Here is a 60948-nt window from a genome sequence, read left to right as displayed (position 1 = left end):
GCGACTTGGGCCAAGTGGTTTTACAGAGTGCCACGTAAAAGCTAAAACGACAACGATGGCGACCGGCCCCGGGACTGGGCAGCGCACGCAAGGGCTCGGGAAGTTAGTGGGTAGGAATCAATTTCCTCCACCTTGTCTTTCTCCTTTTTCTTAAAGGATGCCCATTATTGTGTACCCGCTGTAGCTGGAGCCACAGCTAGCCCAGGGCCCAGGGTTTGGCAAACGCTTGCCGGGCGACAAAGGGCCGAAAACGGGCGATGCAAATGCAAAGGTGGACGAGACGAGTTGATGGGTGATCGTTTCCGTGGGTGAGTGAGTTAAACCAGCGGTCTCAAAGAGTCGTGCTTTTTCGAGCTCACTGTATGCAGGAATCATAAAAACCATTCTGGGATGATGATTCAGCTCTCCCATTGTTTTGCGAATTCAATTAAATTTGAGTGGAGATCGTTCTTGGATGTCAGCGAACTGAATCGTTGCAGAGCCATATAAATCCTTGTAGGGTTCGGTTGAATGTTGAATCGGTTATATTACCTCCACGTATGGAGCTACTCATGCGCTCTTACTCAGGGAGCACTTAAGTTAAAGTCGAATGACTAGTATCTCACTCTACATTTAACTGTGGAGTGCTAAAATATTGTAATCTTAGTGTAATTTGGTAAATTTAGAATGAATGAGTTAAATTTAATGACCACTCAGAGCGAGTAAAATCTTTTGTGAGTTAGATAACTATTATAAGATTAGCATATAGGGGCTGCTAGTTCCCTTTGATTAAAAATGAACTCTTTCGAGATTTACGCCGAGTCGTGATTAAACTCTTCCCGTCGTCTCGCTGAGTTCACTGACTATGAGTTGAATAACTCTATCTAGAGAGTAGAATAGAGATTCACTCATATGAATCTTCCACGGTGAGTTTTTTGAATGTTGAATCGATACTGTAACGATTCATAAATCTTTGAAGATTCATGAATCTCTAAAAAATCATGAAAGATCTATAAAGGTTCATGGATCCATAGATCTCCAGGATCCAAGGAGTGTCCAAGACCTCCAGGATTGTCCAAAACCGCATATGGCCTCGCACCTTCGTCTGCCAATCTGTTATCTCGGCCTCAATGGCGGACGCCTCCATGCCATCTTGCCACCAATGGAACCAATGTGAAATCATGAATCATTGGGCATAATTTTCAAAATTTGGAATTCACGTGGGAGAAGCATAAGCTCTATGAATCTTTCCAAATTCTTGAATGTTTGAAATCCGTATTTTTTTCCAGCCGAGATTCAGATTGATTGCATCATTTCTAAGATTCATCCGGTTTTATGAATCAGAATCAGATTTACCCAACGCTACTAGTGAGTCAACAGCTCTTAGAGGGTGGTACAATGGAATCAGTCTTGCGTCTTTCAGGGCCTAATTAGCAGCGACAGGTCGTCAGACAATCCGGGCATACTGACAGGCCGCACGTTGCCTACCACTGCGGATGGCCAACCATTTTTTGTTGTTGCTGTCGTTGGACGTGTTCCTTTCCCTTCTTACAGCGTGCCGACGAGCGTCGACGTTGGTAGCGTGTGCAGCAGCTGGTGTGGCCCGCCGGCCCCCCGGAAAAGCAAAATCAAATTGATTCGAACCCGTAAAAACCCCGTGCTGGTGGAGCTGGCTGCTTACACACACTTGCAACATTCGAGACGCTCAGGACGGCAACAGGACCAGTGTTAGGTATAAACGAGAGAGAGAGAGAGAGAGAGATAGAGATGAGGAGGGAAAGAGCTTGGTCGATTTGATTGACCAAACTTGAATTGGTATGCTAAGTATAATTGTCTTGCCCGCACGGTTCGAACCAATAACGGAAGGATACATTGGGGGGATATTGTGGATATATTCCAGTGTCCAATGAGTCTCTGGTGTGTGTATGTGTGCATGTGTATGTGTGTGTGTGTGTGTTTTTGCGACTCTTTCTTGGGAAACGAAGCAGCATATGATTGATGAGACTTTTGACATTCGGAAGATCCTCCTCGGTCCTCCCAGCAAAGGGTAATGTGCTGCATATTGGAACCAGACGACTATTCGGAAGACACTGCTGCAAAGAGCTAGGAATGCAGGAGATACATACCAAAACAAAAAAAGACACGAAAACCAATGACCAGGATATTGGAACTGGATATGACTAGCAGCAGCTGGGCTGGTACCGTGCAGTTTCAGTCAATTCAGCCAGATCCTGAAGGCATCTCCCCAAGGCCCGGGAGCAGTCGCTTTGTCCCGATTCACACTTCACTGTTGAAACAGAGCGCTCGCTCGGTTGGCAGACGTTGGCCGAATAAATCGTAACAACACACATATTTTCTTCCTTTTCACACACACACACACACACACACACACACACATACTCGCGCGCGTGGGAGGGTGTGTACTGTTGGGTGTTAGGGCAGATGGAGCAACAAATGAATGCTCCACCGTCGCTATTTATCCCACTGCACATCTTAGGATGTGTGCACTCGAAGCAGCACATAAATGAAAGAGATGTAGTGTGCAGAACGTCATGGGAGGGGGTAAAAAAATGCATGTTACCCAAAACCCTGCAGCACACACATATATACACACACACGTTGCATACGTACGATTGCTGATGCTCCCGGCACAAGACGGCGGGCAGTTCGGGACGATCGTACACACCGCACTACACACTATTGGAATGCACGGTTGAACGCCTGCTGATTGTTTGTGTGCTCCCCCATTCCCCCCCTCCCCCTTTCTCTTGGCTCTATAATGCATACACAAACATTGCACACAAAAAGGATATGTCCCCTGGGGGTAGGGCGTGTAGGCGGCTAAGATGCATCTTAATATGCTTGCAACCACTTTTGCCACGGCAAGGTCAGGAATTGGGAATATCTTCCGAACCTGATGCCTCTCGGTTTCCCCCTCCCCCCCACCCCTTCCAAAGTGTCTTCAGAGGTGGGTGAAGAGGTAGGCAGGGGGAGGAGAGATGGATTTCCCAGATACCGGTAGGGCAACGCCGTTCCCAAGCGCGCCCACAGCCGCCAGATTCCGATTCGGAAATCTCCCGCCAAACAAACGCGGACTGCTGCTGCTTTTTAGTGCCTTTGGTCGCCGACAGCCGCTCTGGTCGTTCGGTGCGCATGCGCCACCACCATACGCGACCGGTTCGACTTTCGTTTCGTTGCATACGCTCGAGCCGTGACCGTGGCCGTAGTGCTCCGGCAGTGCTCGTACAGTACGGGTCGGGTTGAGCGAGCGAGCGAGCAAGCGCCCGCAATTTTTGGGCAGGCTAGGGTGCCAACAGCAACAAAACAGAGCGCACGAAGCGTACGCCACTGCAAGTCAGTCGATTGGCGGCGGTCGCGTTAGATGGGTTTCGCTGAAGCGCGCGCGTTAGGCGGCTAGAGCGGTTCGCTGTGACGTGAGTTTTTCGCGGTGTTTTTGTTTTTATTGTACGGAAACCGAGGACCTAAGGCAACTTGGGACACTCCAGGGTGGTGGGTGGGTGTGTCGGTGTGTGCTTTGTGCTGTGACCCTGCCATGTGTGCGTGTGGCTGAACATCTGAGCGTGAAAGCGTGAGGTACAGATCGGCGAAGATCGTCCCGTTCGATCAGTGACAGCCAACAGCTCCCAATAAAAAACCTCTTTTATCGTTTTTTTGGTGTACATGTGTGTGTGTGTGTGTGCGATAGTCTGTTAAAAGTTCAACAGTGGCTACATCATCCAACAACAACAAAAACAACAACAACAAAATAATAAAGAAGCGCCTCCTCCAAAAGTACACCTACCACATCTGTGGCGTTTCCCACGCAAGTCGCGCGCGCTCGGTCCTGCCAACTTACAGGAGATAACTATTACTTTATCACTTTACTTCCATCTGTCAGCTTCCGGCGGTGCCGCAACTACATCCACAGCGTTCACAGCAGCAGCAGCAGCAGCAGCTGGAGCTGATTGAATGTTTGCAGTTACCGCGTTTCGCTTCCGGTTCAAAAGACTTCAAGTTCGATCGCACGCGCATTACACGCTTACCGCTCTCACTCTCTCTCTCTCTCCGGCAATCAATCAAATCAAGCCTGCAATCAACCGTGCCGAAACCCGCTACGGTGTGAATCCTTCCCCGATGTTCCAGCTTCCCCGGCTTGCGAAAGGAGGAGTTGGGAAAGAAAGCAGGAGGCACTGGAGGCCGTCTGTGTGCTCCGTTTGATTGCATCCTGGCGGGCATCCAGTGGGCTAGGGGGGAAAGAGGGATACACGCCCGGTAACAAGGGTAACCGTTGGGAGTCGGTTTTGGGAGGCGGCGGCGGCTGGCTCGCGATCCTGCCTGATTAGTGGCCGCGGCGCCTGCGAACCTTTGGGAGGGGTTCCGATTGGGTTCAACTTTCGGGCGGTGAAGTTTAAATCTTTAATCACTCACCTCGGCTCGTTATTTACGGTCATTAGCCGCGGTCGATGCTAACTCACACGTGTGGCACCGTTCCCTGGATGGCAATGGAAAGCGAAGATGCGCAAAGTTCCAGAAGATGTACCGGCACGCGGGACGCCGTGCGTTTGATGCGTAATTATTTTAAAGCAGTGTGTGCTTTGCCATCCCCGATTTCGAATCTTCGAGCGGGGAAATTAGCCTGAAGTATGCAGACAAAAAGAAAAAGAAAACGGGAAAAAGGTACAACATTGTGTCTCTCAGGATCACTTTCACGTGTGTTTTGAGTTTTGGGGCGGAAAATTCCTCAAGCGCACTTTAATTATGAATCAAACGCGGCGCACCGGTACTTGCTCGATCCACCCGGGAGATTCGCTTGCCGTTGCCAACCGCCTCCGACTGAAAGAAAGCATCCCCTTCACTTCCTCTCGTCCTACCGCTGTGTAGAAGCCTGGGGAAGAAGCGTTATTAGTTGGATGCTTTTTCGGTGAAACATTATCTTACTCGGCGATGCACCTTACGAGGAGCAAACAATGCCACTGGCTACCGTTCTATCCAGCGATACGACTGTGTCTGTGTGAGTGTGTGTGTGTGTGTGTGTTGTCCAGAGAGTAGGACGAGGGATGGCTGAGGGCTTCAGGTTCGGTTTCATTACACAATCACGCTGCCCCCGTGAAGCCTTGAGCCAAACGTCAAAAAGACCGAAGGAGCGGGAGTTAAGGGTTAGCCCCAATGCCTGCCTGCCTGCTGTCCCTGATTGACCCCTGATTTAAGGCAAACGGAGGGCAGATAATGGACCGAAAGCTCACACTCATTCGGCAGAGGAGAAACTGTTTTTTTATTTGCTCTCTCTCGATGCGCTCTTTGTGTGTCAGCAGTTAGGATGCTATATTTAGGAGGAGTTAATAAACTGTGAAGTAGCTGGCAAAGCAGCGCTCCGGTCACGTACGCCGTGCGTATAGATTGAGGCGCTTTGTCACGCGAATCGGCATCGGGGTATCGGGCTGCGATGAGCTGATGCGCCGCAAGGTACGCTATCGTTGTAGCAAAAGTGGGTATCAAACATCTTTTTTACTCGGTTTTTGGTAGATAACTTTGGCGAAAAATAAAGGCAAACTATTCACATTTCTCTTGCTGAAAGTAGGGTTTAGGATTGTGATTTGTGGAAATGGTGCACATAGATTGATATTTTTTCCTTCCCTTTGTGCCCAATTGTATACCTTCAGGCGTTGCGAGTGAAGCCCGACAAAGGGATTTGTTGTACTGGGTGAAACATATTTTGCTTTATAATGCTTCTGGCACTAAATATTGACATGTCTTTCCGTCTAAAAACCAAATAACCTCTCATTAAGATAAGTATTTGGTATACAGTGCATACTTGTAGGCGTTGAGGTACGGCAATAGTACAGGACAGTTAAAGGTAAATAAAAGCTCCTCATTGTAGACATTTTACAATGCTGGTCACCTAATTGCATGCTCATTCTCTGCCTATTGTTGCGCGATTCGTCTCACAACTTCGATGGATTTAATCCTCACAATAAATGTTTTTTTTTTGTGCTAAACAAAAGCGCCTTACAGTATGCAGTGTGTTTTGCAAAATAATACTTTTAAAGTTGTAGGGTAAAAGTTTACATCACAAAATATGTTAAAAAGAACGTAGTTTATAGTTTTGGACCTTAACAGCACACTGTATACATGTTATTAAGCATACGGCAGCATACTTTCAGGCGTTGTACGCAAAACAGACTGTGAATGGAAGCGTCTCAAGGCTGTCCAGTTATAGCAAAGCGCATTGAAGAATGCCTTACAAAACCACTCTATTGTAGGTTTAGCTAGCATTTATTTCCTGAAAAAGGCATCATGCCTTTCCGGAGAGGCAAAAAAATACTGACAGTAAAAAACTAATCAGTAATAAAAAAAAACCACTTCCCACTACGCTAGAGCGGTGCAACAGCTGAAAAGAGTGGAGCAGTGCCGCTCATCATGCAACACACTTTCATCAATCATTTTAATTCCCGAACATAACAATAAAAAAAAAAACAAAAAACGGGGACACTAGCCGATAAAACTGTCACGCGGACGGTCTACGGGCAGCGGGTAAATAATGATGACGCGCAAATTGCATACTATTAGGCGGATTATATTAATATGCAATGCTGTGCAATTGGATTGCGCACGGGTTTGCATGGTCGATCTATTCGCCGGGTTATCTTTGCCACTCGGCCACCGCACAATTACCTCCCCCTTCCCCCCCCCCTCCCGGGCAATAGCACGATAAAGCCGGACCCGTGTAACGAGCCAGCGAACTAGATAAAAATGCAAACTGGACCACGGTTTTTAATGAATAAAATAACTGTCTATTTATGACCGTGCGGTGTGCTGTGTGTGAACAGGTGCATTTGAATGTTCAATCATCGGAATTGAGCTATAAAAACAGCGCTTTATTAGTGCTGACCGCTGGCTGGCCGATGGGTAAGGGCGATAATTGTTTTTCAAACAGCAACGCTGACAACCCCAACTCGCTGGCCCGTTAGTTTACTTTCCAAACAGTGAGCGGACCCTTGTTTTTTTCCACAAATTGGTGGTAAGGGAAATTCCACCTCCTTCCCTTGCATCATGGACGGGTGCATGATTTCCATAAAATAAAACATTATCACCCCTTGTGCTGGCGACCCCTTCCCTCTCGCTAGCCCGAACAAATCAACCATGTTAACAGGCGCAAATGGTCGGTTTGATGGATTACTTGCGGGGCACAAGCATATTTTACACCGAGCCGTTAGATTATACTGCGAGAAAAGTCGAACGAAAAGGGAGCAGGAAAAAAACCTCCCCAAACACGGGTTTTTTGACAGCACTGGGCGACGATGGGGGTGGTGAAAGCTTCCGCTCGCATTTTGGGTACGATTTGATTTGTCCGAAAGCGGCACCGATTCGCAGCTGGCAACGGAAAGGGCTGTGCTGGGCGTCATAAATGTTCGATTCGGTTCGAGCAGCTCGGGAGCTCGACCGGTCCAAGCTACAGTCGGAGCAGACTGGGGCTTGGGAAGAACAAAAACTGCCGACACTTCTCTCTCTCTCTCCCTTCCAACCCCCGGCGAGAAGTCATCAATCTTCCATTTTGATGCTTTTATAGTCTCCTAAATTTTTATTCAAATGGAAACTAATCATCATCAACGGAGGTTTTGCTTTTACGAGGTACAAAATTGGAGCCACACGCTGCACACGGCCACAGGCGGGGCGACGGCGTTCCAGCGTGGTTGTGGGACGGAAGCGAGCAAGTCGTGGTTGTGATGCTGGCCCAGCATTTGGCCACCCCTTGTTACGACCCGTGTGCTTCGGCAAATGTGCGATTACGATTGGCTCGATCGATGCTCGATTTTGCTTGTTTGCCCACTGCTGCGGCTCGGGGTCGCTGACGGTTGTTTTGGGGAAGGTTCCTTCGAAGCGGGAGGGAAGGGGGAAGGGGGTACGTTTTTGCCGACGAGCAGTGTATTATTTTTGGCAGCGTGTTGTAGCTCCCATCGGAATGCTTTGGGGCGGAATGTTGGTCATACGCTTCGGAACGCCTGAAATTATGCAAAATGTTTGGCTCATATTTTCCACTGCGAATGTGTTCGAGCGCTTCGGTGCTGTTTTTGAAACAGTTGTGATGGAACAGGTTTGTGTGTGTGTGTGTGTGTGTTTTACACAAAGACACTGCAAGAAGGCTAGGCAAAACAAATTGTATAGCTTTAGGCGCTTCTCATTCTGCAACGGTATGGAATCTGGAATCAGCAAGGCACACATTTAGACATGCTGACTGTTTTGTGCTAAAACGTAGGCAGATGTGTTGTTGAATAGATATCTTTGCATACCTTTGGGCGGTTCCAAGTGAACTTTCCGAATCAATCCACTGTTCAATGGGATAGATACACGCCTGTATTTAGATAGGAATCATAGACTCAAAAGCGTAGCACCTGAAAGTATGCAATGCATATAGATTGTTGAATAATTTCATCATCAATTATTTAGTTTGTTTTAAAGTTGAAATATTTTTTTGTTTTGCATAATGTTGCATATCTTTAGGCGTTTTTGGCCAACGCGAAATACAGTTCCTTCTTTTACCTCAACAGCTCTATACTTTAATTCCGGGGCCCGGCATTGAACAAGCATCAAACACACGCGAAAGTAAAGCGCCCACAAGTATGCAAAGTACGAGTCAAAATCGTAAAGCATCACACTTGCCGGCCAAACATCGGTTGCGTTGAAGTGCGAGTGCACTTTGCCGCCCGTATTTTAAACAAGAAATCGCTCCTCCCTCCAAAAGGTAAACGAAAACGGAAGCAGCAGCAATAAAAAAAAGAAGAAGCAACCATTAACCTTTCTACCGGCCGCGTTCCCGCTCGGCCCCCGCAGCCAATCGGAATTGATAATGATGAATGTCGGCGGAAAAGAAATGGGATTAATAATGCCACCATTAGCAGCATTTCGGCGCTTGCCACGCCGTTGTAACGTTTGCCGCTGTCCGCCGTCCGCACCGCAGTGCATTTGCGTGTGACGCGGAAGAGGCCGCACCGAAGCGTGAGCGGAATCCTGACGCGGCTGTTTTTTTTTTTTGTGCTGCGTGCTTCTTCTTCTACAACGGCGGTGGTGCGGTCGCGGTGGCTTTTAAATGCTTACCTGGTTTGTTCTCCCGGTGGCTACGGCTTAGCGAAAGCCGCTCCAACCGCTCGTAAGCTTCGGCTGAGCTGCTTTATTGCATCGAGATGAGGTCGTGCTGCGAGTTTTGGTTGCTCTGTCCGGTTGCGGGGCCCGAAAGCGGCGCTTGTATCGAGCGGCACGGTGCGGTGGCAATGGCAATTGGGGCAAACTCGTACAGATGGAATTTGAGAAGCACACCGAAATCCGACACAGGGCCAGGGGCAAAGGTGTGGCGGGACACGGTGTCACAGCAGGCCGGCAACGGACCTAGAAGTGGAGCGATAAAATCTTGCCCAAGCCAAGTCCATGATCTAATCGCTCGCTGCACTCGCCTTGGTGTACGAAATGGAGAAGAAGAACGAAAAAAATAGAGAAAAAAGGTACCCAGAGAAAGCGCACGGCGAAAACACTGGCGAAAAGGTAAACCGACTCCGGATATTCGATCCAGCCGAGGTATTCGGGGTGTGGGGGAGGGGAAGGATCGTCCCTAATTGCCCCGGATGTGCTTTATTGGGACGACCCGATTTTGTGTGTGTTCGGAGCATCGATGCTTTTTTTGTGTTGTTGTGCCCGCGTGTTGCTGGTTGCGAAGCGGTGATAATGGCAAACAAGTGGTCGAAGAAGAAGTGCCGTGGGGTTCCCTCCCACCCAAAAAAAAAAAAAAGAAGGAAAAGCTGGACGGTTTCAGCTTGCCCGGCCACCGGCTGACAATCTCGGAGATGTTACTAAAGCTACTCAGCGGATCGATTTATCGATTACAGCGCAGCATGGTCGTAAAAACACCAACTGTGCAACGAAATGAGGAGGAGGGGGTGGGGTGGGGAGGAGTGGTAGGGCAGTCGAGTCGTGGGGGACGAAAGGACCTGCCCGTCACCAATTATTGGGAAAAAACGCCCTGCTCCGAGCAGGCAACCGGGCTGCCGGAAAACAGCGTCACACCAAACGAGGAGGGAGGGGGCGAGGGAGGAAGAGGAAGGGAAGGGTTGGTGCTACGGCTATCGTCCCTGGGGATTGGTTGGCTGTGGTTTACGGTGAAAGACGAGAAAACAAGTACGAAAGAGGGAGGGGGGGGGGTGGGCGGGTTTGTGGAGAGAGGAGGGGAAGGGCGATCGGGTGGGGAAAATACCTTCGCCCGGCCAGCGAACCTTAGGCACACGTGCCGGTGGCTCGCACCGTCCCGGGGCTTCTGTTTGATGCGCCTGACGAAGATCCGGTTCGAAGGACCAAAAATAGTTAATGCTTGCAAGCTTGTTAGGCAGGAATTTTCCGGCTTTTGGGTTTTAATATCATCAGCTCGATGCTTGGTGTGGAGTGACGAGGGGGGGAGTCTGTCGAGTGTCACAAATAGACTTACCTAAACCACTTTTAAGTTAGTGCTGTAGTACCGATTGCATACTTTAAGGCGTTTTTTAAAAAGTGAAGTGAGTTCGCCGTCTTTGCACGCGTTAATCAACTAGATGCTGTTGAAAGAATGCAACAGATAATAAATACATCCCAACTGGTTAAGGAGATAGAGAGAGAGAGAGAGAGGAAGGGAGAGAAAGAGAGACAGGTAAAGAAAGGAAAAAATGGAAGCTAGTTATCGCGAATCCACAGAGCCTCTTATCCACTTCGCCGGGAAATGGCTTTTGTAATGTAGCATTGATTGATTTGACTATTAAGCTTTCGGCAGGGGAAAGGGACAAATTCTATGCTCCATTCTCGCCCACACTCTACTTCACACACACACACACACACACACACACACACACACACACACACACACACACAACAACAACAACAACAACAACAACAACAACAAATCGGAGCTCGGACAGCCTCCCCTGCCAGCATCGAAGCCCGGTGCCTGCCGATGATTGATTTGTGTGTGGGCACTGGGGCAAACGTTTCCTGCCGACGTCGGCCCCAAACGTCGCCTGCTGCGGGGTAAGAGTGGTGTGCGAGACAAAAGGGTCGCCCGCACGCATTGCCCACACAGCCAACACGAATGTAGATATATTTGTCAAATGAAGCGTACGAGAGCCCCCGTCGAGGAGGGAGGCCCAGAAAAAGGTAAACCCCCCCCCCCTCCTTACGTACGATACGATCGATTGACATTCTACGAATGTGGGCTGGGGGGGGGGGGTGGTTTTCCTCGAAGCCAGCAGCCTCCGGGATGTTGATTTGTGCAAAATGATTTCAATAACTGTCAAACGACTCCATTTGATGGATGGTCGGGGGAGGGTTTTTGCTTCCCTGCCTGTGCCGTGTGTGTGTGTGACGTGCCCGAGCCCCTGTCAGCGCGTATGCAAAGTGCCGGCTCCCGGGCTTTGCCGTGGATCGATGTGCAAAGTGCAAGAAGCTAGGATGCTACCGCACAACAACAACAACAACAACAAAGAAAGACTCCGACAACAACAACAAAAAACCCTCCGACATGTTTACCAAACGACTTTCGGGGACGGGGGAGCACATCAATAATTCACTTAAGGGGCAAATTGTATCGCTGCCTGTCAGTCGCCCGCTTTGTCTCACTGTGTGTGTGTGTGTGTGTGCGCGCTTTCATTTATTCATCCGCTTCAATGGACGCTGGCAGCAAGCGACGAACGGCCGGGGATGGCGCTGGGACATTGGGGAGGGAAAGTACAGCCCGAGAACGCCTTCGGTGACGCTCTGGATGGTACCGTGCATGATGCTGCTGCTGCTGCTGCGCGCTTGATGTATGCATCCCACTGTGAGCTGGGGGGAGGTCATTCCGATGGAAATTCATCCCCCACCAAATGGTGCACACGCTCGCTTGCTTCGCTTTTACGTACGGCCACGGCCCGCCAGCACGGTGTTGGTTGTAATGCAAATCGCCCGCTATCGGAAATCGTGATTCCCAGGCCAAATGGAGGGTAAAAAAAAAGGAGAAAGGGGAAGAGACTATTTTCTTTCACGACCGCCCCATTGGATGTGCAGGCACCGAAAGGCGGACACAAGTGAAGCGACTCGGTTGCGAACTACTGGCGCGGGAATCGGGCAGGCATTAGAATAAAAAAACCAAAAGGCAAAAAAAAACTGCCCCACGTCTCATAACTCTGCGCGCTTCCCCCTAGTGGGTGGATGGCCGACAAATTAAATCCCACCCGCTCCGGATCCGCCCGATATACTTTGTGGGGGAGAGGACCAAAAAAAACCCCCAGTCCAAACAGCACAAACAGGCAGCAAATGGAGCCATCAGCAACGGCGGCGAGCCAAAATTCGGGCGACCGCACGCCACGCCGTAGACGACGAACCGGAACTCCCGGTCATCACTTAACCTGCGCTTAAGCGAGCGCATAAACTGCACAAATTTGTTAAATTAGAGCTAAATGGAAGGCCCCGGGGGCTAAAGTCGCTCGGCAGCTTCTTAATTGGATCTATCTCGCTTTTTTCGGACATCAGGTCGGGCCGGGTTGCAACCTCCCCCCAAAAAAAGAGAAAAAAAAAACTCCGAACGAAACTCCGGCGGCAATAATTCTCCGAAAAAGTAGTGCGCGTGTGACCGTGCGGAAGAAAGCTGGCCCGAGTGGTGGCTGCCACTAACGGATGGGCCACTAATGGGGATTGCGAGCAAACTTTTCTCTTTTGCCCCGGTCGCCCCACGTGCCACACATGGCACACGTGGTATGCCGAGACGTAGGTTCGCCTGCAGTTTTGTGGCACAGTATGTTGTGTGGTCGTCGCTTTGCTTTCCTTCTCTCTGCGAAATGAAAATGTCCTACAAACCTTCGCCACACACCTGAGTTTTGGAGTCCTTCCCCTTGCAAGGTCCTTTTGCTGACCATCATCATCCATCCAGCCGCTCCAGTAGCCAGTTTGACTGGACGTGATAGCTTACTGCGCTGCGAAATTGACCGAATAAGAGATGTTTTGTAGTGGACGACGGCTCTTCAAAACTCCGAACACCGGATTGACGTTTAGTGTTAAAGTTTTACCGGTCATCAGTGGGCACTGGAGTGATGCTGCAAATGCCCCATCACTGTCAAAAGATATCAAAGATTGAGCAGGAACGGTTAAAGGGCGAAGATGAGCGCTCGCCACTCGCGCGGGAGCTGACAGTAATGGGGAGGAATTTTAATTACTGCAATGCACTTGCGTCGACTGATCTCGCGCGCCGGTTCGAGCAGTGGCTCTAAATTAAATCGACAACTGATACCACCGGGGCTTTGATTACTGTTACCCGTTACCGCGTTACTTGAAGCGCCGGCACTGCAGACACCCACAAAACGGACAAGCCAGCGCCTATCGCTCTGTACAATGTAATTAGCGCGAGCCGTGGTAGTGCGCTTAATAAGGCTCTAATTAACGGCTCGTCAGCTTCAATTTGGTTAGCCAGATCAAACTTCAAAACAATACTTTAGCGGGGGAGGAGCTAAAGACAAACCAGACGAAGCGAGAGGGAGAGAGAGTTACAAACGCACTGCAAATCGAATGATAAAATTGGAAAAGGGGGCCCCGTTTTTTGCTGCTTGGTGTTGCATACTGTATTCAACAACTAGCCAATTAATCGTTCTGTTTACGCGTGTGGGTGTGTGTGTGTGTGTGCTTGTAATATTTGGCATGTGTGTTTATATTATCGGCTGCTCTTCTTGTTCCCTAGAACTGGTTGGATCGAGCAGACTGGGGTAAAAAAACAACAACATTTGGCTCCAATCCAATAAAAACACAATCGAAATTGTGCCCTCCATACCTTCCCGCCCCTTTATACAACTCGGCATGGGCACGGGGGCAAGCCCGTAGTTCAATTAAGATCAAATTAATTATCAAGAGTTTCATTTGATTCTCGTCGGCCACGGGGGTAAGGTCGGTGGGTCGGTCGGGACCCATGTGTGTGTGTGTGTGTGGGTGGGTATGCGTTTTTGTTCGACTGGGCACTCTTGTCCAATTCATTATTCATGCCAACACACTGCTGGCAAAACACGCTGGTCCAGTTGAGATGCCCCCAACCCTGCCTTTTTCCCCGGCAGCGGCAGGGCCCGGGCCTCCCTTTCTGCCCTCAGCGGTTTGGCAAGTTAAGTGCTCCACACAGTGCTCCGCCCCCTGCCCTGCCCTACCTGTAGCCCGTTTAATTTCCCGTCTCACCGGGGTCCCGACGGACGATGGGCGATGTGGGTGCACAAGTAATTTTAGAAGCGAACTTTTTAATTTTTGCACCTACCACCAGCGAGAGGGCGAAAGAAAGACATCACACAGAGGTGGTGGTGGTGGTGGTGGGTTCTCTGGAGCAATTACACGGCCCTTCCCCTCCGGCCTACAGTTCGGTTTCAGAGGAATGGAGTCGTCATGGTCCGTCGGGAATTGCCTAGAAACGTTTGGGATTGTCTGAATTGTGGGAATTGTTGGAATTTTTGAGTTATCATCCAGAATCGTCTGGAATCGGCCAGAAGCATAAGTACTAGCAAAATGATCCAAAACGATTCTGGCAGTTCTGATGATCCGATACCGATTCTGCACAATTCCGGACTTAATTCCAAATGATTCTGACAGTTCCGACAGATACGACGGTTCTCATGATCTTCCATACAGTCTGGAGTGATTGTAAGGCTCCTCCCATCCGGTTCAGAGTGTTGATGTAGATGAATCGATTCATCAGGGTCTGTCTGGAATCACCTAGAATCGTTTGAAATTGTCGGAATTTTCGAGTTATCATCAAGAATCGTCTGAAACCGGCCAACATCTTGAGTACTAACAAAACGATCAAAAACGATAAAATGATCAACTGACAACTCCACATGATTACGACAGTTCTGACGATACCGTATGATTCGGAACGAATTCCGTATGCAATTATACACGATTCTTACAGTTCCGACAGATATGATAACCTTTACCACAGTGGTAGTTCACAGTGCGTTCCTTGGAGGGAGTTCGGATTCAGAGGAATGCAGTCGTAATGGTGAATCTGGAATCGTTCGAAATTGTTGGCACTGTCGGAGTTGTGGTAATTACAGATATTGTCGGAATTGTCGGAGTTGTCGGAATTTTCAGGCTATCATATAGAATCGTCTGGGATTGGTCAGAAACATTAGTGCTAACAAAACGATCACAAACGATTCCGACAACTCCACATGATTCAGACAGTTCTGATTATACTATATGATTATGAACGATACCGGATGCAATTATACACGATTATTATAGTTCCGACAGTTATGATAACCTTTACCACAGTGGTAGGTCACAATGAGTTATTTGGAAGGAGTTCGAATTCAAAGAAATACAGTCGTTGTGATCAGTCTGGAATCTGTGGTAATTACAGGTGGCACTGTTGAAGTTGTGGTAATTACAGGTATTGTCGGATTTGTCGGAGTTGTCGGAATTTTCAGGCTATCATCTAGAATCGTCTGGAATCGGTCAGAAACTTGAATACTAACAAAACAGTTATGACCTTTACCAAAGTGTGAGTACACAGTGAGTTCTTTGGAGGGATTATACGCCTCCCCCCTCCAGGACCGATTTCTAATTCAGAGGAATACAGTCTTTATGGTCTGTCTGGAATTGCTCGAAATTGTTGGCACTGTCGGATTTGTGGTAGTTACGGATATTGTCGGAATTGTCGGAGTTATCGGAATTTTCAGGCTATCATCTAGAATCGTCTGGAATCGGTCAGAAACTTGAGTACTAACAAAACGATCAAAAACGATTCCGACAAATTCCACAATATTCCGACAGTTGTGATGATACCGGATGTTTCGGAACGATGGCTACACAATTACACATGCTTCCGGCATCTCTGACAGATGCTACAGATCCCTTGACTTTTGGAGATCCCAAACGATTCCAACGGTTGCTGCCGTTTTCGGTCGATGCTAAAAGCTGGCACTTGCAAATGCTCGGAATCGTCCGGAACCAGCATTCGCAGCGTCTGCCTACTTTACCCATCCCTACGTACGTAGGGAACAGCTCTCGTACGATTGCCCCTCGTTATGTTCGCGTTGCATCAAGGGCAGCAATCACCATCGAACGTACAATCGGGCTCGTTTATACATTTTCAAGTGTGAATGTGTGTACGTTTGCTGAGAAGAGAGGAGGAGGAAAAGTGTGAATGAGCGAGAGAGAGAGACAGATATTCATATAGAGTGAGGGGGATGCAATCTGTGCCCGGGAGTGATTCATGGGATTCATTATTTATAAAGCGTCCTTTGATTTTATTCATAAACCAAACGATAGAAGGTGTCGGTGCATGATGAGTGGCTCCGACATTGCTTCTGCCCGCAGGGGCAAACCTGTCGGACACGTTACTTAAACCCCCCTTTTCCTCTCTCTCTCACACACACACACACACATACACAGTCTGTGTTTTACTTTGCAGGATCAAAGCTGCTGAAGCTCACGGGTCTCAGTCTCAGGCAGGACGGAAGCGGAGACAGAGCCGGGGAGCAGCTGGACACCATTTCGTGCCGTTCTGTTGGACGGCGCACGAAAATTGGACGACAAACTGAAGTGTATCAAACAGAAGAAAGAACAATAAAAGCAAATCAAAACACACAGAGAGGGAGAGAGAGAAAGAGAGAGAGAGAGAGAGAGAGAGAGAGAGAGAGAGAGAGAGAGAGAGAGAGAGAGAGAGAGAGAAATAGTGACACATATAAACACTCACCTCTAACATCGTGTAGTGTGTGTGTGTGTATAGGGTTATGTGAAGTTTTGTGTGAAAATCGCAAGCAAAACTGTTGAGTCGTTCGAGTGCTTTCGCAGCCTTTTCGGGTTGCTAGCCACTTGGCTGTGTTTATGTGTGCGTGTGTGTGTGTGTGTGTGTGCTGCAGCGCGATGTAGGTTGTGCCCTTTCCGCCCTCCCTGCATAAGGCCTTGAACGGCAGTGGAACGTATCTGTAGGCCATCCCCTCTCGACGCGTTCCAATTAAAGGGGCACGCCGTGCGGGCAGGCCCGGGCGAAAGTGTTTCTATCAACCAGGAGGACACACGAGAATAAATATTTACCCCCGGATTCGCCCTTTCTACCCCTTGAAGCTGTGTGTGTGTGTGTGCTTGGGTACAATTCGGGCGTCTGTTCACACCGGATCTCGCACCGAAACCGGCGGAAGCAGCGTTGGCACGACCGTGACCCCCGACACTGCCAGCCCTCGCAACACGTACGGTCACCCTGGATGAGTGAGGTCCGCTGACGGGCTTTCCCCCCCCCCCATCCGGTGGGGATGGGATGGGATGGTGGCGGTCCGGGCCATACCAGTGTCGATCACGGAGCCGGTGCCAGTGCCGGGGAAGCAAACTAACCTGCCGGTACGGTGAACAACATGCACTGAGTGCGCTGCTGTAGTGCGAAGGTAGTGCACGTAGTAGGAGGCTAGTAGTGTAGTAGTGTGCCGAACAGCGAGCAAAGTGATTGGAATCGAAGAAGGAAACGGGGAAGGTTTACCGGGCGGCCGAAAGTAGTGGCAATAACCGAAAAAAAAAGAAGAATTCGTGTGCGTGTGTGTGGGTGCGAGTGTTGTGTGAAAGCATTCCCATTACACGGTGACACGGTGCGACGTGAGCAGCAGTGAAAATGTTATGTGCTCGGTTGAAAATCGTCCTCTGCCTTATACAGCTGCTGGCAATGCAAGGTAGGTGAACGAACAGGTCGGGCTGGAAGGTGGGAGACTCGATTTGCCAGGTCGAAGGTTTGGCACCCGTATGCCGGACCGTGTTGGAATTAGCAAAAAAAAAGGGGGTGGATGCTAGCATTTTGGGCACATTGCAATCGTTTTGCGACTTGGTTTTTTTGTTGTTCCCGGGGCTGCATCGGTTTCAGGGGGTCACAAAATGGATCGGAACCGAGCGAGCGAGTGATCAAGTTGACTTCTCGAGTGGCGAGTACATCTGTGCGGGGAGTTTGGTTTGTTTTTTTTTTGTCATTTCGTTAGAGGTTTTTTATTATTTGTAGTTCTGCAGTGAAACAGCTCGAACGTGTAACTTTTTCTTCGCACGGGACGGTTCGCGCTGGAAGGTGTTCGGGGGGGGGGGGGGGGGGGGGGGGAACACACACTGAAGGACAAAGTTAGTATGCCCGTTCTTGGCGATAGTTTTCGGTCGCCAACGAGCCGAAACCAGATGGCTATGCATTACGCCCTATGTTTTGATTGGTTGTGCGGTTGTCTACGGTTGTCCCGGGATACAGGGGGGGGGGGGGGGTGGGGGTTTTGTTTTTAAACATGCTTCACATTGGCAGCAAATTGGTTTCATTGCTACGACCGATACGCGGCACGGCGAGGGATAATGGCTAGTGGGACTTTGATTTTTGGTAGTAAACTTTTTAATTGGATGGTGGAACAGGGCTAGAACTTGTTTAGGTACAGCATGTCGCTTGCAAACTATATTTAAATGTAGCAGCGGTACTATTGCGTGTTGAACGATATCGTTTAGATGTACCAATCTACATCCATCGATACTTTCTGACTTTATCAACGACGTCGTTCTTTGAGATGAAACTGTAGTCTACTGGAGGACAGAGTAGACATCGGATTAATTAGCCAAGGACAATCTTCTCTGAGCAGCATGAACTGGCTGAGAGTTGGAAAATAGCTTCAGAGAAGGCATTTCAAATCTTGGTATGCTATGATGAAGTCTTTTAGACTTAAACCCTCTCCAAGCCTCACTCTGATGATTTGGACACCTTTGTTCTGCGTTTTTTTTTGTATGCAGTGGGTCCTCCCACTATACGTACGCAGTGAGTTCTGAGAAGAACTTTCTTCCAATCTGGTCAAACGATACCGATGAGAGCCCATGCCGCGTAAGCCTATCAATAGATTGCACTGTTGGTGCAGAGGAGCTCCGATAACAGATTGGAGAAGCAAAGAACAAGCTTGAAGGTATGCCAGACATTGAAAGTGTCATCTTAATCTCCAGCGGAATGTACCATCAATTGTATGGGAAACAATGGAAGACATCTTGTTGAAGTTGAATCCTTACTTACAAATTTTGATGATACCCAGGTTCGGCGGCTCTTGTATATAAGTGAAGCCTACGAAAACATTGAGAAGTCAGCCAGACGACGTTAGATAGTAGTTGCTGGACGAGCCACATACCAATCTTGTGTTGGGACCATCAAAATGGCTGAAGTAGGTTTCTTTCAGCTAGTATGAAATATTTCTTTGAAGGAGTTCCGCGGCACAACCTATCCCGAAGCTTGACATATGTGTTTGATATAGCTATGGTATAAGGCTCTCTCTACGAAGCTTAACCATACGAAAGGGACGGCTCAGAACCTTAGGTCACATGCTGCAACTAATGCGGAAATCACCGGTCCTATAGAAAGATGTTAAGCGCATGTGCTTTCGAGCTCGGATCTTTTCAATTTTTTCTCCAAACAGTTCGTTATCAAGACGCTGAGCAATAATTGTTAGCCCCAGAACGACGACCACGGCATACGGTTTCGTGGGCTGCTAAGAATACTTGAACGGTAGATAGGCTCAGCAATGAAGATGACTGTAAAATTAAACAGAGTCAGCTTCTAAAATCCATCAGAGCAGCATGCCAATGTATGCCAACTTTTAAGTTCCCAGCATACAAGTAATAAATGTACATTCCCCGCATTCCACCCGTGCTCTCTCTCCTCCTCGGCGCAGATGATCCACCGGCTCGAAGCGAAATGGAGAACAAGCCCCGCAAAAAGTACCCGAAAACCCAGTAATTAGATTGTAATTGAATAACATCGCCCCGTACCAAGCTTCAACAGTAATATAGCTCACCGAGAGGGGAGGGAGTGGGGTATGGTTTTGGTGGAGCACTGGAAAAAAGTTTGACTCTCGGTCCCGACCCGACTGCCACCACTAGCAGCTAGTTGTTCCGCTTCGCGTGTTAGCTTTTTCGCGAGGCGATCCGTGTTTGCGAGGCTCCTGAGTCAGCAGAGTACGTGTGTTCTTCATGCGATTGTTTTTGTTGCTGTCGCTGCTGATGCGAGAGTATGTTTGCTCCTCACCCCGCACAGCAGTCCCTGCCCGTGAGGTTGTTGGTCGGATGGGTAAGAATGTTTTCGACCGTATTTGCTTACCAAACACGGGGCAGCGTCCGGAGCAGGCAGAAACGTTCCCTTGCTGAGTAACGCTTGTACCGTGCGCTGTAACGCTTGTGGCGTGTGGCGGAGATCCCCGAAACTGTGCGCACGGTTTTGTTTGCATTCTCGCCCATGCTCGCCCTCCCATGTCGGTGTGTATGTGTGTGTGTGTGTGGGTCGAGGCAACAGTGAGTAGGATGTGAAACAAAACAGAAATCCTGCTCAAAAAGCGGCGATGCCAATCGCTGTGAAGAACTGTGCCTGTTCCGGACGCCACGTAAGACAGAACAATATTGTAATAATATACCAAATTAACATTCGGTGCTTCCCACAGACACACACACACACATGCTCCATCGGTCGGACCGACCGATAAAGACAACATCCGTGGCAGTGGGGCTCAACCCGTTTTGACTTGCTCGTTAACCGTGTGTGTTTGCCTCTGGACGCTTCCGGCAAGAAGCTGTCATTGAGAGTATTATTTAGCTGTGACTATTGACATCGAGCTCTGTCGCCCGGTTTACCTTACCGGGAAAGCAAGAGGGAGGAAATATGCACATACACAACCAAAAAAAAAAAAAAATACCATGACGCCCACATCTAGCTTCCGCACGCATCGGAGGTGTTGACGTTACATGTCCCTATCGTCGTCGTTAGTGCCGCTAGGTCCCCACCGGATTGTACATTGCGGTCGGGATAAGGACCTGGTTTGTGTATTTGTGGTCCCTTTACCCGCTAGAATTTCTGGAAACGGGGTACGGTGCGCATCAATGCAACGGAACGACTCGCTGCAGCCGGCAGGTCCTCGCGATAGTGGCATCTTCACTCGAGAGGACCGCCTCTCGAGAAGATCACGCCGGCATCAACTCAGCCGCAACCCCTCAAAGGGAAGGAATGAGTCCTATCGTGCAACATTCCGCCCGCAGCACGTCTGGGCGGCTGTCGCGTCCCCGTGAAGTGGCACTGGTTACCCACAGCGCACCAGTCACTTGAACCAGTGCACTCGATTTACCGTTTCGCAGCACAGGGTGCGCACCGCTAATGAGGCTTGTTAGGTCGCGCTGTGAGCGCTGCACCCGCTGCCCGCTGCTTCTGGACTCTGGGTTCGCTCTTTTTCCCGTTGCCTGAAAACACGAAACGCCCCCTGCTATGATGGAACACCCAATGGTCCCTGTCAGGGCTTTGCCGGTGTAGGCTTATATTAAAATTAATTGTAACGTAATTAACAATCAACGGGCGCGTGATGATGTAACATTTTTGCCACGCCGCTTTGGCCCTCGTTCCACTTCCTCGCTCTTTAATGAGCTAAACCTGGCCGGTTTACCAGGTGCCCCCTTGTAGGAGCTGTACGGGCGTGTGGGATGATGATTGATTTTGCCTGGATTATTTCCCATTTTCTGGAGCCGGCTCGTGCCACTGCAAGACAACCGGCGGGGGCATAATGGAAAGCTGCCTTGCCGGTAGGTCTGTGCCCGCAGAGTGGAGGTGGATGTGTTGAATTAGGTTTGCGGATTTGGGGACCTTCCCAGTGTTGGTGTGCTGCCCTGCGTATGCCTCAGACGCTGGCTGACAGATGCCTTAACGGCACTGCTATACATACGGACGGCGTCGGTAGTTTTCTAATGATAATTTTGACAGTTGCCTTGAAACACAGATAGTGGTGTGCTCTCTGGAGTGCCTGGAGTGGAGTGACTCCAGCTAAAGTTGGAGTCATCCGGAGTTATTCAGAGTCGTTCGGAGTCATTCAAAGTCATCCACTGTCGTTCAGAGTCGTTTGGAGTGATCTGGAGTAATCCGGAGTCATCCGTAGCTAGCCGGAGTCGTTTGGAATCGGCCGGGGTTGAAGTCATCCGACTTCGGATGAGTTCTGACGACTCTGAACAACTCCGAATGTCCCGAACGTCGGATGACTCCAGATGATTCCGGACGACTCCAGATAACTTCGACTTCGGATTAGTCTGACTCCGAACGACTCCGGCTCCGGACGACTCTGAACAACTCCAGTAGGCTCTAGATGTCTCCGAAAGACTCCGAATAACTTCAGACGACTCCGAACGCTTCCGGACGGCTCCAGATGATTTCAAACGACTCCGTAGAATGCTGTGTGGACCTACCTTCCGGAGTCAGTTTCGGATTTTTAGGAATCAGATCGGAATCCCCTCCGGATGTGTCCCGACTTTACCCATCACAAAACACAGGCAGTTTTGTTTTGCTTTCGCTTTCGTTGCCAGCGTCTGTCGTATTCCGGTGGATTGGTTAAGTCGGCGGGGACTTGCCTGCAAAGCTTACGGATAATAGACATTAATTTTGCTATCTGGCACCGCCGCACACTGCTGGAAGGGGCCAGAACGCCGCAGCACAAGTTTTAATGTATTCAATAAGCGAGCTCCAGCAGCACCACTCAAAGTGGTGAAAAAAAAACAAAACTGTCAAGCAAGCAGCTCAAACAATGGCTCAAACTATAGATGAAAACATTAATAAAGTTTGCACGCGCAGGAGCGTGTTTTTGGGGCAGCGTGGCACTGTGGCACGCACGAGGTTTGCTTGCGGCGAGCGATCCAAACACACTTCGCACCGGAAAAAAAACGCCGATTAGCAGTGCTAGAACGACCAACCGAGTGAGAGAGACACACAGAGCGATAAAGGGCAAGAGAGCGGAGAGCGAAATGGCAGAAAATTGCAACTCATAGGCGATAACGTACGGTTGCTGTTTCGTTATTGATTAAAAATGGTCTCTGCCGTTGCTGGTGGGTCGGTGCCGTTTCTGGATGGCAGCTGATTGTGCGGATGCGGTCCAAGAGCCCCGGGTGACTGTGTGTGATTGTGTGTGTGTGTGTGTATGTGTGGGTCTGAGAGGAGAATTAGATTATCAGAAGTGGTTTTTAGCCTGCCCGGCTGGTACGCTCCTGCCGGGTGGTAAATTTGTCTGGAGCCCCTTTTGCACTAAGCCCACCGGTGTTGTGTTGGCATTGGTTAATATTTAACAATGAAGATACCCGGTTGTAGTGGCTGTGGCAGTGGGGGGAAAGGGGATGGAAAGGATTTGCAGCCGAAGAACGCAGAGCAGAGATCAAATATCGGTTCGGCTGTGGGTGTGAGAGTGTACCGTCCCTATCCCCACTGGCTGTCGGTGATGCTGCTGTCCGATTCCGACGCTCCCAGCGTTCCCAGGGTGGTCGGCAGCATGGGTGGGGCTTTTGGGCGCACCATTGTTTATGCTAATCAAATAAAGTCCTTGTTTAAGCTCGCACAAAACCCAGTTAAATCGTAATCGAGCTGCTGGTTCGGACGAGTATCGCTCGCCAATGCTATCGCAGCGACAGAACTATACAGTTAGAGAGAGAGAGGGAGAGAAAGAACGACTAGCCTAGATACTGATGTCACATTTTTTTTTGTTTCCCTTCTACCCCCCTCTCATTTCAGTGTCCCACAGCGTGCTCGGGCTGGAGAGTGTCCACATACAGGTGCCGGTGGCGGTGCTGGTTGGCACGAGCGCCACGCTCATCTGCGAGTGCGACCTGCCGGACGACGAGCTCTACTCGGTCAAGTGGTACAAGGGCAAGCACGAGTTTTTTCGCTACACCTCCAAAGAGATCCCATCGATCAAGATCTTCCCGAAGGCGGGCATCAGCGTAAATGTAAGTACCGGCGTGCAAAGGCTCATCACCTGCTGACCTCTGCAGGAGTTCTTTTTTATATTTTATTACATTCAAAACAGTCCACCACGTCGGCTCCTTTTCAGCAGCACTGTTGACTTTAGCCTGACAATGGTACGTTTCGGATGGCATTGCTTTCTGTTAGAAGGTTTCTGAGGCGAGTGATTTGCTTTCTTTGCAAATCAAATGTTCCATGGAGTTCAACGATTCGAGCGCTGAGTATCATCATCGTCATCTTTTTTTTGTTCTCCAAAATATATGTACGAACCATTCAGCTTCACAAAAAAGAAGATCACTGGTTTTCAAAGAATTTTGCGTTTGAATTCAGTTCACATTTTACCTCGAACTGTTGCTGTTTGGCATGGTTGTATGCTAAGCTGTAGCCAAGAAGCAGGAATGGCGAAGATATTGACAGCTCCCTTGCAAAACGTAAGCACTTTCGAACGCCGGCTGTCAAAGCGATGCGACGATATTTTGTCGAAATACTGTGGAATACCTAACACAGCCTGCTCCCGAGTGAACACAGTTAATAAGCTCCAAAGACATCACCTTCATTGGTGTATCTGCATTAATGAACTATGGAAATTTGTTGCCAAAATATACAGCAATGCTTGCTTACGGCATGTTTTTTGAGAGCTGATCTGAAAAGTCAAGATTAAGATGGATAAAAATTGCTTATTTCTTCAATTTTGATCCTCGCTCAAGTAATATGAAAGCTTTGATACTTAGCATCGTTTAATATTGCCCAATATGCACTGTTGCCCAGAGAAAAAGTGTCGTGTGATGAATTGTGTGATGCACAAGTGTATAGTAGATTGACGAAGGCTATTTGCGCGATCTATCTGCTACCAAATTGTTAGTTTTTATTTATCAACAGTTGTATTTTTGACTTCCCAGTCAAATTTCACGTCATCATATTCAGCCGGATAGGAGATAGGATTTTGTTTGCAAGCTGCTACAAGTGTGTTTACCATTTTTCGCGATGGCCCACATTTTGATGGTCTCCCGGGACCTGGGACTGGAGCTCACTATACACCTTGTAAATGTTGTATTTGTCGACATTGCTGCATTCATCAAAGGCATTCTGCACCATTCACAACAATCCGCAGAAGCAGAAAATTGCTTACGCAAACAAATATGTTGCCAGTTCTTTGCACAACAAATATGACCAGCGCAAAAAACGAGCAACATAAAACGCGTCTCCCAACCGGATGAATATTTTGACGTGAAAGTGGACTGGGACGTCACAAAAACATCTGTTGACAAATAGAAAATCTGAAGCTCTTTGACGAGCGCAGTATGATATTCGATATTGGCAGGTATGTTGTAGATATGCTGTCAATAAATGGATTGAAATTTTTATTAATCACGACAAATATACAATCATGGTGTAACTTACTTAATTTGCAAAAAAAAAAAACTAGCTATAAATGTTTAACAGCGGAACAACCAACTCTTCCCAGAGACGAACGAAAATAGATCGTTCTATAAAACGATATTTTTGAAATAATTACAAAAAAACTACAACAATCTACCCTTTAGGTATTTTTTTATTACAAAGTAACAAAGAAATAGTAAACTACACACAGTGCTACAAAATGTCACTGTCAATGTCATAAAAAATCTGACTGAAACAAAATTTATGTCAGCGTCACGAGCTCTACTGTGATGATCAGTGGTGAGGCTCAAACAGTTGATATGTCCAATACATTCTTGGTGACATTTTAACAGCCAACGCTTGGTTAGTCACTATGTCATGATTTTTGTTTACTGTGATCAGTTCTCCAAAATGTCATTGACATAGTCATGACAAGTTCCAACTGAAACAAAATCATGTCAGCGTCACGAGCTCTACTGTGATGATCAGTGGTGAGGCTCAGACAATTGGTGCGGCCATCACATGCTTGGTGGCATTTTGTGCTCTTGGTCAGTCACTCGGTTGTGACATTTTCTGTCGGTGATCGTCACGATGGACGTGGGAGAAATGCGGAGGATGCGAGTGGTCTCAAGCGACAAAATGAGCATGTTTTCTCACTCAAATGCTTTATCATTCTACCCAACAGACCATCAAAGCGGACAGAGCGAGAAAACATGCTCATTTTGCTGCTTGGGACCACTCGCCAAGTATGTGCCTAAGTATGTCATGGGGATCATGACCAAGTGACCAAGTGAGTGACGAAACGTTGGGTGCTACAAAAAATGTCACCAAGCATGTGATTGGTCTTCCAACTGAGTCTTACCCCTGATCATCACAGTTGTGCACGTGAGCTGACTCAAACATCAGTTTCAGTCGTGAGTGATGGTGACTGATACAGCGACAGTTGGCAGTACTGTTTACAGTCAGAAAAAAGTCATGATTATGCTTGCGACTGACAGCTCAGCTTATCAGTCAGAGTATCTCGCTCATGACATTTTGCTCATGACATTTTGCAGCACTGAGACTACACATATCTTTTTCATTTGGGGCTCCACTGTTTTTTATTAACATTCCTGTTTGTCCAAAGAAACTTATTCTCAATTCAATCTCTGAATAGTAACGAGCAAGTAGAGCATTTTTAAATTTGATTAAAAAACATTCAGCGACCATACTAAATGACCGTTTCTTAAAATATCTCTCTGACGTGTTCGTTCGTTTTTTTTTGTTTGTTTGCCACACAGGTCAACCTGTCGAACGCTAGCCACCTGGTGCTGGTGAACGTGGAGCCGCAGAGCAGCGGCAAGTACAGCTGCGAAATTACCGAGGCGGCCCCGTCCTTCCACACCAAGATAGCGACGCGCACGATGAACGTGGTGGACCTGCCGGCCACCGCGCCCCAGATCCTGGACATCAAGCCGTTCTACGGGGCGGAGGAGTTCCTCGAGGTCGAGTGCCGGTCGGGGCCGTCGCTGCCCGCCCCGAAGCTCGAGTGGTTCGTGAACGATCTGCCGCTGCACCAGCCGCTGCCGGTCCCGTCCCGGCTGGAGTACGGGACGCAGCCCGGCAGCGCCGGCCGACCCACCACCGTCAGCAGCAGCAGCAGCAGTAGCAGTAGCAGGAAAAAACAATCAGCCAAGTCTTCCTTGCCAGCACCGACGGTGCCACCGTCCACCGATGGGGAGTCGCGCGAAAACGACCTGGCGGAGGTGCTGCCGGGAAGGCCACGGCCAGCGATCGGCGCTACGAATGGTAGTAGCAGCACCACCACTACTATCACCACCACTACCACCACCAGCAGCACCAGCCAGGAGCCGGCGGGCAACGGCACATCCGGCGAGCACCGGAAGGTTGCCGGCAACAGTCGCTACGAGCTGGCCGTGTCCCGGCTGAAGCTGCTGCTCGAGCATGGCCACTTCCGCAACGGCAAGCTGAAGGTAAGGGCGGAAGCGTCTCTTTTCTCTCCACCGCTCCCCCCGCATTTCCCCGGTCCATCAATGCATGCTTGCTCCGGATTATGGTGCACTGTTTGTTTTTTTTTGCTGTCGCCTTCCGTGCGCTGCTTCCGGGCGCACAAGTTTGCTTCCAAGTTCTTGCAAGATGTGTTTTTCTTTACTGTCTCCGGCTCTAGTCGATCGTCATTATTTACTTTGCTCCTGCTCGTCAAACCTGCGCTGTTCGGCTGCAGAAACGGAAGTGTAGATGCGCCCCGCAGACTTTTTGCGGGGACACAGTGTCGTGCGTCAGGAGCTAGGACCGTTTGCATGAGGTTGCGTGCGAAATTGATTCAACCTCACCGCCGTGAGAAATGTGAGAAATATGAGGCGGGTTGCCGGTGCAAAACATCGCGCAGGTTTGATGGGAATAGTTTTTAAGCAGCAGCAGCAGCAGCAGCAGGTTGAATAATTGATAATGCCCTCCGCCCACTGCTTGCCATCGCACAGCGGGATGTAAAACCCCACTGGCATCTCCTCCCTGTTTTGCCACCTCCACCACCGGCGCGCCATCAAGCTCCGGGGCTCATCAGCAATGCAAAGACAGTAACCGCCTGCACCAGTGCCGACGACGAACGACATTTTCGTCGTTCGTCCACGGTGGCCGGTGGCGAAAATGCGAACACATAAAACCGTACCGGGCCGTGTTTCGGGACGGTGGGCCTTCTGGCGACATATTTTTCCTCCTTCTCTGCGCCACCCTTCCCCGCTTCGCTCCCCGGTGAGCCTTATTTTCGTAACGATTTGTTGGGCTGCTGCTGCTGCTGCTACCGAATGGCTGCTGCTGTTTGAATTTGAATTAGCAGAGCGGTGCAAACGGAATGTATGGATGAAAAACTTTCCAGCCAGGATACCCACCCACACACACACACACACACACACACGCACACGAACAAGATGCTTAAAGGAACAAGCGGAAGGAAAGAAGAAAAGAGAGCGTTCATCTTAAGTGAAGCGCCTAAATGTATGCCATCTGTAAGGCGCAAGGTATGAATTTAGGCGTTCGATTTACGCGTTTCGTGTATTTTGTTTTTTTGCTCTTTTTTGTCCTCTCTTTCTATCCCTCTCTCTTTGCCTCTGTCTCTCTCTCTTTCTCTCTATTTCTCTCTATTTCTTTTTCTCTTTCTTTCTGACTAATTGGATGTTTTCACATTCACTAATTGGATATTTTTCATCGAAAAACTAAATATTATTCTTCGCGCAAAAACTTCACCCCACCTTCCACATTACACCCCCCTCCCCCCACATCCCTCCTCGTCCCATTCCAAACGGTACTTCAGGCGGGGATGTTTCCTTGATTAAAGGGAATGCTTTATTTACTGCTTCACTGGCAAGGCATCGGCGGGCCAGTATGCTCGTCGCGTACCAGCTCGCTGGCACGATTAAGACCACCCAGCTTCACCCCCATGTCTTCCCTCTCCTCGGCGCCATCCCCCTCCCCCCACCCCCTCCCTACCCACCCACCCAACGAACACTTTTTTTCCTTTCGCTCGTTGGCTGATTGATGTCTTGTTATCCGAAAATTAAATGCATTAATTTCATCACTAACTTTCCTTTTCGGCTGCTTCCCCCGGCTGGCTTTGTGGAGTGTGGAGTTTTATCGCTCCTGGGCGTTCGGTAGTCTTGGCTGCTGGTGCCGCTGGTTTGTGGGCCCGGCTGACTGCGCCCTGCTAGAAATTATCATGTTTAGCACGTTCGTGATTTCGCGGTGCCAGAGCGCCAACGGTAGATGACATTCGCACCAGCCAGCGGTCCGGGCGAAAAGTTCGTGCCAAACGCATCGGTGTCGCCGTACTAGGGGTAACCCAGGGAGGGGTTTGGGTGCGATGCGGTGAATAAACTAACAAGCCGCTGACAAGGCTACAGGCAGGCGATGGCGTGACGCACGATTCGCACGAGTGCGAGCTGTTTTTGTGAGTGTGTTTTTTTTTGGGCGAACGAACCTAGGCAGAGGCTGGAAACAGACATTCCGGTTCCGTTTGTGCAAAAAAAGGCCTGCGTTTTGTGGCTGAAGGGATGGCCTGTTTTTTTTTTATCTTTTAATTTGCACCAGAAGTACAGTGTGAGCAGCGTAATTGCTTTCATTGCACAATAGCTCACACCGCCAAACGCCTTACGGTATGCAGTGCACGCTAATGTATAACAGTTACCACTACCATGCACCTAAAGCTATGCAATGCTCCAGTAAAGATCGCATTTTTCGAAACATTCATATTCGAAAACACTCAACCAGTTGAGTTGAGAGATGAAAAGTAAAACCACAACGTTTTATTTACTTAAAAATTATATTGCTGTAGTCACCGGTTGCTGTCCAGTGCCAATGCAAAGAACTGTTCTCTTATTGTTTATAGCATTCGTAAAAAAAAACAACCAAACACACAGGCCAGTAACACATTGCTGCGAATATTTGCGTCCCGATAGCGCTGCAAAAGCGCCTACAGCTATGCAATTGAAGTGTCAAAGTTATCTCATTACGAGCGCGTCTGGTGACAGCTTAGTTATCTCGTAGATAGTTTTTTTCGTTTATTTATTTATTTTTTTGACCAAAAAAAACCTGTCATCTGGCCAATGAACGTCTCCGTGCGTTCGGTGTACGTGCGCGCACACTCATGCACGCAGTAGTGCGGTGCAATAATACAGGACAAGCGGAAAAAAGGAAAACAGTATAGCACACTAGCTCTAAAAGTAAATTAAATCGCAACAAAAACAGCACCAAAAACAGAGCAATCGAGAGAGAGTGAGAAACAGAGAGAAAGAAGGAGAAAAAAAGACTAAAGAAACAAACAACACGTCGGGAACAACCGGAACCGGGAAAGTGGAGAAAATGTTTTGCCAGTTGCTGGCGGCGCATGGTGCCGGTGGTGGCGCGCAAAGCGAAGAAGAATAAGCGCACTCAAGCAACATCGGACGCATGAATGATTTATGAGCCGAAAGCGCCAGTACCCTCCAACTCCAACCTCCCTCCCTTTTGCCGCCTCTTTCCGCTCCGGTAGCAGCATGTTTTCTTTGATTGGAAAAGCGGCACAAAACAACGCGGGCGGGAAATGAAATTTTGAAACTAGAAGAAAGTGGGATGTGCGGTGTGCGTGAAAAAAAAACACAGGAAAAGGAAAACCGTTGATGGTGGCAGAACGGAAAGGAAAGAGCTGAACAAAAATCATTCTCCCCACCACTCGCCAGGCCAACCCACCTGTGTGTGTGTGTCTAAGCTCGGGCTTTGGGGTTCGGTTTTTGGGGCTAGTTTTCCCCGGGCCGGTGCCACATTTTGCTCTCCATTTATGCCTGATTTTGCTGCCTTTTGTTGCGGCTTTGCCGATTGCCTCGCGTTGATCCGGTCGAAGATGAGGGGGGGGGGAGCAGGGGGAGGAGGAGGGAAAATTTATTTCTATAAATGTGCAGCGAAGCGAGTTGCAAACATTTTCACAAAACTGTTCCCCTACTGTTTGCTTTTTTATCCTGTCCCCCAGGGGATGCTGCAAGAGGAGGGGGGGGGGGGAATCGAGTGAGGAAGGGCAAGGTTAAGGTTGGTGTGAACGAGAGGAAGGTTGCTATCCCCCGTTTTAACCCACTGAGCCCGTACCGTACAAATAATGGTGAGGAGAATAACGAGTGGAATGGTGGAGTTAAAAAAACCGCCCAAAACGAAATAAAACGAGAAAAGAAAATGTTTTCCACAACAGTGGATTTGTGTGTGTGTGTGTGGTTTTTTTGTTCTTCTCCGTGTGGTTGATCAACAGGAAATGAATTATTGGAATTTTATTTGAAAATCATTCAGCAAAATGCGTTTCCTCCCGCAGCCGAGCCGTGGCCTGCAGCCTGCTGCTCATGTGTGCGCTGCACTCAGCCTACCTTTCGGGGGCACGGAATGCCGTCCCCGGTTCGGTGGAGGCGCATCAATCAGAATTGTTTCGATTTTTGTTCGATTTGCGATTGCGAAGCCCGTCGATTGAGAGTGCCGCAGCAGCAAAACCAAAACGTTTCTATCCCTAAGGGATGCAGCATTGCTGTATGTGTGTGTGTGTGTGGTGAATTTGCTTTCGCGTGGTCTAAGCTTCATGCGCACATCCATGCTGCCCCTGAGGCCCCCCTCCCCAGTTGTGCTGGTGACTAGTAAACAAGGCTAGTGCACAGAACGTTATTAAGGGTTGCGAGGGACGCGTCGAAAGCAAAAAAGGAAACAGGAAAGAACAGGCCACGTAAAAATAACAATAAATGAAGGTTGGTGATGTTGGCCGCGGCGTCAACGGGAGCTGCATGGCTTTATGCAGGTGCACGTTTCGTGAGCGTGAAGGTGCGGGCTCCGGGAAGCGCCGGAGAGCGCAAAACAAGCATGTCGAAGCATAGCTGCATCGTTTTCAGTTGCAACCTGCGGCTGAATGGTGCGGCGAAACTTGGCGGAGAGGGGGAGGGTTGCAGTAGAGGGGACGGACGTTCAGCAGGAACGATTCTTCCATCAACAAGTCCGGCGAATGAGCAGGCGGTTCGGTAGCGCTGCAGAGATGTCGCGGGTGTGGGCCCGCAGGCGCAAATTGTGTGCGGTTACCGGTCGGGCGGCAGGATGTGGCTAGGCATGGGGGCAAGGAGTGGTATGTTGTAGGTCACATATTTTGATCGATTCGGTTTTCACACACACACACACACACACACACACACACACACACACAACACACAATGCGCGGGTTTGAGCTGTTATTGGAACCGAGGACTTGGGGTGTCGAGAACATGGAAAAGCTTTTTTCCGCACTCGGTTCGCGCGCCCGACTCGTATGCACGCCGCATTGCACGGAAGAAAGTTCAGCGGCAGCTCCGACCGAAAAAAATGCAACAGAGCATGCCGAGTTAGACAGAAATAGAGTACAGAGAGAGAGAGAGAGAGAGAGAGAGAGAGAGAGAGAGAGAGAGAGAGAGAGAGAGAGAGAGAGAGAGAGAGAGAGAGAGAGAGAGAGCCAGGAGGAAGGGCATAAAAGGAGTTTAAAAATCGAAAACGCTGTACTTCGGGCAAAGTGACAAGTGACGTTTTGATAATAATGCCCGCCGGACGGAAGGGCGCCTTTCCGCCCCTTCCCCCTCGACAGTTGGATACAAAACCGCCGCGAGCAGCGACCGTTTCGCTGGCTCGCGCCCGGACGGGGGTGAGATTTGAATTTTTCCACCATTGTGCAGCTGCGGTGCGCTCTCCGAACCGAGTCACTGCCGGAAATTACTGTCAATTGTATCGCAGATGACGAGCCCGCGAGCCCTGTCAGTTTCATTCGGCACACGCTTACAGACACACTTCCAGCCACGGTCGCCTGAACTCTTCGGTCAAAAGTTCCGCGCCCGGTTCGGTTCTGTTGCGATGTTGCTGTTTCCTCTGCCCTCACTGTTATTCTGCTCTATTCTGACTCCCTGCCTCCCCCCCCCCATCTTCCTTCGTTTGTAGTTCCAGTTTTGTCCGCTTCCGACAAGATATCGAACGAAAAAAAGAGGCAAGCGAGTTTGGCGAACGCCAGCCTTCTCCGTAGCAATCGATGAAGGTCAGCCGTTCGATTTGCTGTCAATGATGAAAAGCGGGACAGCGGGATTTTGAGGGTTTGAATTTATTACATCTAGACACGGCGAATGGTACACTACCGAATGGTACTGCCGTGCCATAAAGAAACCGATTGCAAATGCGCGGAGATTACATTTTTGCTGCCACATCTGGCGCTGGGTGCAGCTGGAACGCCCGCTGCACACATTGCAATAAAGACGTATGTAATGCATTGGCCGCAAGCATTTGTAACGCTCAAACGATCCTTGGAGAACAGTATTGAAGCGCAAGCGCCTAAATGTATGCAATTTTCGTGTCAAAAAGGGCTTTACTAGGTGATTTTACTATTTTACGATTTAAATGACAAAAAAAGAGACTGTTACGAGTGTTTCTTCACACTGCAAACCATTTTACAAGTTGCTTGAGTTAATAAATCGATTGGCGGGGAAATTGGTTTCATTTAAAAGAAGAACTAGAAACAGTTTCATTTAAATAAATTTACATTGTTCGCTCTTTAGTGTGTAGTACGCCCCAAACGCAACATTTCCTAATTCAACATCTCAAGCAGCTCAATTGCCTCTTTAGCTCTATTGAGAGCCGATTACCGGGCGTGAGAGTGAAGCCCCATCGGGCAGGCTGAGCAGCCCCATGCAACCTGCGCTATGTGTATGCTTAATGAGTGTAATTATACCGCACAAGCGCCACTGGTGATGCACGATACCTTGCCGGCAAGGACGCCGGCATATTATCTTCCGGGGCGAAGCTTCATCCGTTTATGACACCTCCAGCCCCGGGGTCGGGTCGGCGGGCCGGTACATTATTGATTTGATGGATTGCTAATCACGCCTTCCGATGGTGTGGCGCACCGCAGCAGCAGCAGCAGCAGCAGCATCGCCACCGATATCTGTCGATAATTGGTGGTCCGATGCTCCAGTGTGTACCACAAGCACTCTCCACCAAAAGCAGCTGTGGCTCAGGCACTCAAGGGTGAAGGCGCCACCGCCACCAGTTCCCGTTCTCCAGGCTGCACTGTTTAAACTGTTTCCCTTGCCCTCTGTCTTTCTTGCAGGTGGAGTGTGCAGCGCACATCTTCGACCTGTACCGGCAGTCGACGGTGGCGACGGCGGACGAAAACTATCCCCAGGTGCGCGTGCTCTCGAACAGCGATAATGGCGTACACTTTTCCTTCATGAGCGACAAGGACGAAGGTAAGGGACGGACGCGCAGGTTCACCATCCATCATCCATCATCCAGGGCTTTGTTATTATTATCATTGTTACTATTGCCGCCCCTGTAATCAAGCCGTTCGTGCATGTGAGCGTGTCTTGCGAGCAGTTGGGCTGGATGCTGCGGCTCAGCTGACGGGATTCCCACCTGCTGCCGGCGAGCGGCAGCAGCAACCACAAACACTGCCGGCTAAACCAGCGACGGACGGTACGGCTGTGCGTCGTTTAGCGTCCGTGTGCGGCGGTGTGCCTACCATTCGGGCGCACAGTCCCCTGTTGGCCCAGCGTCCATACAGCCGGTCGGGATGGCTTTGGATGGGATTTTCGTGTGTTCGGGCTCTCGTTAGGCAGGTTGGGATTTGCTCAGTGCCCGTCCGTACCCGGTCGTACACCTGGACGCTCGGTGCGCCTAATCAATGCCCCACCGTTTATCTCATTAGCATCGAGCCTGCCCTAGCAGAGCGACCGCTTGCCGAAACTCTTTGCAAAACCTTTACCCCTTACGGTATCAATTTCTTACCAGCAATGCACTAACCAAATGTACTCGCTTTCTCCATCCCTGTCCTTACCCTCTTTCGTAGCTTCATCGTCCGGATCGCCCCGATCGGTGCTGGCGTACCTGCCGGGGCAGCTGGCGCGCCTGGCCGGTACCATCGGCGGTTGGGCGGCTCACCCGCGGACGGTGCACGGCGGTGGCAAGACGATTGTTGACACGGGCCAGCCGGCCCTCGTCTCGTACGTGCTGCTGGGCGTTGGCTGGCTCAGCTTGCGGTGGTGGCTCTTCTAGGCCGTTCGGCCCGCTCCATCCCTGCCGCTAACGGTAACGCTTTCAGCTCTCCACCCATCGCCGGACGCCGGTGCCGGGAGAAATCACAGAAGGAAAACCCAGCAACACGCCCGAAACATTCCAAAGTTGGCCAACGAATTGTGAAACGAATTTATTCGCCCAGCAACCCAAAACCCCGTCACTCCCCGTCTACTTCCCGCTGGAGGTGGTTTTTGTGCGCGCGCGTGTGCAACAGCGCTCCGGCGCTGCGTATAATTGTTAAGGAACGTGTTACACTGCCGGCCTCCACCACCCACCACCCCAGAACTAGGCGAGAAAACTTGTTCGGCTCAATAGATTGGAAACGGTGGCAATAGATTGGACATGCATCCGGGTGTGTAAACGCATGACTGAAACGCTGCAAAATAAAGGGCACCGACTACGGTTCGCTCGTACGCCGGTAAAGCTCCGATTAGAGGTCGTGTGAGTTTTGTTAGGTTTTGTTTTGTTTTGTTAGTCAATTTTCATGTTCAAAATTCTTAGCGTTTTACAAAGCAAAACGCAGGAGACCGTTGCCACAGTTTGACTTTGACAGTTCACAGTTGTTATTTAGATGAATTGGGACCTTTTATATTTTAAGCCCGAGAGCTGAAATGTCAGCCTGTCAGTTTAACAATACAGCAATTATCCGCAGTACGCGATACTCGATATACGCGAATTTGCAGTACGCGATTCTTCTAAATTTGACAGCTCCATGTGTTTTTTGCAAATATTTTAATTTTTTGAAATATGTTATGCTCTTTTTGTATTTCTTTAACGTTCTTAATGCATTTTTCATTAAATTTGTGCAAAAGATACCTATTGTATAACAAAAAACTTTAATGCAAAACTCTGTGGCGATATTTTTCAACCCTCGAACCGGTAGTGTAAACTATTTTTCCATAGGAATCCGCTATACGCGAAAACTCGAGATACGCTATTGTGCTCGGTCCCGTACGATAGCGTATATCGGATAATGACTGTACTCATCATCCGAGTTGTATCCATCCGTCAATAATATCCCGAATAACATTCATATTGGATTTCAGCATTTGTAGATTTCAGCATATTGGAATAAATAACATTCATATTGGATTTGACAGCATTTGTGTACAAACATGGATGCATTTTAAAAATGGTTTTGTTTTCTCTTTTTCTGTTTAATTAATGAGTTGTAATACTTTTAAATCATTTTAAAACATCAATTCCAACCTGTTTAAGCCTTTGTAGAATTTGGTCTACCTGGTCGAACTTGCCACAAATCGGCATTTGTTTAATTTTTTTTTGCTGAAATAATCTAGGTTTTAAATCTGAGTTTGACGTATGATTTTGTATGACGAGGATGAGACTTGATTTTAGCCGCAAAGTGTCAAACTTAATATCAAAATGCTGACCAGAATTGTAAAACCTCCCATCGGTTGAGTTTTTTTTTTTAATTTCATTTCTTACTGATAGCCGTTGGTTACATCTTCAAGAAGACTCCCTAACTACCCGTACTTGGATATAGTGTAAACGATTTCCTAATGAATTGAATAGTTAAACTACACAACATTTTTGATGTTGACTCTTCAACTTCGCTTACATACGATGTATTGAAAGACGAGGTATGCGACTTGAACCTAGCTTCGGCACTCGTTTTAGGTCCCAAATACTGTCGTATCTCCTGTATGTTTTTTTCATTTTTTTTCCGCTACAAAAAAAAGGGTAATTAATGGCAAAGCCTTATTTAAAATGACAAGTAGATGTTAATAAATCTTTCAATAAGTTATTGGTTGCATTTATTTGTTATTTATTTGAACATAATCTAATATACTTTTTTTATGGATTCAAACATAGAATTGCCCTTACTTCATAATACCGTTGCTTGTTTACATATTTCTGCTCGAAGAACAACGCTCCGAAACCATGGGAGCGTAACAGTTCCTAGCTCACACGATCTCTAATCGCAGCTGTAGCCCGCACGCAGCGAAAGACGCCACCAGCCAGGGGGTCGGACCGTCGCTCCGGTCGCATTATTTAGTGTTTGTATCTTCTCGTTATCGGCTGGCTGGCTGTGTGATTCATGTTCGACGTTTCGGGTCCTGCTGCCCCCGGGCTCCTCCCAAGCAATTAGTTCGCAGCATCCTGCCAGCAATTTCCTGTAAAAACCTCCAACCCTGCGCCCGTGCCCTATTCCCCTTGGAGCCCACCCCCTCCCCAGGCCCGTGGGGGAGGGTTTGGGAAATATTAAATCGAGCGATAAAACGGGCAGCAAGCAGCGAGCGCCCGGGCTGCGAAGAAGCATAAATTAAATTCCCATTCCCCATGCCCGCCGGCATCCCTTGGGCTTTTTAAGGGGTTTGAGTGTGTGTGTGTGTGTGTGGGTGCGTACGTGAAGAGGAGAGGGGTTACGCACGTCCGCATGTTAGATGGTGGCACCTACCCACGGTCCGCAGCGTTTGCAGGCATGGAGCATGGCGCGGCCACATGTTTGTGAATTTAAATACTGTTAGCAAATGCAACCATCTTTCTCTCTCTATCTCTCTCTCTCCCTTCCTGCCTACCCTTTTTCTCGTTTCCCGGCACGCCTTCTCGAGGACGCTCTCCGCAGCAGCCAGGGGTGGTAGGGAAATGGGAATAGTGTGATGCTGCAGTATTGTATAAAAAAGGCGCTTTTACTCCCTGCCCGTGATTTCTGGCGAGCAAATGAAGAAAAACTATTTAAAAAAAAGACACACACACAACCGAACAATACAGCAACGAAGCAACGTGGCAGCAGCAACAGTTACAGTGAGTGGCACACATGCACCTTGGTTCGCTTCTTCCGAAGTTTATGGGTCTTGTTGTTGAGTTTCGTTGTTCGCTCGCCGATGTGTGCGCGATCTGCCCGCTACCGGTCCAAAAAAAAAAAACGTACGCTAGAGAAGAAAACAGTCGCTCCCAGTAGAAGGTAAACACGATTTGCACCACACATTGCATAGCTTTCAGGGGCGCGCGCAAAGCCTTGCCTACCTGGCTGGGCGCAATAGGAAAAAAAGGTGATGTAAAATTGGACAACTGTTGGGCGGCCGTGTACTAGCAGGTTGTTAAACGGTTGCAGTGTGCCACTCATTGTGGGTTGTGGGAGGGTGGTGGTATGGATTTTGATGGGTGAGTGGACGTGTGGAATAGTAGTATTAATAATAAAAAAAAAGAAAAAAAACTAAATAAATGAAACGAAATATAAAAAACCGACCGAATTCCAAAGGAAGCTCGGTAGCTAGGGAAGGGAGCAGTGTACTAAGAGGACGCACAGGAAGAAATGGCAAAGGCAGAAATGGCTAGCAAATAAGTGTACTAATCAAGGTTAAGAATTTACATGTAAAAATTATCGGAAAGAAACCCACGCGCACACTGGCATATTTAGAAGAGTGGCCCGATTTCCCCGACTCCAGCGGCAGACACACGCATGTGCGTGCATGTGAGCGTGTGTGTGTAGTGAGGCAAAAATCGGAAACCGAAACGTGCAAATAAAATCGTGCCATGGATAAGGCTATATTATGTTTTCTACAAAAGAAAGAGAAAAAAAAAGGCAAAGTGTGTTTTTATTTGCTTCCCAAGAAATGAAAGAACGGCAGCAGCAGCGGGCGGAAAGGACGGTAAGTGGGTGGTACACAAACATACACACACACATAGATTCCGCTGTTTAATCTCGTTTGCATTCCAGGCTCACGTTACGTGTGTGTGTGTGTGTGTGGTGTGTGTGTGTGTGTGTGTGTGTGTGTGTGTGTGTGTGTGTGTGTGTGTGTGTGTGTGTGTGTGTGGTGTGTGTGTGTGTGTGTGTGTTTTAAAATGTTTTTCTTGCCTGCTTTCTTCCAGCTCCGAAGGAACCGAAGCAAGCATTCCCTCGCGCGGTACGTGAAAAAGTGCATTTTAACGCTCCAGCAAGGGTGTCCAGGACGGGGACTCCGGAAAGAAGAACTACGCCAAAAGGACATTCGCACAGTCATCCCAGCCAGCGAGCTTCGCTTCGTTGTGCCTTTTTATTATTTGGTTTTGCTCCGGAGTCAAGGCGTACTCGGACGGAAACGAAGTCCGATGACAGCAAATGGACATCCGGCAATATCGAAATCAATGAAATTCGTTCACACTGAAACGTAGGGAAGAGGGGGTGGGGGTGGGGGGGGGGGGCTGCAGGGAAGGAGAGGAAGGCGAACTCTGCGGAAAGACACTCCGGGCAAACCGGCAACGGGCCGGCTGGAACCTTATTGCGTTCTGTTGGCCAGCGCGCGCGCTGGAATCGAATATCTTCTGCCTTGGAGCGATCCCTTTTTCCTTAGCGCAAAAGCTTCTGCTTTCTCTTTGTGTGTGTGTGTCTGTTTGATCAACCGTACAATCGATACGAGCCACAGCTGGGTACAGGGCAGGTCCTTCGCCGGAAGACGGATAGTCGTCGGGCAGATCGTACGCAAACCTGCAACCTGTAACCATACGCTTCACGCCGCAAGGACCGTGATTTGACGCGAACGGTGAATTAATGTACCCCTCCTCTTCCCCCCTGTGGAAGAGAGTTAAACAGAAAAAAAAACTCACACACACGCACAATCGGGGAAAAAATGGAAATTTATTCCATTCCGCAAGCAAATGTCATCGGTCCATTCCAATCCATCACCCTTGGATGAGTGTCCGTGGCCTGACCAAGGGGTTGCAGCGGGATGACTTCACTTCGCGGACAGACTGACAGAGATCTCCCTGCGCTTCCTTCGGCCGTAGTAATGTCCTCTATGCTCCCCCCCCCCTCCTCCCCATCATCCACAAAGCAGCGCGTGAGTTAAAGAACCAAAACCGAAGCGACACATTCCTTGGGAGCACGTGTTGGGATCGCCGAAAGTTGACGGTTCGCTTGTGTGTGTATGTGTGTGTGTGTGTGTGTGTGATGAAGTATCCATTTCTAGCTAGATCATGCAGGAGTTTTCTACCGCCTGTTGCGCACACACACACACACACACTTGTTAACTTTTTCCCAGAAAAAGTCCCATTGTCATTGAGATTCCGAGAAGTAACTGTCACCGAGACGCCTTCCCCGGACACTCACGACCCCTCCCCGCGCGCGTGTGTGTGTGTGTGTCGTTTTGGGGTAAAAACTTTCTAAATCAAATTTACGGGGTGACATTTAAAAAAAAAAGGAATATCAACGCCAGCTAGTTTGATGTTTGTTGCGCAGCTGGGAAGGATTTTGGGAAGGGGCAGCCGAAAGTTTTGCTGCAAGTTTGCCCGCGGCGCCGGGAAGGAATGTGGCTTTTTACACAGTGGGAGGAGCGGGGGAGAGGGGGGGGGGAGGAGAGCTGCCCGAGATGGTGCAAATTGCTGCGAAGAATGTATGCAAAGTCCCCTCCTCCTGTGCGAGGATGGAGTGGCCTTTTTCTATTCTTTTTGCGTTTTCCCAAAAGTGGGGCGAAGGACTTCAAACCCTTGCAAAGTCTGCTGAGGGAATGCCCGAGCGCGGACAGCGGGCGAAGGGCACACGTGTGAATGTGTGTGTGTGTGGGGGGGGGATCCTTTTTTGGACACGAGAGAGAGAGATAAATTTCCAATTCAGAGCATGCTGATACTAATCCTCGAAATTGGTTTTCCAGCCGAAGATCTACACCGCCGGACCATTTTCGGAAGGTTCGCTTTCGCCGGCCCGGGAGGGAGTCTGGTCCTGGCCGTGTGGGCTTGCTGGGAGCGGCAGGTTGCTGCTGCTTTTCGCTACAAGACTCTCAGCACGGTCGCCAACACTAAGCTCTTCAGTCGGTTTCGGGCTTGAAAGCTTCCCCATCCCCCGGGCAGCAAACAATGACTTTGCGACGACCCTACTCAAGCCGCCAGAACTCAGCCGAAACGACTGGCCCAACCTGAAGGCCCATCTCGGGTCGGGCCCGGCGGTTCATAGCACACGTCGGGTCGGGTTGGAATATTCATCAGCATCTTCGGAGGAGGCATCTGTTCGCTTTCGCTTTGACCCATCCACACACACACACACACATGGACAGTGCGCACACAGATACGCATTGAAAGTGCGTGGCGCGTTTCCGGCCGCTGCACGCACCATTTACTGGAGGGGTTTTTTGGTCCATTTCTTGCCAGCTTTGCTTCCCGGTGAAGGATTCGGTATCGATGGTTTCCGCCATTCACCAGGCCTACCTCCCGGGCCCCGCTAGCGTGTGTAACCACTTCCGGCGGGGGCCCTTTCGATTGGGTGCTAATCGGGCAGGATGTAGGTAAGCGTTTCCCAAGCGCGCAAACAGAGGAAAAACACACAAAAAAAAATGGAATACACAAAAACCAGAACATACCCAAATACCAGGCCAGCTGGTGCTGATGGGCGATTGTTCTATCTGTGTGTGTGTGTGTGTATGTGTTTGGGATGAGTTTGTGTGCACCGTACACGCCGTAGTTGTTTGTGACAAGTGCGCGCGTCACCGGTACATGGTAGGTACAAGTGTCAAGCAGATTGTCAACGGCAGCAGGCTGCAATTATAATTCATTGCGGTCTTGCGGCCGGAAACGGAGCGACGGTGCAGCAGGTTGTGCTCTACACACAAACACACACAAATACACACACACACACACACACACACACACACAGAGGGGAGATCGATTATGGGGAGGGTTGTACACTTTTATTGCAGATAGTATACATTAGGGCTGAGCTGTGCTCCCCTGGAAGGTATGCACACTGTGTAGCACACTGCTGTAAACAGACACATTTTTCCATTGTGCAGATCCTCTTGCTGCTCGCTGGATTGTGGAGTAAATGTTCTATTCGCATTGCATTGGATGAGGCAAACGCACAGTAGCACCGTTTGCCATGTACCCTGTGCAAGAATGAATGCTAATGCGGATTGCATCACTACTAGATCAACTTTGTACGTGCACTCTACACTAGTTTTGTAGGGTAGGCTGTACAGTCAAATGTTTTCGATTGAATCGTGCGATTTGCGGATGAGATTCAATTCACATTCAATTCAACGCAACAGATCGTTAGTGACTATTTTAAATGTCAAAATTTAATAATTGGACCATCGCAGACTGATACGAATTATTTTAATATTCTCAAAAGCTGCTGTTCAAACGGAGCATCATTTTCTGGTTCAACGAACGGTGAGGATAACGAACGGTCGAGAATACATCAGCACAGTAACAGTATGATTGATGTTTGGGGGCGGGGTGAAGATGCTTTGGTTTAAAATTAAAGCCTTACAAATAGAGGAAGGCAGCGTAAAATGGTTTGATGGGGTAACCCGAATTATTGACAAATTAAAACCACTTAAACTGACTGACGATGGGTTGAAAATATCATGTACAATGTCTGATGCTCACCATGAACACTTCATAAGCTAAGATTTATAGATAAATGAATAAATTGGGAAATAAAATTATTGGGCCTGACGCGAACGAAAGTCGATAACGGAGTGGATAATTTAGTCAACCAGTTAGCAAAATTCCAATGTGATCTAATTGCGTTTTCTCAATCAGAATCTTCGGTATCCGATCGCCATGGCAGTGGTATGGGAAGGAGTTTGCCGCCATAGCAACGCAATTTGAGTTATTTGAGATGTTTTATCACTCGATTAGGCTAAAATATTCATGTAAAAAAATACAATTTTATCTGTTTTTAAAAAGAATAAAAACACAATAATTTTAGGTTTGTAATTGGTTTTTAGTCTTTATAATTAAAGCTAGGAAATGAGAAACCAACATAAAATATCCTTTTCTGCAAATCCTTCTCCTTTATGCAACCTTATGACGGCACGTGAAAGGTCACTACAATATATTTGTTTTCTTTCTGAATTAATCCCCTCTTTTTCTCTCATTTAAGATTGTTCTATTCATACTAAACATAACTTAGACTATGCTGTATATTACGCAACTGACTACACATGTTTTATTAAAATATTCCAGCAATTTACTAAAGTATTTAACAAAAACTGTTCGTTATGCTTGCATGCCATTTATTGTGATGTTTCATCTCCCAGCAATTTTTTATCTATTTTAGTAGAAACGTAACTTGGGGAAGGACTGTACATAAAACGTAAAAATAATCAATAACACCAGAGCAACAGGCAGGAAAGCTCCAAAAAAATGAATAATCGATACCGCTGCCACCATTCTACCCAAATGCAACAGCCTAAACCAAAGCCTACAGTTTTGTCCCTTTGTTTGGATATGTGTTGATAGCTCGTGTCATCCATTTTGTTCCACAGCGGGACCATTTTACATCACGACTTTTCATGTGTAACTTTATTTTTATTCATCTACCTTAGCAATTGTTCCAGGAATAAGATGTTGAAGCATCGATTGCCGTGAAAATATTACCGTTAAGTGGATTACCCAAATCGGATACACAGCAACATCCATAGCACAGTGCCATTTTGCTCCACCTTCTCCTATTACTGCTCGTGATACAGATTGCATAGCGTTGGGCGCTTTTGTAATTAACTCGCCCGAATGCTATGCACGCCGTACAGCAGAGCATTCGCGTTTTGGGGTTTCCTCTTAGTTTTTAATTTGTTTTCATGATTTGTTCGTGTTGTCGACCCGCATCGAACTGTTGAAAAAACAAAGAAGAACAGTTCTATGATAGGGAGTTTGTTTCTCAAAAGCAGCGTACTCCAATTACTAGCTTGAGTAGAAGCAAAACGAAAAATAATTTGAAATACAGCTCTGCTCCACATTGCCCATTCTTCGGGCACTTTATTTTTTGTGCATAGCAAACCCTCGCCCAGTAGAATAGTTCCGTATCAATGTTCCTGCGATGTACTTGTTGGTGCAACTTCCTAATGCTTTGTGTGCTGTGATGTGCTGCCCATTTTTCTGCTCAACCACACCGGAAGTGAATATGGGAGCGAAAAAAAAGCGACCCACTCCACCAAGGCAAGTCAATAACCTTTCCCCTAATCCAGCCCCTAATCTATCTCTGGACCCATCAGTCTGGAGATTCCTCTCGCCGCCCCGGGGCAGGTGGTCCAAACCGAACATTCGGCTCCGTCCGGCGCTCGGATACGCGTACGCGTCGGCACTTCGTGATGAAGTGGCTGCCGCCTGATTAATGGAGCCGGGCGTACGGGCGCGGACCATCGTAGTGAGTTTCGCTGTCCAGCCCTGCCTGCCCGGCAGCCCTGCGGCACCGCAAACTAATGCTTTACCATTGCAGTCTTCGCAGGGACGGGGAGAAACGAAACCAGTAAAAAAAAACGCTCCAGAACAGGTTGCGTCTATTATCGAAAAGTGTGAGGTTCACCTGTCTCTAAGCAGCCAAACGGAAGGGAAGCTATTATCGCGCGGTTTCACCAACAAACCTTCCCCTCAGATAAAAGGTGTGCGTGTGTGTGTGAAGTGAAGGAAAGATTAATTTGGTAGATGTTGATGGTTCAGGACCTGCCGGACCGACCTGGAGCGGCCGCGTGCGCCAGAGCTGGCGAGAGATTAGTCTGATTGGAAATTAATCAGCGAGCTACTGCCCTGCTGCGCAGCGCTTCCCCTTGCCCGCACCCACCCGTGACCATCAATCATTCGGGGAAGGATGCGTCCCCGGGCCGGGCAGTTGAGGGGAGGCTAAAATTCATTTATTTAGTACCGCTCCGCGTTGCCTCCGACAGCGCTCAGGGATAGCAGGATCCAGGGGATAAGTCCCGAGTGGCGGCCGACGGGGTCCGGGTGAATTATATTTCGCTTTGTTTTGCGCACAGGTAGTGAAAGGTTCCACCAGCGGCCACCACTCGGTGGTTGGGGTGTGGCCCGAGGAACAAATCACCATCTGGCTGGGCCGAACCTCGGGCGGTGTCTTATTATCCTCGGGGAGGTTTTTTTTTTGTTGTATGGTCCAGAATGCGACCAGCAGCCGAACTGAAAAAGGGCCACCACCCGACAACAACAGTAACAGCGAAAATGAAAAAAAAAGCATAGGCAGGGATCACTTCAACCTCCCCTCAACCCCTCCCATTCCTTCCCATGGGTTTTCGAATCGGTTCCGGAAGGCGCGCCTGAAAACCCTTGCTGGGTCCCATAAATCTTAATGCTTAGATGAGCAGTAATTTAATTTGGCTCGTTTTTTATCAACTTAAACCACCCCTTGCGCTGCTCACGGTGTCCGGGTACATTCTTTGCCCCTTGCCGCGACGCACACGATTGCCTTCGCCGGTCCCTCATCTCTCCATTGCCTCATCGCCTCATCCCAAAAAAAAAGGCCTAATATTAATTTGATATACCGGTTCGGAGTTTCATTTCTTGCGCTGGATTTACGTCGTCGTCCTCGTCGCCGACCCTCCACACGCCTGCGACAACACACACGTTACGGTACGGTTCGGGAGCACGTACGGGCGCGGGTGAGCCTTGCCAAAAATGTCCTCCACCGTTCCCGATGTCAGGATGGTTAGTAGTTCCTGGGAAAATCCTTCGAGAGCAGTATTTTGGCAGCAATGGAAGGTGGTGGGGGAGGTGGCGGAAGGGACCCGATTGTGTGTGCGCTTTCGCCCGGCCTGCGATGCCATTACTCCCGCGGTAAAATTTCTTCCTTCACTTGAGATTTATTTTTCCGCGTTGCCAGGTTCGTCGTCTGCGCGGTTTGTTTGTTTGTCGCTCCTTCCTTTTGTTTTCCCCGGGATTTAAAGAACTCCCTGCCTCTCTGCCTCCCTGCAACGAACAGCCCGAAAGCGAAAGCAATATTTTTCGATTTCACCCAGCGGGCAAAGTGAAATGTACGAACCGCACGGCAATAAACAATTATTACCCGTAGCTCGCCCCGCACGCGCCACTGTTCGGAGCTTTCATTTTCTCTCTCTTTCTCTCTCTCTCTATCTCTCTCTCTATCTCTCTTTTTCTGGGACTAGAGTTGAACAGGTGGCGAACGTTGGGGGTAACAGGGACAATAAATGACACCCCAATGTGATTTGACTCGCGGGAAATGCATTTGCAATGGGTAGTTATCGCTATTTGTGTGTCCACTTTTTGGCTTTTTGGTTTCTCCCCTCCTCCCCTTCTCTCTCTCTCTCTCTCTCTCTCTCTCTCTCTCTCTCTCTCTCTCTCTTACCAATCATGTGATTTTAGGGCGGCTGAACTTTGGCCCGTTACATTACAAACTTCCCTGCTTGGTGGGGTGGAGCTTTCCGGGAATGCGTGCAGACGTTGTTTTCCCCCCCCAATAAAGTTTATTTTTCGTGGGAAAATTTGTGCTGCACGCTGTGCTTGAAGCACTCGTGCGAAATCTGCCCTCGTTCGCCGGTTGCTTTGGGAAGAATTTAAACGGGCGGCCGGGCATCCCAGGAACTACTTAATTGATCCGAGCATTTTCGGGCAACTTTGGAGGGTAAAAATTAATTTTACAACGCACTGCTGCTGCTGCTGCTGCTGCTGCTACTGCGGGTAATGAGATCAACTATGCAGTGCGCAAAAATAGTTCGCAGTCAAATTGGGTTTAAGGCCTGGGGCTGTAGAGTGTGAGAGAGAGAGAGTGAAAGCTAGATGTTAGGTGAGAGTCGAGGATGCAGCCAGTCAGCCACTGAGTTCGGGAAGATAGTTTCCGTTGCTAGGGCTGAGCAGACCGTTTGGCTTTAAGGACATCCGTTTTGTATGGTTTGCTGCTTTGTTTCTGGCTTCATTCCAGGTGGGTGTGAAGAATGTATCGAGCATTTTCCTGGTTCACACATCTTCGGATCGCTGCACACAATCGCTCCGCTGTGGAATGCGGTTACAATGATTGATTTTCCGTGTACCAGACGAAAACGGTTATGTGCTATTGCCACCTTCCAGCGAATTGATTAAAGGCAGTCGGGCAACCTCACCGGGAGATACAATTTCCAGCACAAGGGGACGGTTTCCTCGAAGCAGCGCGATGGTTCCGCCATTCGACAGGAAATTCAATGCGTGATTTCACACTGGCAAGAGCTGTTCGTCGTACGAAGTCCGCTCGTCCTGCTGGAAATCGATTTTGCAGATCAGCAGCACTCGAACTCGCACGAATGATGTAGCTTTGATTGAAGGAAGAGAAAATAAAATCTCAAGAACAGATTTATCTTCAAGTGTAGTACGGAGCCAAAAGAAGAAGAAGTAGTACGGAGCGTTCCGTAATTCACTTACAGGACCCATTTCACACAGCTCCGAAGCACTCAAAAACGATGACAGCGATGCTAGCCGGAAATACTGCCAATAACCTAGCTAGGGCAAGGCAGTTACCGGAATTTGCAGCGATAAGTTAGTGGTGTTAATCAAAATGTTGGAATGAATAGAGTGAACAGGCAACAAGTAGAGATGTCATTGATATTTAATTAGCATTTAGTTAGCAGCACAGAAATAGCTTTGATTAAAGCGCGCGCGCTGGCAGAGTTTGGTTATTCTCAGAAACTCTTAGTATAAACGCTACAAGATGTCATCATGTATAAATTAAGACACAGCGTCTAGACAGAGCGCCTCATTCAGAGACCTCACGAATGTCAGTCAGTATCGTTGGGAAGTCTCAATCAAAGGTTGCTTGAAATACCACACGCCATTTGCTCGCGCAAAACCATGCTCCTCAGAGTAGCGCAGGCTCCGAACCTAATGTCAACATACAGTTTGATAAGAGCTATGACAGACATTAGCATTACCGGATGCAAGACACCCTCATTTACAGAAAACGCAACGGTGACGATATCTATCAGTACATCAGAGTTACCTTTCCAAGATTTTGGGGGCGGTAATAGTAAGGTTCTCTGAAGATCAGTTCCAAGACACTGCCATACCTTTCGTCGGGAGCTCGTTCGATAGGATTGAGCAGAGTGTCGTGGTGGAATTAATTCCCAACACTGCGATACTGACGCTCTTTAAACGGGTTTTGCAAAAATCGGCGCAAGGTGCCACGATTGCCTGCCGGCCGTTTCGAGCGAGAGAAAATCGTTCCTGGTAGTTGCGCAATCGCAGATATGCAAAAAATTGCTGGAACTGTCCAGTTCATCGAGCCTGGCGTAGTAATAGCATTTATTGTTTGATTCCGGGAAGCCGAAAACCCGATTACCTTCGCCAGTTGTTCTTCGCTGATGATTCTTCGCAGAGAGGCTGGGTAGTCAGCATTTGCTTACCGCACAGACTGACGGCTTTTTGTTTGATAATTTCTAAATCAGAAATTACGGGAAACAGATCTTTGGAGGGGGTTTTGTTTTATTTGAAGCTTTCCATCAGATTGGAAACGCTAGTAACGTCTCTCGGTAACTTCAAGGAGGATACGAATTTGGTTGTGGATTTCGGAAGCAAACTGCCTCACTACATCACACGGTCTACACATCATCAAGGTCTCGAGGTCGACATGCATCCACTGGCTCGTAAATACTAATAAAACAATTCTTTTCGCCTTCCCTTCTCTCATCCCTTCCAGCCACTCACGGAGTCCAAACAAAGCGAACCGAAAAACGGCGCGCAACGCTACAATCGAAAGCTCAGGAACAAAAGCAAAAATGGCGCCATCATCCGTACAGATGCCTGTAAGTGCGTCGCTGTTTCGTGCCGATCTGTTCCTCTGTGTGTGTGTGTCTGTGGTCGCCTAGCACGTAGTATACTTACACACAGCGGTAAGGTAGATGGGTCGGAAGGTCGCCGCGCACGACGGCGCTTACAATGCTGCACCGGGTGTCATTGATTGTGGCGAGCGTGCGGAACCAGGCGGCGCGAATTGCCCGAACGTGTTCACCCGACCCGCTTCCCGCAGCAAACCCGCAACAGCGCCGGGGCGAAATGGGGAGTCCAAAACTAAACTACTATGTCCAAACTATGCCCGCTTTGATCATTTCGTGCTCCAGTGCGGTCGTAAAACGCGAGCTTTTTTCCTTGAGAGGCAGCGAGCGTACGACCGGCCATGACCGGCCCTGTTTCAAAACGATTCCTCATTACGCGGCACGGATGCACGGTGACTTTTGGCGGCGAAAATGTGGGATGTAAGTGTTTGCCATCGCTTGCTGGTCGGCGCGAACGCTTGTTGTGCCAGAGGCGCGCCACATTATCAACCCCGCGTTGGTGTTGTGACTTTTTCCTCCATTGTTTCGCCTCTCATTTTGCCCCGGTACGATGTGGGCGAAATAGTTTTGCCGTTTCGCCGGCAAGCGAAAACGAGATAAATAAGTGTCGTTTTGCGAAAGAGAGCAAGGGGTGTGCGAGGATGTGCTGTGGACGAACAAAAAAAAAAAAAAAAATGACGAAAGCCTGGCAAACAAGTCTGTAAAGTTTGGCATGGTCGCGTCATGTGGAAGGCCGTTATCGACACTCGTTTGCAGTTGAGCGCCGGAGAGTAGGGGGAGGGTGCTGGAACGGCAATTGAGCTGAACGGAGGCACCGAAAGCGGGGGCAGCGGGCTTGGGGTCGAAAACAAAGCGGCAGGCCGCGGCGTTCAGTACCTAATGAGACTGAAACTATTCAACTGCGCAGCGACGCAACGACGCAACAACGGCGCGGCTTGACGTTTCAAAGCAAAAGCAACAACAGCAAAATGAGGGGGGAAAGGGTTGAAACGAAAAAAAAAAAATACACACGGAAAAATGAAAAGCAAAACAAGTTGCAAACACTGCACAAAACCATCCGGCAGGCGAAACGAAATCTCGGCAGTAACAACAGGCGCGATTTGCAAGAGGAAGGAAGAAAAAAAGAAAAACTGGAAGGGAAACAAAAACAGGCCACAACAAAAAAAAAAAAAACAACAACAACAGAGAGCTCAACAAAGAAAGCAGAGCGCCCTCTGCTGGGTTGGGAAGGTAAATGGAAAGGGGCGAAGAATTGTAGGGAAAATAATTCACCCAGGTAAAAGGAGCGGACCGAAAAAAGGCAAACAAAAACATACTCACCCACACAAACACACACACACACACATATGTGAGAAACTTTTCCACTTTTCCACGGTGTTTTATTTTTTTCCAGCCTTCTGTGGCCAAGAGAAAGCAACAAGCGGCGAGAGGAAGGTGTAGGTTACCCAAAAGGGGGAGGGTGGTGATATTTTTCCATTCCGTCTCAATTGATGTTCCCCCGGCTGGCGGGTTTTTCGGCTTGAGCTTGTCGTTGTTGTTGGAATGGAGAGAGAGAGAGAGAGAGGGAAAGAAAGAAGAAAAAAAGAGGAAAAAAAGGGAAAAAGTCATGCAAAAGCTAACGAACAAAAAAAAAAAGGGAAAAAACATAACCTCATCGCACCTTTCGAGCGAACAAGAATTTGCAACGCTGTGCAACGGGAGGGGAGTGCTGCTGCTTCGTTAAGACCATGTAAAGAACCCCATATGGGTGTGTGTGTGTGGATATGAGTTTATGTTACGAACGCGTGCCCAACTCCAACAAAAAACAAAAAACCAAAAAAAAAAAATGGCGAATCTGAAGTTTTGGCAGTGGGAACGGCTTGCTGCAGCCATATTTCCCAGGATCTTGTTGGGGTGTTTTAGTCTCTCCCTCTCTCTCTACTTGTGTGTCTGTTTCACTACCAACCACCACCACCCACTCCTCCCGTTACCTGAACTCCACACACACACACACACACACACACACACACACACACACACACACACATACACACTTACAGGATTTTGGGAAGTTGTCGCCGGTGGGGAAATAAAACTGTAATTCTACACAACTTTCCCTCAGCCCCGGTGCTTCGGTCCGGCCCGGGCGGTGGTTGTGTACTCTGGAGTGCTTTGGTGGCCGTTTATCGCTGCCATTATGCCGATGGTGAGGGTTAATAGCACACACACACAAACACACACACTGTGGGAAGGTTTTTGCCAAACTTTTGGAACATGGTTTCTTTTTTTTGGTATTATTTTCCCAGTGTGCCACTACGGCACGATGAAGGAAAAAAAATCGTTTCCACCCAGTTTGTCCGTGTGGGTGTGCTGTTTAATCGATGGGACGGAAGTGCACCCCGGCGTACGACTAACCCCTCGCTAACACAGCTAGAAAGCTTGAGGCACAGCTGGCAGGGCAAAGTCTTGAGCTTGAGCTGGTGCAGCCGTGTGCAGTGCACGGTGCTCCCAACTGCATTAGAAAGCCATTTAGCTGCGGGCAGCGCAGCCCCAGCCCCCTGTTTAATGCAGCGCCACACGCGCGCTCCTGCTGCACCTACTGGGGCGGGCTTTCGAGACGCGCTCGCTCTCGAGATTATTATTATTCCGTGCCAGCTTCCCTGCCAAAAACGACGTACCGCTGTATGGTCGGCGTGGGTTTGCGTTTACATTACCCGCCACCAATGATGCGCCCCTTGTTTTTTTCGAACCCTGCTTTGGTGCGATGTGGGGATGCACATTCACTTTCACCGCTGTTTGCGCCTGGACACGCTGCAGCTCCCAAGCAGCTTCAGTTGGGGCGCAGTTGCTTCGATCCCCCGAACGTCGGAAGATTCAATTTGTGTTTTTGCCGTATCTTCTCTCTCTCTCTCTCTCTGTCTCTCTCTGCTCGTGAGCGGTCTATCTATTGAGTAAAAAGCAATCTAGCCCGCCCTTCCCCCCTAGAAGGACTGCTGCGCACCCGGTGATCGGTGGAAAGAGGGCTTGAGGAAAGCTAATAATTGGAAAGCTGTTGGCGGAAACGGCGGCCGCCCGGCAGCAACATGCGCGGAGCCGCATTGTTTTCGGCCAGCGCGCTCTACCCGGTAAGTGAAAGCCCGGATCACGATTTCAATTAGTCGCCAAGCTGGCTCCCCCCTCCTCCCCCAACGCCGTGGTATCGGGCACGTGGAAGGCGAGACGAACCCGCTTGCCGATGTAATGTAATAGATAATGGAAACCTCTTTGTTGTGGGGGTGGGATGGAAGGGGAGGCGGAAAGAATGTTGGGTGTGAAAATGAGCTCGCTCGTCCGACCGCCGGCGGCCCAACCTTTTGTGTTTGTGTGTGTGGGTGTGTTTGGGAGGCAGTGTTTTGTTCTGCGTGTTGCCTACTTTTGGGGCGCGGCTGGTGCAGTAGTTTCAATCGGGTCCTCGGTTGGCTGAATGGCAGGATTTGTAGGGGCAGAAAACAAAGGGGTAGGCGAGCAAAGGGCGCCTGAAGGTACGATAGTACGATATTTTGGTCAATTATTCGGTTTCTAAGCTGTGGGAGTCATCAGTGTACACGGAGCAGCAGAGTAGCAAGGGCTTGTAGCAACATACCGCGAGCGTAATAAACTTTGGAACATTCATTTGCCACTGTATCGTTATATTTAGTAAAGACAATGATCATTTATCATAAAACCTTTTGTTTGTTCCCCTTGAAATATTCTTTTCATCTGATCAACTCTGTCTTAGCGCCTGCAGTTATACTATTTTATGGCAAAAATGGTTTTAATCCTTTGTGAAACAACTTTTACCCATTTGCATACCTTTAGGAGCTCTACACCTTACAGTCGTTTTGGGCTTTAAATTTTGGCTCCAAGGCATCAATTTTGGCCTCTAAGACAGCGGTGGGAAAACTTTTTATGTAAAGAGCCAAATTTACGTAACGATCGAGAGCCGCGTGCCAGGTGTGAGATTAAAAAAAAAAAAAATATATATATATATATATATATATATATATATATATTATATATATATATATATTATATATATATATATATATATATATATATTTTTTTTTTTCGCCTAATTTATTATATCATAAAATTGTAGAAACAAAATGATTCATTGATGCTATCGGGCTCTGCTATTGTTGAGAGAGTTTTTTTGCAATTTGGTAATAACCTCGCTTCTAGAGTGCCACATAAGGCTCGATGAATTTAACAAATATATATCATGCAAAACTTTAAATAAATTTACTGCAACCAGACTTTGATGTATCTTCTCTTTACAAAAATTCGTTTGCTGCTTCCTCAATTCTTAAAGAGTTACAGTCGTGTTGAAACAATGTTTTCACTATATATATGGGAATATTAAACTCTAGTTCGTCCATACGCAAGTTTTTTTCACTCCATCAAATCTACATAAAGCGGTAGCTGTATTTTAAAATTCATCAATTAAATTATTTTAATTTAATTTTTTAACTTCAGTGCAATAATTTTCCAATCCACAACTGCAGATATTAGGTTAAATTTTGCAAACGAAACAATTGGCTTAAATTCGAAAATTGGATATCTTAGAGACAAATAAAGTGCCACACTGCCAAAAACTTGTTGCCTTTTTGATAAAAGCTGGTGAATTAGAGCCAAAATTGAGCGGCAGCGACAGTAATGCCTTTTTTCGAATGGAAACGCCTGAAAGTATGCAATGAGGTACATGATTGTTCGTTAATTTAAAATAATCAAGAAATAAAAAAAAATGTACCACAATGTGTCTAAAAGCAAAATCTAAACTTTTGCGTACTAAGTCAAGCTCACTCAGTCGCTACACCTCGGGTATCGAAAATTTGGTCCTTCGAACCGGATTTCGATGTTGATGCTGAGAGGTGGATGTGTGCTTTAATGAAATTCACAATCTGTTTAAGAGTACAGCACTAGCATAAAACAAGGTAAACGTGGGCCTCCTCCCATTCTCCCATCCAGATTCACTTACAATAAATCCTCCAACTGTACTACGCCCTTTCTTTACACCAAAACACGCTGGCGTGCATACCTTGCAGGCGTACCGTACCGCCTACCTGTACAGCAACAACCAGCGGGAAACGGAAGGAGCGATCGTTCTTTGCGGCGTACGGCCGCGCCATACTTGCACATTTAAATGCTTTACAGACAGTGGCCGGGTAGCTCAGTCCGCCAAGGCCAAGCCCAACTTTTAGCCTGATTTACATGACACGTTTAATAATCTCTTAAAAAGTCTCTCCAAACTTTGTGCATACTTCTTGCGACTACAGCCGAGTGCGGTGGCAGTCCTTGCGATGGCAAACTTTTCCCGCACAGGTCGCTGTTTCGTTTTGTGATGGGGAGGGGTTGTGTTTTCACATCTACAGCCTTGTTGCAAACTTGAAGAAGGGTTTTTTTATGCTTCTACCTAGTTCAGCCTTTCCATTTGACAGACACTGTCGGTTTGAATTTACCCCGTTACGGTTGCAAAAAAAAAAAACAAAAAAATAACCCAGCTAAGCTCGACTACCTTTTACCGGTGGCTACACTTGAAGACATTAATTCGTTGCGCTAAGAAAGGCCGGCCCTGTGCACAACGAAACCGAATTTAGCGGCCCAAACATGACCAGAAAGGACTGACGCTTTGTCGTGGGTCCAGCACCGGCACAGCGAGTGGGAATTTCATTAGGCACGGGCAGCCGTGCTGAGGTTTGTACCTCCGTCAGGTGGGCGACACCATGCGCCCAGGGGATGCCATTTCCCCGAAGGGGAGCCGGAAAGATGACATTTTGCCGAGGCTGTCAGTCGTTTGACACTTAGCAAGTGGTAAAGTGTTTTTCTGCCGATCTCTCTCTCTCTCTCTCTCTCTCTCGCCTTCACTGCGGTCATAAATCGATCGGGCGGTAAAGCCGGTTACGGCTGCAGCAGAGAACGAACTGGGGCAGGATCATCGTAATTAAGAACAAACGAAAGAGGCAACACACTGACACTTGCGTCCGGGCAGACCCGGTGACTGTTCGGGCGGGTCCCACCGAGAATGGGAGGGGAAAAGGTTCCTTTGGGTTAGGCAGTCATGGTTGGGCTCGCCAAAAGGCTCGAAAGTATTTCACATTATCGGCAATTATCACTCAATTAGTGCTCCGGGGTTGAAATTATGAAACCAAGCCACCCCAACGGCAAACACCCGGGTGTGAAGGAGAGGGCGGAAGGGGAAGGGGGTAAGGTGGAGGTAGGTAGGCCGCTCGCCGAATGCCTTTCGAATACACGAGCGCAACTTTTGCGTCCGTGCCCTTTTGTACCGGGGGCCAAAGTTTTGCCCACAGCCCACAGCGTGCCTGGATGTTGGCATTCCTAATTAAAAACTTTTTGGTCTCGGCTCGGGAGGCGTTGGAGAAAAGCTGCGTCCGTGGGCCGTTTCAAGGAGGGGGAAGGGTAGAGTAAAAGCGGGTTTTCGGTAAAGTTTTCCCCGGGACTGCCTGGAAAAATGGAGTGAAAATGACCTGCGGTCAGAAGGTGAACTCATTGCGCTCGTGTTTTTAGCCATTGTTGCGGATGGTTTTGGTATGATAATCGGTAATTTCTTGAAGGAAGAATTTTTAATCATGGCCCACACACACACACACACAAAGAGGGAAAGTAGGAAAGTGTGCTAGCGAGCGAGCCCTGTTGCCGGCAGCTTTTGTGTCTAATGGTGCTTCTTCCCTTGTTTGGGCAAGCGAAAAACATTTTACAGGCAATGGGAGTGGGCAAGACCCGGGAAAGGCAAGATTTAATTTTTGGGGCATGATTTTTGTTCGATTTTTCTGCTGCCGAATAATGAAGCGGGATCATTAACAATGTGTTCGTTTGTTTCGAGTGGCGAAGAGCGAAGAAATGATGGTTTAAAACGGGAGCATAAAGCACGACCCTTGAATTATTGTCAAGGCAAAAGCAAATGTCGCCCAAAAGGTATGCAATACACATTACCCGGTGTCTAGCAGATAGTTCGCAGGATGAATTTTAGCAAGAAGTTGCCTAAATGTATGCAATACACGCCGCTAAAGGGCCAGCAGCGTGTTAACACGGCACTGCTTACGATTCGCCGGAAGTGTACGGTTCGGTGTCAGTCCAGTCGATATGTGCCGGAGCCATGAACCTACACCAACCAGTGTTTTTTGTCAGAGATTTGAAAAGCATACAAAAAAAAAATAGAGAAGAAAAAAAAGGGATCAATCAAAACATGTGTCGGGCATGGGAAAACAAAGGTCTCACTCGCTTGTTGTTGTTTTCTCGTAACTGTCAATCAACTGACAGTGTACTGACGTTAGAATTAGGAGTAGGATGGCACCGAGGGGTCTGGTGCTCCGACTCCACTGGTGGAAGTGTGATCGGTGATGATGATTAGACGTACATGTTAACGAAGTTTACGCAATGTTCGCGTATGAGGCTGGCGAAAGCAGCTGTCACGCGCGGGTAGGCAGGTGCGTGCAAAAAAAGAAAGAAAGAAAGAAGGAAAACATAAGTTTAGCCAAACAACAACAACAACAACAATAAAAGCAGTGGCAAAAAAAGGCTGCCTTAACACGTAACACAGCAACAAGGACCACGAGACCTCAATCATCGGTATTCCCACTTCCAATATACGGCACGCCGGTGGTACAACTCCCCAGCGCACGCTTCTAATAATTCCCCAAAAAACACTATTCCCAGGCGCGTGCTTGAGCGCACGGGGAGGCCCTGGGAAGGGGGAAAGTTTGCCCCGGTATCTTGTTTCAATGCGCTGCGGTGCGATGGCATTGTTCCGTGCAAACCGAAAAGCAAAACAAAAACGAGAAGCAACCACTCGATGGTAATTTTGCGCAAATACTTTGCCAACTAAGTGGAAGTGGGGGAGGGGGTGTTGTTTATCGCCGATAATCGAATCGTTTTGTTGTTGTGTGTGGCTAGGGGGTGGTTTGGGGCGTGTGTTTACGTAGCGCTGTTTGCTGTCGGATGGATATTTGGCGTGGGAACAGAATATGGCCGCAGTGGTGAATTTTCATTTTAAAACTGAAAAAAAAAAACATAATCGAGCAGTATTCGAGCAGTGTTCGAGTAGTATTCGAGCAGTATTCGAGCAGTTGTGGAAAAGTGTAAATCATTTAATTTAGTCTGTAGACCAGCAAAACGTAAACAATACCTTGCTCGCACGTACGGTACTGTGATATCTAACGCCTCTGGAAGGTTACACACTATGAAAAGGTTGACGTACAGTCCGCTTCCACTTTCCGCTACACAGCAAAAGGTGTCCAGCACTTAACGATGCCTCTGTTATGTAAACGGATTGTCCATGCATGCACTGTTTATTGCAAAATGCATGTTCGGTGGTAACGCGTTTTGTTGATATTGTGTGCTTGTGTGTTTGCTTTTTCTTTCGGTTTGCTCTTGGACATGGCAGTGGAATGCTTTGGATGATATTTTCCTTTGCAGTGGTTGCAGTGGTCCGAGCGAGTGGGGTACGGTGTGACGGGCGCCCAGATCAACGCCAAACGGTGCTCGAGAATGGAGGCGCGCAAATGAAATCAATCACGCAAACAAAGGCATGTAGCTCGAAAACATCAACCGAGAAAACCCGACATGCCGGCGGTTGGTGAAATTCAAACCTGCTGCTTCAATTTGTCAAGGTGCACTGCACCCGCCAAACACACATTCCCCCGGTGCGCCTAATGGGTATGCAATTAGGGCGCTCGCGTATGGTATAGACAAAAAAAAACCGTCCCTCCACGACCAGAACCACTTCAAACCGCTGGCGATAATGATTTATTTTCCGGCGTGCAGAAAGGCCGCATCGTTGTAGTACGAAATTGTTGCCGAAAGTTTGTGTGCGTTCCGCGGGTAGCTTCGGGACGGTGTTTGCGACGATGGGGACGGGCATGGGCCCGCCGGCTTAATTGAGGTTGTTGTGTTTCTTCGGTCGGATATTGCGGTTTACTTCTGTTTACCGCCCCGTGGGCTGCTGTAAACCGGTGCCCGGTTTGGTGCGCACGGTGGCACTGGCTTTGCGTGCAAAGTTTTACCCGGTTCGCCGCTGGAGCGCTTGTGCTGCAAATGCAAATCTGCTGTGTCTTGTCCAGCTTGCCATTGCCAGCTTGCCGGATTGAGTTTACTTTGAAGTGTGGCTTGTTGTGTGTTTTTCGTTGTAGTCGTAGTTGTTTTGCATTGTTTTTACTGTTGATGCAAGCGGTTTGAGCTGCTATTTTGTTTAGCATGTGCTCGGGGTGGTAATTATGGTTGGTTTGCTGTTGGTTTCGATTTGATTGCGAATGGTGGTTAATAATTAAGCGAGTCTGGTAAACGATTGCCGCGGTGCTAAGGGCATCTTCGAAAACTAGAGCAAAGAGTGCATGGAGCTGAGCGCCTGCTGGCTATGCAATGAGTGGTAGAGTACAAAAAATGGCTTTAAGGAGCTTTTGGCAAAGCGTCTGAAGATAGGCAAAGTATTGTTCTGTATACATCATTCACTTTTTTCCAGTCGATCCGACAGGATGATTCATTTGGTATTTGAAATGAAGGCATTTAAAAAAAGAAAGTACAATTGCTATATTGGTGCGCCTAAAGATATGCAAGTTGATTGTTGATGTTATAAGATAGTTTAAAAATCAACAATCAAAAATCAAAAATGCTCTCAAACACTTAAATGTTGCTCCTAGAATACAACCCCAGTGACATTTGCTCAAAATTGTTTTTTCATATCTGCTCGATTACTACTTGATACGCCTGAAATTGTGGATTTGTATGGATCAAGCCTGTTGAAATCGCCAAGGTTTTGTGAGTTCGTAAATTAGACTTTCTTCTATCGTCGTTACCATCGTGTCGTTATTTTATATAAAAAATCAATATAATTTAAGTATAAAATGGATACATGACCAACTATAAAGACCGGAAACATCGTTTCCGAGCGAATCTAGAAGAAAGAAACGAAAATGCCGCACCACAGTTGACTTTAAAGGACTTTTTTTTTAAATTCCCTTAAACAGAAGTAGTTTAAGTTACAGGGCACTAGTTTAAGAGACGTTGCTCGAAGTCCCGGTTATTCGTGCTCGAAAATGTCAATTGGGAATTTCTTGCTTTCTTCTAGATTCGCTCGGAAATGATGTTTTCTATCGTTATAGTTGGTCATGTAGCCATTTTATACTTAAATAATGGGGCCCTTTACGTTTTGAGTTCGTATGATGAAATTTCCGGCTGTCAGCTGTTATTTTTGTATAGCAGTTTTCGAGCAGCTATTTAAGTGGGTATAATATAGGGTGATTTTTATTGCTTCTGCTTCTGAATGAAGATATTAAGAGTGTTTTGTGTATTCTTCAAGCCTCTAGAAAGCGTGTTTGAGCAAAAGTTTTCACCCATCCTGTCAAAAAATGATGTTCAAATTTGTTTATAAAAAAACATGCTATGAGACCACCTGGACTACATACACTTTGATTCTAGATTCCATCACCAGATCTCTTTAATGCACCTTGGGATAAATGTAAACACCTCCTTGTGTTCGCCATTTTTCGAGCAGGTACTCGAATTTAATTCTAGCTTTGAGGCTAGAATAATCTAGACTGAAAATTGCAAGCACGTTTTATGTGTGGTTTTGTATGGAGTGTTCACATGATTTCAGCATCCAACTGTCAAACTCCAAACAAAAAGCTGATTGGAATCGTGAAGGGCCCCAATATCGATTTTTTTATGAAATAACGTCACACAATAATAGCTTTTGTTTTATTTTCATAAAAAACGCTTCCAACACACTTGATCACACACAAATCCACAATTTCAGGCGTATCGAGTAGTAGTCGCGTAGATATGGAAACACAATTTCCAGCAAATATCACATGGGAAATGTCAGTTGGGTTGGGAATGGCCCAATCGTTGTTCTTTCTCAGAACTTTGCATACCTTTTGGCGCATTTGGGCTTATTTTATTGCAGTACAATTTGTACCCAAAACTCGTAACACAATAAATCTGCCCACCGAAATTGCATACATTTGGGCGCTTTTCATTCACGGAAAGTCGTGTGCGAATGTAGCAATGCTTGAACTGTAGCGAGCAAACCTTCCGCCATCAAGTCAAGCATCGCGCACAGTGTGGGCGCGGGTGTGCGGGGAAGTTGCGTACATACATTTAGGCGCAATCGAAAATGCTCGAAGCACCCACACCGAAAATCTGTAATTGATTGTAGACGAACATGCACGAGCGAATCAAGCAGACACTCGCGCCAGAACGCCTGCCGATGGATTCCGGCATCAAAATCGATCACCAGCTGCTTGAAGCAGTTGAAGCACTGGGGAAAATCATGTGGAAACCCCCGGGCACGCCTCGCGTACATTAGCACCTACTGTGTTGATGGTGGCAAGGGAAGGAGGGGAGAGCGAAAAAAAGACAGCTCACCCCATCCGATGACATGACCGAGTGATGCGTTTGATCTTCCGTTCAGAACAGAGCAGAGAGAGAGCGAGGGACAGCTACTGTTTCGGCTACTGAAAGGCGGTGGGTGTAAAACATGCTGCCCTTGCTCCTTTTGCTTTGCCCTACCACACACACACACACACACAGACACAGAGAGCAGTTTGTCTTTGCACAATTGAGCGGAAAACCGGTGCGGTGGCGCACCAGGTGGAATTGAAACCAAACAAGCACGCGCCCGGTCGGCTGCGCACCCGCTGACGCGGTTTTTGACAAGCGCTTCGCCTGTCAAGGGTGTACAGGCTTGCGTGAGGTTTGTGACGGGGTAGGTGGCGCGGCCCAGAAAGGTGGCTGAGTGATGGAGCTAGGGGCGATCGCCGCAGCATCCCAGCATGTTCGAATTTTGATTGGAAGCACTATTTCACGCCCGGGACGCAAACACACAGCCACACATAGAGCGGGACTAATTTCGAAACCAAACCAAACCGGCTGGTGGTTTGTAGGGGGAGGGCGGGGGGGGGGTGGAGGATAGCGGGAAGAGAACAATTTCCCACAGCTCACCGCAGCCTGATAAAGAAGCGCCCAGGAAGCGCCCGAAATTGACACACTCGTGAAGGCAGGCAGGCAGCCCTCGCTTTCCATCTATCACAATAATCGATTGGGATCGCAAAGGAGGGGGAGGGATGGTAAGTGATAGTAGATAATGACGAGAGGGAGGTGGGAAGAGGGGAGAAAAGGGCTGATAAAGTCGAACGGGGGAAACAGGGGCACCACTGTCAATGAGTAAACAGTGTGTGTTTTTCCCCTTAGCCCACGAGGCACGTGCGATGTTTTCCTCTGTTACATCGGAAGATAGAGCAACGGAAGGTAAAGCGAGAAGAGAGAGAGAGAGGCAGAGAGTGGGTGTAAAAAGGATGCTGCTTCCATTTTCTTGCCAACCGCATTCTTTACCCCTGCCTGCGCCGCAGTGGCTTTCAGCGGGCGCTCAAGTGGAAAGATATATTTCTTGATTTTCTTCCATCTCCCTGCTCCCCGCGAACGAACAACAAGTGACCAAGTGGGTGGGCGTGGGGAAAGGGGTTGAGAGGGGAAGGACGGCTTACCATAAGAGCAACAAACTAGAAACCATTGTTCGCGTGAGAGCGCGCAGCGGGCGCCAAGAGGACACGAACGAAATCAAGAAAAAAAAGAAAGTGTTTTTCCTGTGCCGCAAGCTTTTCATCAGTGGCCAACAAAGACCACCAAAGAGTAGGAAAAAGAGTGTCTAAAAAGTGTATAACCAACTTTCACACACACACAGCAACGCTTGGAAGCGTGAGAAAACGGTCAAACAGAGCGGATTTTAGCACACTTACGGTGAAAGCCACGTGTGGCAGCATT

General features: G+C 48.3%; 1 protein-coding gene across 7 annotated transcripts; it reads left to right on the top strand.

Annotated features, from left to right (window-relative positions):
- Nucleotides 1–3217: 3217 nt before the first annotated feature.
- LOC121593567 lies at nt 3218–35374 on the top strand. Of its 7 annotated transcripts, none has more exons than XM_041916076.1 (6): nt 3218–3413; nt 17065–17657; nt 23510–23724; nt 26401–27093; nt 33732–33870; nt 34470–35374. In XM_041916076.1, exons 2-6 carry the CDS (start codon nt 17600–17602, stop codon nt 34673–34675), a joined length of 1311 nt encoding a protein of 436 aa, XP_041772010.1. In that variant the 5' UTR covers nt 3218–3413; nt 17065–17599; the 3' UTR covers nt 34676–35374. The 7 variants fall into 7 exon arrangements, with proteins under 7 accessions (XP_041772010.1, XP_041772002.1, XP_041771972.1 ...); XM_041916068.1 differs by having other exon boundaries at nt 16710–17657; XM_041916038.1 differs by having other exon boundaries at nt 16409–17657.
- The last annotated feature ends 25574 nt before the right edge of the window (nt 35375–60948 follow it).

Source organism: Anopheles merus, chromosome X (assembly GCF_017562075.2).
Source record: "Anopheles merus strain MAF chromosome X, AmerM5.1, whole genome shotgun sequence".
Classification (NCBI taxonomy): Eukaryota; Metazoa; Arthropoda; class Insecta; order Diptera; family Culicidae; genus Anopheles; species Anopheles merus.
Note: the sequence above shows the minus strand (reverse complement) of the source record. Positions and strands in the feature narration are given on the sequence as shown.

What these genes read in the sequence shown, in the direction of transcription:
- LOC121593567 (XM_041916076.1), top strand. Translation starts at nt 17,600, where the DNA reads ATGTTATGTGCTCGGTTGAAAATCGTCCTCTGCCTTATACAGCTGCTG. An exon ending in TCCGCAACGGCAAGCTGAAG is followed by an intron (nt 27,094 to 33,731) that starts GTAAGGGCGGAA and finishes TCTTTCTTGCAG; the next exon opens with GTGGAGTGTGCAGCGCACAT. An exon ending in CATGAGCGACAAGGACGAAG is followed by an intron (nt 33,871 to 34,469) that starts GTAAGGGACGGA and finishes CCTCTTTCGTAG; the next exon opens with CTTCATCGTCCGGATCGCCC.